This window comes from Amia ocellicauda, chromosome 10 (genome assembly GCF_036373705.1).
Source record: "Amia ocellicauda isolate fAmiCal2 chromosome 10, fAmiCal2.hap1, whole genome shotgun sequence".
In the NCBI taxonomy this organism is placed as follows: domain Eukaryota; kingdom Metazoa; phylum Chordata; class Actinopteri; order Amiiformes; family Amiidae; genus Amia; species Amia ocellicauda.
The window spans coordinates 862,650-932,051 of NC_089859.1; the positions used below are offsets into that span (position 1 = coordinate 862,650).

At 42.0% G+C, this 69,402-nt stretch overlaps 2 protein-coding genes across 3 annotated transcripts; both read left to right on the plus strand.

The window, feature by feature from the left end:
- Positions 1–3,985: 3,985 nt before the first annotated feature.
- Positions 3,986–13,805, plus strand: xiap (X-linked inhibitor of apoptosis). 2 transcript variants are annotated; one of them, XM_066714677.1, is made up of 7 exons: positions 3,986–4,090; positions 7,861–8,708; positions 9,182–9,281; positions 9,391–9,469; positions 10,099–10,138; positions 10,375–10,563; positions 11,331–13,805. In XM_066714677.1, the coding sequence occupies exons 2-7, from the start codon at positions 7,886–7,888 to the stop codon at positions 11,522–11,524; spliced, it is 1,425 nt and encodes a 474-aa protein (XP_066570774.1). In that variant the 5' UTR covers positions 3,986–4,090; positions 7,861–7,885; the 3' UTR covers positions 11,525–13,805. The 2 variants fall into 2 exon arrangements, with proteins under 2 accessions (XP_066570774.1, XP_066570775.1); XM_066714678.1 differs by lacking the exon at positions 10,375–10,563.
- Positions 13,806–21,346: 7,541 nt separating this feature from the next.
- Positions 21,347–60,621, plus strand: stag2b (STAG2 cohesin complex component b). Its single transcript, XM_066714679.1, has 34 exons — positions 21,347–21,557; positions 40,789–40,933; positions 41,158–41,236; positions 42,148–42,309; positions 42,654–42,750; positions 43,053–43,129; positions 43,822–44,026; positions 44,246–44,397; positions 45,325–45,398; positions 45,676–45,799; positions 45,972–46,070; positions 46,393–46,472; positions 46,637–46,744; positions 47,192–47,303; positions 48,018–48,135; positions 48,499–48,602; positions 48,944–49,036; positions 49,682–49,771; positions 50,057–50,260; positions 50,351–50,421; positions 50,587–50,674; positions 50,782–50,862; positions 51,261–51,353; positions 51,503–51,677; positions 52,991–53,130; positions 53,218–53,319; positions 53,446–53,594; positions 53,870–53,998; positions 54,121–54,326; positions 54,446–54,695; positions 55,279–55,389; positions 55,609–55,735; positions 57,312–57,389; positions 57,909–60,621. The coding sequence occupies exons 2-34, from the start codon at positions 40,890–40,892 to the stop codon at positions 57,930–57,932; spliced, it is 3,846 nt and encodes a 1,281-aa protein (XP_066570776.1). The 5' UTR covers positions 21,347–21,557; positions 40,789–40,889; the 3' UTR covers positions 57,933–60,621.
- The last annotated feature ends 8,781 nt before the right edge of the window (positions 60,622–69,402 follow it).

The window sequence follows — 69,402 nt, forward strand, 5'->3', positions numbered from 1 at the left end:
TGAATTTGACAAGATGGCAAATTGAACTGAAAGTTTAACTTTAGGTAGAGTTTTGTTTGGAAAAATGGTATGTGCATTTTTATAATTTATGTGAAAACAAGCAAAAAGCTACTGTTAGTTTTGCTTACTATGGGTTTAGGTGGCTGTGTTAACTGTTTTGAAAACATGGACTTTGGTTTGGAGAGTTTTGTGTGAAATCAATGAAAATGTACAATGAGTTTTGCAAAATTATCAAAGGTTCAGTTGGCTGGGTTAATTGTTTTGAGAGCATGGACCTTAGTTTGTAGAAAATAGTTTGTGGTTTTTGTTTGGAGTTTCATTCATTCGTTTGTTTTGGTTATGTAAACTTGTTTTCTTTCTTTTCTTCCACTTACAATTGTCTTTTCTTTTTGGCTTCCTATGGCAAGGCTGTGAGTATCATATCCTCTCCATATGTTTTGGTTAGTCAGGTTTAGAACTAATTAATTATAAATGTAGACGTTATGTTGGTTTTGCTTCTTTTCTCCCCTTCCACCCTGCAGAATAATAGATACCATCTTTAGCTGGATGGGAATGCCTTCTCTGTACTTTAGAAGACTTTGTAACGGTTCCACATCACAAAACGCAAAAAGTCAACTGCCTTAAAGTGACAGGGGCGAATGCAGATTGTCACAACTTAGTTTAACTTTGTATAACTGTGGTGTGTTAATAAACTTGTAGTACTTTTCATTTTTGGACCAAAACAAGCAACTCTGACTTCTTATTCTGTATTGAAGCTTTGCTTATGTTTATTACTTTGTTGTACTGTGTTCGTAACAGTTTCATACAATTCAGTATGTTTGAGGGAGACCCAGACTACAAATATACATGAACATCAAATATTTAGGAATGCACAAAATGTCAGTCTGGCAACTACTGACCAGGTCTTGAATCCACACCAACTAAGAATGAAACAGCTGTACAGGGAACCCTTTGACAGGAACAGTGATAGAGAGAAGAGATTAGGTCCCAGACTGTACAGGTCAGGGCTCATCACAGTGATGCATTTCTTTACAAATATTTAGTTGCAGACACTTACAATGGCTACCCATGTTCATGTTGTGTTGCTCTTGAGGCAAATGTGTCACCAGATGTATTCATATATGTGGATGAAGTGCAATTCAATTTGCCCAGAGTGAGCAGACGTGGGAGGAGCTCATTGGTCACAGAGCCACAGTGATTGTTCTTTACTGTTGGCCCATTCAATACAGCACACCTAACTTCATTGCATTGCACGACCTCTTGTACACCCTGAAGAGAGAGAGCTGGTGAGGCCTGATATGCCAACCTTTGTAACAATTTTTTTTGCCTTTTTTATAATATATATATATATATATATATATATATATATATATATATATATATATATATATGTTGTTTTAACTACCATCTTGGTCCTGAGTATCTTCAGAGGACTTGATTTATGTTTACTGTAAAGTATTTCCAGCTTCATTCGATGTATCAGGAACTCTACTGTAACTGAATATAGTAAAATGTTTTGACAGCGTATTTTGTGCGGTTGAGTGAATTTGTTTCTACTTTTTTATATGATTCACTCACAACATGAGTACAGCTCATGCTGGGCTGAAGTGTTTACTGACCATTTATGCTAATTTTCCCAACATGCAGACCATAGATGTAGAGAGCGTGAACTCAGGGCTGACCATGTCATAGTGATACTCAAAATTAGTGTTTGTTGTGTCATTGTGAAATAGCTGATGGAAAGAACTTTTCATTAGATGACAATTGATATTGTTTTGATGGACTTATTTGATTTGTTTCCTATACTTAATGTTTTGAGAGTCTGAATGCATTTTACAAATGAAATGTGTCATTTTGGCCAATGTGTTTCAGTTTGGGGCTGCATTAACTGTTTTGAAAAAGTGAATTCTGTTTGGACAAATGTGCTCAAACAAACCCCAGAAAACTGTAATAAGTAATAAATACTTTCACAAGAGAAAGCGTGCCATATTAAGTGGTAGTATATGAAATCAACGAAAGTCAGAATAAATCAGATTATGATCTATAAACTTCACTGGAGCATTGAGTTTGACTGGAATAAAACACAAGCTGCACTATGAGGAGAATAGTTTATTTGCTTATTTATTTACTTAATTTAGTTTTAGACTTTCTCAAGGGTGTTGTTTAGAAGGTATTAGTTCATACAACTGCATGTGTTTAATAAAGTAGGGTTGTTTTGCTTACTTCCACATTCAGCTCATTCATATACTGCACAGATATACACAGCCCATTCAGCAAGGGCGAAATACTGAGTCACACATTGGGGGGGACCAATCTGGTTGGGTAAAAATAAACAATTTCTGGCTGCAAAATACAATAGATTACGAAAATTGTTTTAGGCTACACCAGTAAAATAAATAAATAAATAGATGTCAGTTCACTGCCACCCCCTGTAAGACTCTAGGGAAGATGAATGCAAACTACAGGCCACTGCTTTTACAGACTGTGCTTGTCTGTAAAAGCTGGAATTTCATCTACCTGGCAGATGAAATCCAATGTGGACAAGTGCAAGGTAATACATGCAGGTAACAAAAATGTCCACTATAATTACACTATGGGAGGAATAGAATTAGATGAAGTAACGCATGAGAAAGACCTAGGAGTCTATGTGGACTCCTCACTTTCTCCATCCAAGCAATGTGGGGAAGCAATAAAAAAGGCAAACACAATGCTAGGGTATATTGTCAAAAGTGTAGAATTGAGAACAAGGGCAGTGATGTTCAGACTGTACAATGCACTAGTTAGAGCTCATCTGGATACTGTGGACAGTTCTGGGCTCCACACTTCAAGAAAGATATCGCTGCTCTAGAGGCAGTTCAGAGGAGAGCAACCAGACTTATTCCAGGTCTGAAGGGAATGTCCTACTGAGAGACTGAGGACCTGAACCTTTTCACCCTGGAACAGAGGAGACTACGTGGGGACTTGATCCAAGTCTTCAAAATCATGAAAGACATCGACCACATCAAACCAGAGGAGCTTTTCCAGATCAGCAGGGATACACGCACCCGGGGACACAAATGGAAATTGGGCTTCAAGACATTCAAGACAGAAAACAGGAGACACTTCTTCACACAGAGAGGCGTCACAATCTGACTCCCCAGCGATGTGGCTGAAGCTGAAAGTTTGGGAACATTCAAAAACAGACTGGATAGGATCCTTGATCACTTAGTTATTAATGGACACCAAATGAGCACGATGGGGCGAATGGCCTCCTCTCGACTGGACACTTTCTTATGTTCTTATGTTCTTTGAAAAAAAATCAAAGGGCCTGAGTTGGAAATCCCCTCTTTCTTTCATACAAAGCTTTTGGTTCAATAATTAGGTTGTTCAATTTTAAAAAAGAGGAACAGTTGCTTCTCATTGTACACCACATTGATACAAAAGAAACAGTAATACCATATATGGTGTTCCATGGAAACTACTATAGTAGGTTATACTATACCCACATGAGTGATTTTATTAAACCACAATGGCAATCTGTGAGGGCTTTTTAATCCAGTCATTACATAATGAGATTTGAAAGCAGATTGTGGCCCAGGACAGGAGGAAACTGAACATTGCTATTCAACAAGATTCAATGAGCTGTTTTTGCAGAAGCAATAATGAAAAAAAAAAACTGGACGTTTACAGCTGGGAAGCCCCTCACACTTCCCCTGGACCCCCTCTGCACCCCACAGGTGAAGACCCCCTGCTTTAGGGTGTATCTAAATAAGTACTTTGGAATAAAAACTGCTCTCAATGAAGGAGATTACAATTACAAGAAAGATTGTATAATATTAACAATTACTATGTGTTTATAATAATATACATATTATATAAACTTGAATATTACAAAAAAGCTCAAAACATGTCATGTAAAAACAAATCCTCAGTCCTCAGTGCCAAAACCCCCCAAAAGCATCAAATCCGCAGCGCAGCGGGTGCAGAGCAGTCATGCGCACAGACGCGTCACGGGAGCGACGTCACGTCCGCCTCTTTACTGAAGACGCAGGCCGGCCGCGAGCAGCGCAGCGCGGAGGGCGAGGAAGACGAGGAGGCGAGGAAGGCGCAGGTCGGTACATCACTTCTTCAGTAGCAACACGTCCATTAGAAATCGTGTGGTAAAAGCTCAGATCCACATGCTGACTGGCATTCACAGGCGCCGGGGATCAGCCTGCTGTCAGAGGGGAGCTGCTCGTCTCGGGGCTGCTTTAAATCCGCAGCAGCCGGTACTTACTCCGCGCTTACTCCGCGCTTACTCCGCGCTTACTCCGCCGCTGTTCTGGTCCGGCTCCCTCTGCAGAGCCAGGCGCAGCCTCGCAGCTTGAACGCAGGTCACAGTGTCTGCGCCGCGGGGTGGCGTGAGCAGCGCGTTGTGTGTGGAGAGCTGGTCCGCTGACAGACCGGCGTGAGAGGCGCTCGTTGCGGGGAGAGCTGCTCCGGCGCGGACAGTGATGCGGACAATGAGCGCAGTAACGTGTTTTACTGAGGGCCGCACTGGTGTCAACAGATCCTGTCCAGTTACTTTTGCTTTCTGTTCTCCCTGCATTCCTGACGGGTTGCTGTCCATATGTTTATATGTGGTGCTCATTTCCAGATGCACTTTGGCATTGTTGTGGCTGTGTTTAATTACAGTACAGGTTGCATTATTTCACTGAGGTTTATATGCGAAGTGGTTAAGGAGGTTATGCATTTTAAGGAAATCTAAAACATGAACTGTATTTTTCAACCTAGTCTTTATGCAGAGGATTGCTGTGTATAGTGCTATATATGAAGTTTCTAAAGATTAAACTTGCCAACTGCATTGTGGGTGGATCCACATTTTTGCTAACGCTCAGTCATCTTCAGTTATGTTACATAATGAACTTGTCTCATGACTCACTTTGCCTGGTTGCAATACAGGTTCATTAAGATTGTGGTCTCTCCAGCTGTACAGAACAGTATGTACAGGTACAGTGGAGGGATTAGTCATTGCAATTGAGTCAACCTTATCCAGCGAATCTGTACATAAATATTTCACAAGATGTTCATATTGATAAAAGTTATTTGCTATTTGTTCATCTTTAACATAAGAGTGCTTTTATTTTTAATGATATAGTTCTTGTATAAATGTAATTCATGAGGGATTCTTCAACATTGTAATTCAATGAGTCCCCGAATAAGTGAAATGAAACCCCACCTTAATAGATAGACAAGAATACCTGCTTATGGTACAAAGTTTGGCAGCAACAATTTAGGAATTTGAGTTTGCCCAATTTAACAGGTAAAGCTAGTGCACATATGCCCATTCTATCTGCCAGTTGGTTTGTTTGTTAAAAATCTAGTCTTTAGAGTTTCTGTGCTGTTACATCCTATACAGTGCAGTTTACTATGCCACACGTCCAGGGAATTGGTTGGATACTGAAGGGGAGTGAAACATTGTCATTTGTTTTTTGTTCAGCTGACCTATGACTCAGTCGCTTTATTGATCTGGTTAGAAGTTAACTTAAATCTTGCAAAATCCAGCATCAGTCTGGAAAAGGAAAAAACTCACTCAGACACCAGACTGGAAAAGATCCATAATTCCCATAAAAGCAATTGCAACCAATGGATACATAACTTGAGAGGTGGCTGAAGCTGATCTGTTGAAAACTGTAGTCTGGGTAAATGCGATAACATTTTGTGCTTGTATACCAACATATAAATCCTTTGGAGACCAACTGCTTTTTCATTATGTCTGAGGTGTTAATTTTTAGGTTCCTCTTTCAACACAAGGGTGTTAAATAGCAGAGCTTACCCAGAGAAACAGGTTTCACAGTACGTGATAGAGCCTGGAAATGAAGAAAGACGAGGTCTACTTGGCATATTTTTACACGACAGAGTATGTTTTTAAATGTTAAACAACAAGGTTTTAACTTACTTTTAGAAATCCCAAAGTATATGATAATTTAAGATGATGAAGAAGAAAAATGATTAGATTTAGCTGAATAGAGATCAGAGGATAAGGTGGAGGTACTTTCTGAAGGGAAACCCTGCGCAGGTGGAGTCCCCAGAGATTCATGACCTGGTTGCCTCAAGTATCAGTTTTGTTTTTACCATCAATGTCAATGATTTAATAGTAAATAAATGGGGATTTTTTTGTGTTTTTTTCCTTTTCTTTTCTAGGGCACGATCATTTTACACAAAACCATAACCTAGATCTGAAAGCATGACCATGGTTTCAGTGTTCGTAGGGTAAATGTCAGCGTGTGTGTGTGTGTGGGAGGTTATAGGCCTTTATTGCAGCTGACTAAGATGCCAAACTACTACCGTAGTGGTGACAATTTTCTGTTAACACGCTTTGGACAGTTTCTACCAGATTGCTAGCAGTTGTTGCGAGAAGGTTATAAAATTAAAATAAAAGAGATTCCCACATGATGGCCAGCTCGATATATGGTAAAGAATCAAAACGACAGAATCCGAACACAAAACTGGCTTATTCTGAGAGCACATCAAACACTGAATTAATACAGTCTCTCAAAGATGGGAAAGCAATCCCTTTGTATACCTTTAAAGATGTTGGCTTAAACAGTAGGAATATTATCTTTGAAGAGAGCAGTGTTTGTCTGGGAAATTAGTAGCTTAACACTCCCAACAAATTAGTTATCTTCCCATCACTGAGCTATTGCAAACCTCGATACATGTGACATTGTGAGCGTTTTGAGAGACAGAATAGCTACTTTCCTTCACTGTGAAATAGGCATTGTCTCCATAGCAATCCACCAAAATAATTTTTAAAGAACTGTTCAACTGTTTTAAACACTTTTTCTTTTTGAAGGGCATTAATAGATCTAGGAGGGGAGCCATTTTGGTTTCTCAGGTGTTTTCCCTTCATATCATGTACATTACGTGGTGGGAAGGCCTGAGGTTAGTGGGGATTTTAATGAGCAGGGAGTGGGATGGGAAATAATGGTGGTATTATGAAACAGCCTGGAAGAATGTGCACATGCTCAGCACCACGGCCCGCCCCCTCCCTCCACCCAGGGAGTTCAAGTCTGGCTGCATCTGGAACAAGAATTATGCAATGTACCGTTTCCACATTCGTCCTGTTAAAGAATCCCTATATATATATATATATATATATATATATATAAAAACAGATCGACGGGGTGACACAATGATTGTCATAGGCTGTTGTGGTTTTGAAATGCCATCGATTAACCATTTGGAGTTTGTTTGGTGGAGAGATACAAATCCTTAGTGCTCCCACATGGTGACAGATTAGCAGAGATGGGCTGCATTGTCTGCCGTGCTGAGCTGAGCACTTCTCGCTGGGCATTGGCTGGCAGAGAACAGGACGTTCCCCCGCCTCTCACATGGCAGCGGCTGGGCCTGCATGTGACTCCCGTCTTAAAGCCACAGCGCTCTCTGTCAACTCCTGTTGCCAAGGTTTAGGCTATACTTGTGTAGCAGCAACTCTTATTGTGTGGCAGAGGGAGTGCCAAGGCAAAAGCAGTCTCTCATTTAAAGGGTTAGGGTTAATTTCCTTTCCATATTTAGTTTTTACCGAGTTGCACCCTGCCAGAGATCTTAAATGTAATGCAGTTGTCTTCAGCCCAGGACCACGAGATCCTCAAGACAACTAGTTTGCTTTTGAGTCACCCTAAATCACAGATATAACTATTGATCGTTTGACGAATGCTGGAGTTTGTTCCACATCATGCATCGATTAGTATATTTGTCAAGGATATCTGCCTTTATTGAACACTGTTAAATGTTTTAAGTTAAATTTCTCCTAAACTGAATATCTAAAAATGACCTACTGGCCTGTGGGGCTTCCCTGCTGCTTGTTTGCTCATTCCTCCTCTTTTTTTTTTTTTAAAGCTCTTCAGATCTTCTCCGAGACAACATGGCCAGCTCTCAGCAGGAGACGGATATCGAAGCCGACCACAGCATGGACATGTCAGGGCTGGTCACACGGATAGAGTCCTTCCAGAACTTCCCACGCTCGGATCTGGTGTCCCCTCAGAGATTGGCCCGGGCCGGGTTCTATTACACCGGCGAGGCAGACCGGGTCCAGTGCTTCAGCTGCCGGCAGACGGTGGACAACTGGCGCAACGGGGACGCCCCCGCAGAGAGACACCAGCAGGTCTCCCCTCAGTGCACCTATCTGAGCTGCACCCACCGACTCCCTGTGCAGCCACCCCTCCTCAACGGCAGCCTCAGCACGCGGTACGGAGATGTGGCCCGGCCCCTGCCCAACGGATCGGCGTACGACGAGGAGGCCGAGGACCTTGAGTACCGGCTGCGGACGGGGGAGGTGGTGGACAACACGGCCTATCCCAGGCACCCCCGGATGTGCCGCGAGGACGAGCGCCTGAAGACCTTCGCCACGTGGCCCTCGGGCATCAGAATCCGGCCGCGGGACTTGGCCCAGGCGGGGCTGTTTTACCTTGGGACGGGGGACCGCGTGCAGTGCTTCTGCTGCGGGGGGGTGCTGGGCGGCTGGGACCCCGAGGACGAGGCCTGGAAGGAGCACGAGAGGCACTTCCCCAACTGCTTCTTCATCCTGGGCCACGAAGTCAACAACGTCCCCTCGGAGCCAGCACCGGAGAACCCGAGGAGCCCGGCTGCGGCCATGGAGTTGTATGAGGAGCGCCTGAGGAGCTACCAGGGCCTGAAGCATCCCATCGCCCCTGAGAGGCTGGCCCAGGCCGGCTTCTACTACAGAGGTACAGGAGGGGGAAAGCATGAAGTTTGTGCTTCTCTGTATTCACATATTCAGACATGGAGTTCATGCCAAAATAAATCTATTTTCAAACACACAAAGCGGTGGCTGCTGTAATGCAATAAACACATCGATCGTGACAGGATAGAAGACATAGTGCAGTTGCAGCGAAGTGACACCTGCCAATGGAAGGCACGTTTTTAAAAAGTGCCAAACGTTTCCCATATCTAATTGCTGTAAATCCACTAAATCTGAGGTATGAAGTCCTCTGCTGTAATCAACATTTCCATTCCATTTAAAGTCTCATGTTCCTTCTTTCACTTCTCAGAAAAGTATTTGGGTATTGGGAGCCATCAGAAGCAAGCGGATAGTTTAGATATGGACATGTACTTTGAGTTAAATCCTGTAAAAAAGGGGGAGATGTCTACGCGTCCCCTGCAGGTGCTGTTGCTCATGTGTGGCACTGACCCGTTACAGGTGTCGAGGACCGTGTGACGTGTTTCAACTGCAACGGGGGCCTGAAGGACTGGCAGCCAGACGAGGACCCCTGGGAAGAACATGCCAAGTACTATCCAGGGTACAAACTGCTTCTTGCACTTTCATTACTTGTACTTTTCATGTTCACAGTTAAACTAAGAACATGATTTCCTCTGGGTTCACTTGTCTTTCCCCCCCACCCCCAACAGGTGCAGTTTTCTTCTGTCGGAGAAAGGTCAAGAGTTTGTGAACAGTGTGCAGTTACGAGACGCCAGAGGACAGTTGGCTGTAAGTAAAGACGGCTCTTTATACATACTTTTAAATGTCAAATTGTACATTTGAATGAACATTTATTTGGCTTTTGATGTCAATAATCCTCATGACACACAGCTGTTGAACTGTAATACAAGGTTTCCTTCCCAGAAGTCCAGCAATAAACCATCGTGACATCACAGTGAGAGAACATAATTGATTATGTATAGACATTTCCAGAGCTCTTTCACCGACTGACACCGAACAGAAAGGGTCCCTTGCTCTGTTGTGAAATTCTAGCATTCTTGTATATATGGTAGATAAGAAATCTTGTCAGGACGTCCCTGCAGAAAAAAAATATTCTTGGTTGGCTCAGCTTGAGTAAATGTATTTCACGCACCCATGTATATGGTCATTTTAGAAACAACCACTTGCTCGACCTTACAAGGGTGACTTTTAAGAGTTTCACAATCTTGTTTGTGGTCATTTCCTATCATATGGGGATTTGCAATCGAATGAAATGAAATCAATGACTACAATAAAATTATATTCATTAATCTGTTTATTTGACCATTTAGGACTATGGCTGTTTCAAGAGAATGTGGTTGTTTCACGGATTGTTACTGTCATTTACTGTGTGTAAAATGGCCACTTTTATTTTATAGGCAGACAGCTTTGAAAATGGACCATCAAGACAAGAAAGAGGTAAGTGCCTTTATTGATATTTTTCTATTCAACTATATACCGGAGCCTAAATCTAGGTGTGTGTATAATATACACACACACACACTGCAGTTTTTTTAGAGTAAAATTCCAAATTCAAAATTCACTGAAGTCTTTCAGACATATTGAATTTTTTTTTTTTTTTAATTCAGTCATTTTGTGTTTTCTGAGGACATTGGGAACATTTTGAGCTTAAGAAACCTTCCGCTCTTCCTCAGGGAACAGTGTAATGCAGTCTGAGATCGCGAGGAAGGCGCTGGAAATGGGCCTGGATGCATCCAAAGTAGAGAGGCAAATCTTAGAGAGAATCCGCAGTACGGGCCAAGGGTACCAGACTGTGGAGCCTCTGGTGGAAGACCTGTTCAATGCTGACCTAGAAAATGATGTGGAGGAGTCGCAGAACGATGGTAAAATACAGCTGCTGAGAGCCTTTTAAAAGAGTGTCGCAGAATATTGACCGGCACTACGAGGATCAGGCTATAAGAGCAGAAAGTATAAAGGAGGAGAGTTTGTTTGACACACTGGTTGCGACCTGTTCTGTGTGTAGTTGAAAAGCATTTAATTTATTTTAGGGCTGGATAAAAGCTTTCAGTTACAAAGTGGCGTACTAGGTACAGGAGATATCTTCAGCCCACACCCAGTGATGTTATCAGTCTGCTGTGGCTGTGTACTTGGCATGGCAGGGTCAACTTTCTCATTTACCGTGGTCTTCCACACACCAGCACAGCACTGCACAGGTACCTGCAGGATGCTGTTCTACACCTCCATTTAAAGACAGAGGCCACAAATGTAGACATCTTTTTTTCATCCCCGTCTTGTCATCTCCCCCTTGTGGAGAATGCCAGCTGTTTGTTAGCCGAGGCAAATTTACTTGTATTGATTATTTGCCAGTGAAGTTTTCCACTTGGATAATTTCAAGGATTTCTAATGAGTATCAGACCGCTCTCAGTTACCATTCATGATTTACAACACTTTGTTTTTCTATGTACATTTTTTCTTCTGCGTAAACGCATTCATTTAGTGTGTGCGTGTGCGTGCGCATTTGATTATTTTGAATTTCAGTGAATGACTAAATGCACGGAAATGCATCATGTTTTTTATAATCTTGTTGGTAACGTTCCTCAAAATGTCCCCCCCCATGCTCACGTGCCCCGTCTCTTTGTCTGTGTGGCAGACGAGGACCCCCTGGAGAAGCTGCGAAAGCTGCAGCGAGAGAAACAGTGCAAGATCTGTATGGACAGAGACATTGCCGTTGTCTTCATCCCCTGCGGACACCTGGTGACCTGCAAGCGCTGCTCCGAGTCCGTCTCCAAGTGCCCCATCTGCTGCGCACAGATCCTGCAGAAAGTCAAAACCTACATCTCCTAATCTCCTTTTCAACAGCTGTACCAAAAACTCTTAATACAATTTTTTTTGTTTGTTTTATAGATTTGACCCAATAGTAGTAAACCTTTTCCTAGACTACATTATTTTGTTGAAGTGAATTTACATAAATCATTTATTTATTTTTCTGTGTGAATTAATCGACAGACTGCAACTGAGATTTCACAACGGTGGGCTTTCTAAACCCGACGGACCGCTTTCTCTCGCCTTCTACCACTTTTGAAATTCTTGTTGCCGATATTTTTACTGCTATTCTGTAAAAAAAATATTTAAATGAAACCAATAGGGAGTCAGGGAACACAGGGGATGGTAAAGGAATCCTTACGCCAAATCATTGACTAGCATGATGCTGTTATTGCTACTAATTATTAATACTACTGTTTGTATATAATGCTACTATTCTTGAGTCAGCCCTGTTATCTGACCACAAGTGCATTATTTAATCCGCCAGCTACGCGTGGTATTTGATAGCGTATCTCTTCCATGAAGCCAGATCACCATAACATTTTTAATGAACTACTTATTGCCATGAATCAATTGCTTTGCTTAACAGGACAACATGTTTTCCTAGAAAGTAGGACTTAACAGTTAACTCCATGCTGTTTGAAAGTGCTCTTTTTGTCAGGATTTTTTTTAAGAGACTTGCAGAATATTTCAGCAGCGCTTTTCTTTGAAGAGTGTTGGATTTAGAATTTTCAAAACTAAATTGTAACAATTACATCTACTGGCTTTGAATGTATCTTTCCAAGTATAGAATTTACTTGTGAAAAAAGCTAACATTTTGTGAGAGAAACATTGTGCCATTATCTCATTCTCTATCTCTATCTCTGAACTGAAGCAGAGTTGCCGAAAAGCTTGTCACCAACCACAGCGATCACTGGGCGATCATTCTTTACTTGCATGGACAAAACATGCACTTGGGTTTCGGAGTATGTTCTCCGCACAAAGCCAAGTTGTAATCTTAATAATGTGCTTTAGGTCAGTGTTTTTCGTGTCATCACTCACATCCTGATCAGATTTTAAACTTCAGAGCTCGATACAGTAGCTGGAAAGGTGTGCTGCATGCATGTCCTCTGGGCAGCAACGTGTGCACAGGTGTTTCTCTTTAAACCCAGGCTGTGAACAGGTCTGTGCTTCAGTGCCTTTCACCTTCCTAAACATTTTGAAACGACGCTGCTATTAAAAGAGACCAGTTTAATTTAAACCAGGAATAATTATTACTTTCCAGACATTTTGTTCAATTAAAAAAGGGGTAAATATACAAGAAAAGGGTCAATTTTATTGAAAAATGTAATCTGTGTATATATATATATATATATATATATGATTTTGCATATGTTTTATGTAATATAGTTTTTCTGTAATTTTAAATGCTTTGTCATGTAATTAATTGAAACTAAATGCACTGTTAATGTTAATCAGTGCAGTCTTGTGATATTTTATTCTTGTCCTGTTCATTTTATTTCCCCCCCCCCCCCCCCATGTTAGGGAACTGTATAGCACCTTACTATTGTGTTGTTTTTTCTTTTGTATACACTAGAGCTGATTTCACAGATTTGATAACCGACATTCCAATCTAGATCAGCAATTGTAATCAGATATATGCAAGTACATCTTCATGAATACTTGAGCATTTGTGAAAAGGCAACAGATAAACAAATGTAATAAATCTTGGAAATGTATGGATGCTCTTTCAATACAACCCCATGTATTTATTTTTGTGAATTCGCTTCCTTGGGGTGGAATTGTGCAGGACTATGTTAGTGTAGTGCATTGCTATGGCGAATGCTTTATGATCTTTAGTGTAAACCATAGAAGCACGTATGGAAATGCAAGAAAAACAAAGTTGCTTTTTTTGCTGAACTGCTGCTGCGCTAACCAATGGCATTGAGAGGGAATATTATAACTTCTGTGCTATGAAACCCTACAGTCCACTGTCCCGTCAGAAGAATGCAATCCTGACCCGCTACACACTTTAGATCACATTTGAACTGAAGCAAACCTGTCCAGTACGAGAAGGGAATTTGGAAAACTGTGCAATGACCACATTATCTTGCCATTGAAAACTTTAGCTGACAGGCTTTTGTAAAATAATCAGATGCAGTCATCTAGCCTGCAGAGCTGTACACACATTGTATTTTTTTACACACATATATAACTTTCTATTTAGGTATTTTTTTATTTTTAAATGATCCTTACTCTGGAATCAAGCTGGGGGGGGGCTGTCTTTATAAGTGGTATCTAAAATAAATAATTCTGAAAAATGTGTGGCAGTATTGCTTTTGTCTTCCACTGAGTGTGTTCATGGTATTCGAGATGTGCTCTTCTGTTTGGATCAGTCCTGATAAGCAGGCCCAGGAAATCCACAAGCCTTATCTATGGCACACAAATGGTGCCTGGTCCCTAACCCCGTGTCCATGTTTCCTGCTGCACAAACCACAGCCCACACCCCCCTGGGCCGACTTCACCTTCCTTTCAGATTCTAATGAAATGATGACACAAAACCAGTTTAACAAAAAAAAGATTTCACATTCAGTTCAGAGACCATAAGATTGTTTGCTAACGCAATTGTTTATATTGTCCTTATTGTGGTATTTGTATACATTTTGCCAAACTTTGTAATGAGAGACTACATTACACTAGATTTGTATCTCATGTTTTCGTAATTTTTGCCTGGTTTACCTTACAAAGACCCCATATAACCGATCTGAAAAACAATTTACATATAGCAACTGGGGGTCAGAGTGTCTTTGTACTGTCTCATTCTCTTAAATATGACTGTAAAGACTATTTAATAAGACAGAAATGATTAAACAGAAAAAGGTATGTCTTAGGCATCATCAAAGCTTTCTTCCTCAAGCTTTCGAATCAGGTGGATTTGAGAGATTGCCCGCTCTACACTACAAGGTGAAGTATGTGTGCCATTCGTCGACAGGTCCCACAAACAGGATCTCTTGTGTCCTGAACACAGGAGATTAAGAGGAAATTTGATCTGAGGAATCAAACCCCCTCCAGGGCATCGACACAGCAGAGCTCGAGGACTTCTTCAGCTCAGCAATGAAACAAGGACCAGAGAGGATTGAGAATGAGAGCCCCATCTTTACATGAAATGTGTGCAGGATCTGAAACAAACCACCCTGACGGAGCTGAAGTTGATTCTGAGTTCCTTCCCAAAGAATATGGATGACAAGCCTGATGGACCAAATAGCCCGCTCTTGTTTTTACCTTCATTCTGTTCTTATTTTCTAATGAAAGTGGCAAGAAAGGCCAGTCAGAAGACTAGATTGCTCTGTGGATCTGTGACCACTGTGGACTTTGGCTCTAGTGCCATGTCACTACGTTCAAATAGATATTTTTTTGGTACCATAGGATAATTAGCATGTCAAATAAGAGATCAAAAAAAAAAAACCCAGTAAGAACATTCTTAGATTAGATATGCAGCAACAGAAAACTCAAAATCACTAGAAAAAAGTGAACGTGATTGATACTATTTGCGTAATATATTACATTTTCTGGCATCAACTAATTATTTAAACTAATATTTAAAAAGTTTTACTTGACATTCTAACATTAAAATGTCCTTATACTATTATTTCAGTTTAATGAATAATATCCACATTCATTATGCCCAAGGAAACATGTTTGAACATTTGTGTCTTGTCAAGTCAATTATTGCTTTTTTCTGGACATCGTGGAGTCAAGTATCCATCAGATATTATTGCTCAAGACCAATGATAAACAGCAGGAGGACAAACAAACTAAAAAACAAACTAAATCAGATACAGAAGACAGTGTTGAAAGGTGTCCATTTATTTGACGTGCCTGCTAGAGGTCTGGCTTGTCTTTAAAACTGCACATCTTTTTTAAAAATCATGAGAACTGTACCAAACTAGTATTAATACATCAGATGCACTATAGTCATGTAGTGAACTGATGGCTGAACACACAACCAATGAACAAGTCAAACAGCACAACTAGGCCAGCGGCTGCATATTTTGTGCTCCCAGTTACTGCACACATTTGCACTTTCCATCAGTCCATCTGCTTCTGAAAGCTTCAATGGGCTTCTGAATGGCCTGCAGCTGTTTACATGATAGTTTAGTGTATTGAAATAGCCGGATCAGTCTCTACACTTAACAACAAGCATACTATGTTCTCAGGAGAACAGCATAGGAGGCTGCAACTCAGATAGGCCGACCCCCCGGAATATGGGCACAAATAATCTACTCCTGAGCCCACAGCTCCATTTATCTGAACTAGTTTGAGTTATATTTATGATTCACACATTTTCTTGTCTGTTAATTATTTCTCCCGTGACAGGACAATGTTAAAATAGGATGATCTGAAGACGTTTGGCGCTGTGCATGGAGCTTTACAGCCGAGAAGAGGGGAGTGAAATACACAAACACACACGATAATGAGGCGTGATGCATTTAAAATTGTATATTTATAGATTTATTTAATGGCCACCTTCACTACTGCTATGTGTGTTTCTGCAATGGGTTTATATGTAGTTGCACAATGGGGGAACTGTCCCTCTCCGCTGTGTTGCCGTTTCACACTGAAACCCCATTTGTGTCTCTCTGCAGTGTTGCGGGTTCAGGCTGTAGTCCTGTGGGTCTCTGTGCTGTTTCAGGCTGTAGTCCTGTGGGTCTCTGTGCAGTGTTGCGGGTTCAGGCTGTAGCCCTGTGGGTCTCTGTGCTGTTTCAGGCTGTAGCCCTGTGGGTCTCTGTGCAGTGTTGCGGGTTCAGGCTGTAGCCCTGTGTGTCTCTGTGCAGTGTCGCGGGTTCAGGCTGTAGCCCTGTGGGTCTCTGTGCAGTGTTGTGGGTTCAGGCTGTAGTCCTGTGGGTCTCTGTGCAGTGTTGTGGGTTCAGGCTGTAGTCCTGTGCGTCTCTGTGCTGTTTCAGGCTGTAGCCCTGTGGGTCTCTGTGCAGTGTTGCGGGTTCAGGCTGTAGCCCTGTGGGTCTCTATACAGTGTTGCGGGTTCAGGCTGTAGCCCTGTGGGTCTCTATACAGTGTTGCGGGTTCAGGCTGTAGCCCTGTGGGTCTCTGTGCTGTTTCAGGCTGTAGTCCTGTGGGTCTCTGTGCAGTGTTGCGGGTTCAGGCTGTAGCCCTGTGGGTCTCTGTGCTGTTTCAGGCTGTAGTCCTGTGGGTCTCTGTGCAGTGTTGCGGGTTCAGGCTGTAGTCCTGTGGGTCTCTGTGCAGTGTTGCGGGTTCAGGCTGTAGTCCTGTGGGTCTCTGTGCAGTGTTGCGGGTTCAGGCTGTAGTCCTGTGGGTCTCTGTGCAGTGTTGCGGGTTCAGGCTGTAGCCCTGTGGGTCTCTGTGCAGTGTTGCGGGTTCAGGCTGTAGTCCTGTGGGTCTCTGTGCAGTGTTGCGGGTTCAGGCTGTAGCCCTGTGGGTCTCTGTGCAGTGTTGCGGGTTCAGGCTGTATCCCTGTGGGTCTCTGTGCAGTGTTGCGGGTTCAGGCTGTAGCCCTGTGGGTCTCTGTGCAGTGTTGCGGGTTCAGGCTGTAGCCCTGTGGGTCTCTGTGCAGTGTTGCGGGTTCAGGCTGTAGCCCTGTGGGTCTCTGTGCTGTTTCAGGCTGTAGTCCTGTGGGTCTCTGTGCAGTGTTGCGGGTTCAGGCTGTAGTCCTGTGGGTCTCTGTGCAGTGTTGCGGGTTCAGGCTGTAGTCCTGTGGGTCTCTATACAGTGTTGCGGGTTCAGGCTGTAGCCCTGTGGGACTCTGTGCAGTGTCGCGGGTTCAGGCTGTAGCCCTGTGGGTCTCTGTGCAGTGTTGCGGGTTCAGGCTGTAGCCCTGTGGGTCTCTGTGCTGTTTCAGGCTGTAGTCCTGTGGGTCTCTGTGCAGTGTTGCGGGTTCAGGCTGTAGCCCTGTGGGTCTCTGTGCAGTGTTGTGGGTTCAGGCTGTAGCCCTGTGGGTCTCTGTGCTGTTTCAGGCTGTAGTCCTGTGGGTCTCTGTGCAGTGTTGCGGGTTCAGGCTATAGCCCTGTGGGTCTCTGTGCTGTTTCAGGCTGTAGTCCTGTGGGTCTCTGTACAGTGTTGCGGGTTCAGGCTGTAGCCCTGTGGGTCTCTGTGCTGTTTCAGGCTGTAGTCCTGTGGGTCTCTGTGCAGTGTTGCGGGTTCAGGCTGTAGTCCTGTGGGTCTCTGTGCAGTGTTGCGGGTTCAGGCTGTAGTCCTGTGGGTCTCTGTGCAGTGTTGCGGGTTCAGGCTGTAGCCCTGTGGGTCGCTGTGCAGTGTTGCGGGTTCAGGCTGTAGTCCTGTGGGTCTCTGTGCAGTGTTGCGGGTTCAGGCTGTAGCCCTGTGGGTCTCTGTGCAGTGTTGCGGGTTCAGGCTGTAGCCCTGTGTGTCTCTGTGCTGTTTCAGGCTGTAGCCCTGTGGGTCTCTGTGCAGTGTTGCGGGTTCAGGCTGTAGCCCTGTGGGTCTCTATACAGTGTTGCGGGTTCAGGCTGTAGTCCTGTGGGTCTCTGTGCAGTGTTGCGGGTTCAGGCTGTAGCCCTGTGGGTCTCTGTGCTGTTTCAGGCTGTAGTCCTGTGGGTCTCTGTGCAGTGTTGCGGGTTCAGGCTGTAGCCCTGTGGGTCTCTGTACAGTGTTGCGTGTTCAGGCTGTAGCCCTGTGGGTCTCTGTGCAGTGTTGCGGGTTCAGGCTGTAGTCCTGTGGGTCTCTATACAGTGTTGCGGGTTCAGGCTGTAGCCCTGTGGGTCTCTGTGCTGTTTCAGGCTGTAGTCCTGTGGGTCTCTGTGCAGTGTTGCGGGTTCAGGCTGTAGCCCTGTGGGTCTCTGTGCTGTTTCAGGCTGTAGTCCTGTGGGTCTCTGTGCAGTGTTGCGGGTTCAGGCTATAGCCCTGTGGGTCTCTGTGCTGTTTCAGGCTGTAGTCCTGTGGGTCTCTGTACAGTGTTGCGGGTTCAGGCTGTAGCCCTGTGGGTCTCTGTGCTGTTTCAGGCTGTAGTCCTGTGGGTCTCTGTGCAGTGTTGCGGGTTCAGGCTGTAGTCCTGTGGGTCTCTGTGCAGTGTTGCGGGTTCAGGCTGTAGTCCTGTGGGTCTCTGTGCAGTGTTGCGGGTTCAGGCTGTAGTCCTGTGGGTCTCTGTGCAGTGTTGCGGGTTCAGGCTGTAGCCCTGTGGGTCGCTGTGCAGTGTTGCGGGTTCAGGCTGTAGTCCTGTGGGTCGCTGTGCAGTGTTGCGGGTTCAGGCTGTAGCCCTGTGGGTCTCTGTGCAGTGTTGCGAGTTCAGGCTGTAGCCCTGTGGGTCTCTGTGCAGTGTTGCGGGTTCAGGCTGTAGCCCTGTGGGTCTCTGTGCAGTGTTGCGGGTTCAGGCTGTAGCCCTGTGGGTCTCTGTGCAGTGTTGCGGGTTCAGGCTGTAGTCCTGTGGGTCTCTGTACAGTGTCGCGGGTTCAGGCTGTAGCCCTGTGGGTCTCTGTGCAGTGTTGCGGGTTCAGGCTGTAGCCCTGTGGGTCTCTGTGCAGTGTTGCGGGTTCAGGCTGTAGCCCTGTGGGTCTCTATACAGTGTTGCGGGTTCAGGCTGTAGCCCTGTGGGACTCTGTGCAGTGTCGCGGGTTCAGGCTGTAGCCCTGTGGGTCTCTGTGCAGTGTTGCGGGTTCAGGCTGTAGCCCTGTGGGTCTCTGTGCTGTTTCAGGCTGTAGTCCTGTGGGTCTCTGTGCAGTGTTGCGGGTTCAGGCTGTAGCCCTGTGTGTCTCTGTGCAGTGTCGCGGGTTCAGGCTGTAGCCCTGTGGGTCTCTGTGCAGTGTTGCGGGTTCAGGCTGTAGCCCTGTGGGTCTCTGTGCAGTGTTGCGGGTTCAGGCTGTAGCCCTGTGGGTCTCTGTGCTGTGTTGCGGGTTCAGGCTGTAGCCCTGTGGGTCTCTGTGCAGTGTTGCGGGTTCAGGCTGTAGCCCTGTGGGTCTCTGTGCAGTGTTGCGGGTTCAGGCTGTAGTCCTGTGGGTCTCTGTGCTGTGTTGCGGGTTCAGGCTGTAGCCCTGTGGGTCTCTATACAGTGTTGCGGGTTCAGGCTGTAGCCCTGTGGGTCTCTGTGCTGTTTCAGGCTGTAGCCCTGTGGGTCTCTGTGCAGTGTTGCGGGTTCAGGCTGTAGCCCTGTGGGTCTCTGTGCTGTTTCAGGCTGTAGTCCTGTGGGTCTCTGTGCAGTGTTGCGGGTTCAGGCTGTAGCCCTGTGGGTCTGTGTGCTGTTTCAGGCTGTAGTCCTGTGGGTCTCTGTGCAGTGTTGCGGGTTCAGGCTGTAGTCCTGTGGGTCTCTGTGCAGTGTTGCGGGTTCAGGCTGTAGTCCTGTGGGTCTCTGTGCAGTGTTGCGGGTTCAGGCTGTAGCCCTGTGGGTCGCTGTGCAGTGTTGCGGGTTCAGGCTGTAGTCCTGTGGGTCGCTGTGCAGTGTTGCGGGTTCAGGCTGTAGCCCTGTGGGTCTCTGTGCAGTGTTGCGAGTTCAGGCTGTAGCTCTGTGGGTCTCTGTGCAGTGTTGCGGGTTCAGGCTGTAGCCCTGTGGGTCTCTGTGCTGTTTCAGGCTGTAGTCCTGTGGGTCTCTGTGCAGTGTTGCGGGTTCAGGCTGTAGCCCTGTGTGTCTCTGTGCAGTGTCGCGGGTTCAGGCTGTAGCCCTGTGGGTCTCTGTGCAGTGTTGTGGGTTCAGGCTGTAGTCCTGTGGGTCTCTGTGCAGTGTTGCGGGTTCAGGCTGTAGCCCTGTGGGTCTCTGTGCAGTGTTGCGGGTTCAGGCTGTAGCCCTGTGGGTCTCTGTGCTGTGTTGCGGGTTCAGGCTGTAGCCCTGTGGGTCTCTGTGCAGTGTTGCGGGTTCAGGCTGTAGCCCTGTGGGTCTCTGTGCAGTGTTGCGGGTTCAGGCTGTAGTCCTGTGGGTCTCTGTGCTGTGTTGCGGGTTCAGGCTGTAGCCCTGTGGGTCTCTGTGCTGTTTCAGGCTGTAGCCCTGTGGGTCTCTATACAGTGTTGCGGGTTCAGGCTGTAGCCCTGTGGGTCTCTGTGCTGTTTCAGGCTGTAGCCCTGTGGGTCTCTATACAGTGTTGCGGGTTCAGGCTGTAGCCCTGTGGGTCTCTATACAGTGTTGCGGGTTCAGGCTGTAGCCCTGTGGGTCTCTGTGCTGTTTCAGGCTGTAGTCCTGTGGGTCTCTGTGCAGTGTTGCGGGTTCAGGCTGTAGCCCTGTGGGTCTCTGTGCTGTTTCAGGCTGTAGCCCTGTGGGTCTCTGTGCTGTTTCAGGCTGTAGCCCTGTGGGTCTCTATACAGTGTTGCGGGTTCAGGCTGTAGCCCTGTGGGTCTCTATACAGTGTTGCGGGTTCAGGCTGTAGCCCTGTGGGTCTCTGTGCTGTTTCAGGCTGTAGTCCTGTGGGTCTCTGTGCAGTGTTGCGGGTTCAGGCTGTAGCCCTGTGGGTCTCTGTGCTGTTTCAGGCTGTAGCCCTGTGGGTCTCTGTGCTGTTTCAGGCTGTAGTCCTGTGGGTCTCTATACAGTGTTGCGGGTTCAGGCTGTAGCCCTGTGGGTCTCTGTGCAGTGTTGCGGGTTCAGGCTGTAGTCCTGTGGGTCTCTGTGCAGTGTTGCGGGTTCAGGCTGTAGCCCTGTGGGTCTCTGTGCAGTGTTGCGGGTTCAGGCTGTAGCCCTGTGGGTCTCTGTGCAGTGTTGCGGGTTCAGGCTGTAGTCCTGTGGGTCTCTGTGCAGTGTTGCGGGTTCAGGCTGTAGTCCTGTGGGTCTCTGTGCAGTGTTGCGGGTTCAGGCTGTAGTCCTGCTCGTCTCTCCGGCTCCACTAGATGTCAGTCGGTGTCCAGAGACCGGGCGCCGCTCCCTCTGGCCGCCAGGTGGCGCCTCCGCAGCGCCCGTCTCTCTCCTCCTCAATCAGCGAAACAACAACCCGAACAGAGCAAGCGGGGTAGAGAGAGAGAGTCCAAACCGCCTCTGACCGCCACTTTCAAACTCGGCAGCAAAACATCCGACAAATAAAAATACGCGATTAAAGCCGGCGAGGCGCCTCCGGGTGGGATTACGGCGGCAGCAGGGTCACGGGAGTCGGTCGGTGCGGCGATCGGCGGCGAGGTAAGTTGTAAAATGGCGGAGAAGCTTCTGGAAGTTTGTTTGGTGTTTGTGTTGGTTTGTGTCGGAGGTTCGCGTTTCGGTGTCAGGGAGAGAGGGGGGACCAGAGAGGCGGGCCGGGGGCTCGATTTAAACCCGAGGCCCGGCCGGGGGAGCCCGAGCGCCGCGTCCCTGTCCCGCCGGATTCGGGCGACGAGTCCCCTGCGCGGCTCTGGGCTCATTTGTTATCGCGCTGATGTCGGGACTGTTTGAAACATGACAGCGGAGTTACTGCGACTCCGGCGCCGAGCAAGATGGAGGGCGAGACGCGCTCCGGAGCCGGGGGGAGCGGGTGGCCGTCCGGGCCGCCGGAGCTGAGGCCATTATGGGATGGAAAAGTACCTTTAGACCGCCGTGAGGGCGAATCGGCCCCCGTTACGGCGCGGGTTAGGCCAGAGAAGACTGCGCTCAACACCGAGCCAAGATGGAGAACCCCGGACAGCTGCTTCAAGATGGAGGAGGGTCCCCGCTCGCCTGCTCGCATGTGTCTGTGTTTATCCGTCTCCCAGCGCGGTGCGGTCGGGCCGGACGGGGTGAAGTGCGCTTCTGCTTCGGACGACACGAAACAAGCGGGCGCCGGAGAAGGGCACCAATGGCTGCCGGGGAGATGCCCTTTTGAAGGGGCAACATGGAGGCTTGTTTTGCTGACTTTGTGGAGCGCAGAGCCGCTCAGAGCCGCGCAGTCGTGCCGGCACTGCCTTCACTCCAGCTCGGCTCAGCTGTGTGTTTGGCCGGCGCTGCGGTTCAGGCCCGGGATTATTAAGATGTCTGGTGTTTTGCGCTCAATTTAATTTGCTGCCCGGCGCCAGTGGGGACTGGAGGGGTGCTGTTCAGTGGGGCGATTCTGGGGGATCATGGTGGTGCTTCTGCGCACGGGGTTTTGGCGCCAGTTTGCCGCTGCGGGCTGTTACTCGTGGGCAGGAGGGACGGGTCTCACGGGAGAATGGCCAGGCGTGCGGCTCGTAATCTAAACCGCTCCGTCTCCCCCGTTGGTTCACTGCGGCCCGCACTGTGCCGAAGCCCCGCGCTGCGTTTATTCTCTACGTCAGCGAAACATGTCAGCCGGGCTCCCGCACTCCCTCGGACCCGGACAAGCGGGCCTCTCTGCGGGAAGACGCTGCGTACAAGTGCACTTTAAGCTCTTTCGTCGCCGTACAGAACCCATATTCAGCCTAAATTTAAGCCACACCCTGCGTGCGCTTGGACGCGGGCCGACCGGGGGGTTGGGTGGCGCTAGAATCACTTCCTTAACCAGGATGGAGGAGGAGAAGCGCGGATGGTGTTTATGGATACGTGCATCCTCGCAGTGCGAGCGGTGTAGCGGCGGAAAACATCCTGCCGCCTCGCTGCAGCTCTATTGTCATGCTAAACGGTGACCCTGTTATTGTGTGCGGTCCGCCCGCCTTTTCTGTGCGCTGCGCCGGCCCGCTTCTCGGCAAAATGCGTCATTTCGGCGGCGCTGGCCGAGGCTGCCGCCGCTGCTGCTGCTTCGGCTTGTTTACGTCTGCAGAAGTAAATGCTTCCTGCTGATTGGACAACAGGGCAGCAGCGAGGGGACGGATTGTTGATTGGACAAGAGGGCACGGCGGGGGCGGGGCATATCCTTGTATGGAGCTGGGAGGCGGGGCTCGGTCTGTGTTGGGCAGTGTTGTGAAGACTGCGCGGCTGAGTGACCCCAATATCGCATCTAGAAAGCTTTTCAAACTTTGTGATCAACACAATAAGACACCTTTTGTAGCTCAGTTCTCATCCTTAAGTTAATTTGATATTAACACCATTAATTACACATCTGATGTATTTTGAAATTTTATTTTTGCATGCATATCATTTAAATGTTTCTACATCTAACGGTAATTTATCAATTTGTTGAATGTACACAAATAACTGTCGATATAGTCTAATGCAATGTAACTGTTACTATGTTATTAAATAACAAAAACAAGTACAATGTAATTTGTACAATAATGTAATGTTTTTTCAAAATATACACCAAATAGAAACATTGTATGGTATGTTTTATAGGACACTCCCCAACCTTTTGCCAATTTGAGTACATACATTGGGGCAGGTTTTCAAAGTAGTTTATTTTAAAATAATCTGAGTTCAGAGGACGTGCAAAGTTCATATACAAATCATCTTGTTGCATTGTTGGGATAATGCATTTTTCATGGCTGTCTAACCAGGGATCTCGTTAGTGAAATTGAGATCAATCCGTACATTTTCCGATGATATGTCCCATGGCTGACAATTAAAATGCATTCAGTATTGTCACTGTCAACATAGATTCTGTAGTTAAGTAATACGATTAAATTCAAACAATGCTGTACATACAACTGGCTAAACAGACCTGTACATTATCTAAGATAACTGCAATTCATTGTTTGTGTGCTAAGACAGTCAACTTAATACATCTTAGATAACTTTTTCTGGATAAATGGGAAATCCTACTCTGTGAGTAACTTCCCAGTTTATTTATTGGGATTTAAAGTGTTTATATCATGAGCCCAACATTTTTTCTAAGATCTAAACAAAGAATGGAAAAGCAACCCGTTGTTGATGTTTTTGTTAAAAGCAACATTTAGTTGTAATCCTGTTAATCTTGCTTTAATACGTCAGCAGGATGACTTGGAGTTAGTTTGCAAGTCTTTGTGGTTTAGGGTCTTCTGCACATAAAATCGTCCTGTTCTAGTTTTAATGGCAGCTTTTTACAGCTTTAAAGGCAGGGAGGGACAACATAAGTAAATCAAAATTATGCAGCCCTCATTATGATGTTAATATTTACCCAAGAATGGTCCTCTGCAAGCTTTCTCTTTTTATTTATTTAACATTGGATTAATTGGTTACGCTGCAGATAAATCCAATGTACAAACAAAATAAAAGTATGAATTAAAGTCCAGTTTATTCGATCATATTCCTCCAAGCACTAATTAATATTGATTATTTAAAATCATTAGCACTATACCCCTGATTGCATGATAGAGAGGTTATGGACATTTCATGCTAAACTGGATCATAAATACATTGAATTAGTGAGGTTTGATGAACGCAGTATCGAGTTGGAAAAGATCTTCATCAGGCATTGTGCCGAGACTTGACTCATCATTGCTTCGTTTGGAAGCAGACACTGCGAATGACCAACTGTGTAGCTCTCTTCCAACACAGAAGTTCAGTCATGACAATTAACAGGACGGTACAGAAAGCAATGGAGTTGGTTTAAGAAGTGAGAGTTGAGCACAACGATACATGTCAGTAGTGAGCTTCCACAATAAGGGAGACGGCTCGGCGAGTATTATATTATATAGGATCCTACAAAAGTATCAGTCCAGCAATGCAGGACCAGTAGTGCTGAGGGTTTCCCCCAGAAATGAGCATAGGCATGGAGGTCTGTTACCAAATTGTTGATGGGGGGGGGGAGGGGCAGTGGTTCTAGCTGATTGTCCACCAGGTGGTGGGCGGAGTCGAGCTAGCGGGGGGCGGAGCATGTGCTTTCAACGTTTTGTTTAGATTTTTTTTCGCCGTTCTCTCATTGTCACTGTTTTTTGGCCAGCGCAACAAGAACGGTATCTGTACTGTATTTAAACCACAGTAAACCATAAAATCAGTATTCCTCCCATCGGTAATCAGCAGTGCCTTGTCTGCGTGTTTTCATTTTGTTGATTGTTTCTTCCAAAGGGAATGGTGCATTTTCCCGTACTGGTGATTGGTATCATTGAGGTCAGTCTTTTTCCTTCTATGAAACCTGATCTGAACTAGCCCAGATCTCACTATGAGATCAGTTTACTATGAGTCTTTTTACCCTGTATAACATTTATGAATTAACACGTTCTGCACATTTCACACTTTTTAATAGTTTGAAGCATACAAAAATATTAATTGAATTCATCATGTTTTTCAAAATAAACACCAAATAGATTTAATGTAAAAGCATACATTACGGTCCGTTTCATCAAAGAAAATGCAAGGGCAAATGGAATGCATTGGATAAAAGCATTTTTTTTGTAACAGTGTGATTATTTTCTGCTATACATATAAATAAATCTGATTTTAAATTACTCTTGCTTGTTAATTAGATCTTCCATACAACAAGATAGGCAGCATTAAGACTATAATGTTTATAATAGTTCTGTAAATAATATTACAGCAGTTTTCAGATGGCATTGCTGTTAGAGTATTGAATTTTCTGTAGCACTGCATAGTCCATAGTCGATTGCCATTCATTTTGCTTTTATACTTGACCATATCAAATCATATGCAAATTAATTAAATAATAATAACAATTACACATTTTCTCTATTGTCGGCTTTTTGGTTGCAGCATATTTTCTCTGGGGTTATAGTGTGTTTGTTGCTGTTCGGACACCATTTTCCATTATTATTTAATGGTTCACTAATTATACAAACTACCAGCCATTGCGTTGAATAAATAAACCCATTTATTCTCAGCTAGATCTTGGTAATCTTGGTCTTGACATTTTGTAGGTGTAATAATTAGTGGACAATCACATTTGTAGTGGGATGTGTGAATCTGAAATTAACATGAATGTTCCAGTAGATTGCTTGGTTGTCTATCCAAGCCAAACCAGTATCAGCCAAGAGGATTGCAGTGAGAGAGTCGTGACTTTTGGATGGTGATGTTTTTTTATTGGCTGGGGGGGCAGGGCAGTCCCATCAATTTTAATATTACCTTTCACTCTGCCAGTAAAATACCTGCTGACAAGAGGAACAGGTTTTTGAGTGAGAGATGTGGATCCCACAGTCACTGCTCTGATCTTGGATTATATATTGACTGAGCAGTAGCTGCTTTGTGCTTATTTCTTATATTATTAAGATGGATGTTCTGGACATGTTTAATTCAATATTTTCATGGTTACTTATGTAAATTAAACAGATATATCTAATAATGCACATTTGGGCTCCTAAGTCAGGCAGCTTTCTGTTGGTCATGTGAGTAGTTAATTCTAGTATGCAACCCTTGATTGGAAAGGGAAAGCTATCATAAGGAAACCTATTTTATTTAAAACATTTATTCACATGAGATACATAATACGCACGCTTGTTTGCTTGGAATATCGTTTCTCATTTACACAAATTATATGTAGCAGCAAAATATATATATATTCTCACTGAATGTATGAGTTAATGATAATTTCGGAAATATCATCATTTGTCGTTTTGTTTTCCTCCGCTTGGAGGAATTGCCTGACGAGCCGGTGATGCTGTGCATGAATCGCCCTGCGGCCGGCTGCCTGGGCAAGGTCACCTCTTCAGCAGGTCATTTTTAGGTCGGCTTTATTCTCCGACTAGTGTTTACTCTGACCTAGGTCAGCACAGAGCCGTCCCAACAGCGGCCAGTGTAAACACTTTATCATTTTGAGGTTAACTTGATGCCTGCTGTTCTTATATAATATTACTTCAATTAAAGTTTCAATGATATATCTAATATGTATAGTTGCTTATAGAGCTCAGTTGGAAGGAAAAATCTCAATGGGTGGAAAATCACCTGCTCTTTCTGTTACTGTTCATACAGATTGTCTGCTTTGCATTGCTGTGTGGCAGTTATTTTTTGTAAGACCAAAACTAACATTTTTGTAAAAATAATATTCCCACACAGCACAAAATAAACAGGCCAGGTTTTGTACACTGAAAATGTTCAATTGTTTATTCAAATCTGAAAACGGTTGTCTAGAATCTTCAGTGTGTTTCAGTATGTTACACATTTTCCCTCGATTATAAAGGATTTTCAGAATCCAATTTTGATCTTCCAGATGAATGAGATAAAAATAAAAATAAACCTTTGGCACTTTCCTAAGGGGTCTAGAATGGGTTGTGTGGTGGTCAGGATGGGCAAATATATTATTGCATTCCTGTTTCTGCTAAGTAAAATTATAAAGAGTTTTAAGATGAAAATATAATTTAATCCAAACTGCCATACCTATATTGTGTGTTTGTGTGACATCAGGTAGGCTTAATCCTACCAGAAACAGAAAAGGTAAGAACTTTAAAAAATAACAAAATATACAGATTTGTGTGATTTACTCGAAGAAAAATCTAAAACGAAAAATCAGATGTGTTAATTATAGTAAGCGCTCCTGAAATGCGTCCTTTGCAGGATATCTAATGAGCAAGAGGTTTATCAAGAGGGGCGAAAAGCAAGGGGCACAGAAAAAGTTGGACAGATAGCATTGATACAAGATTATGTAAAGGCACGGTACTATGCGGTCTAATTTAATATCTAAATGTAAATAACAAGTATTAATAACAAATACAGCAATATTTTAATCGCATTTCTGAGTAGTATAATTAGTTTTGAAACCGTTATAATTATAAGGAGAACTACCCAATTACACTGAAACCGTATTTTTACTTTACATAAGGCTTTGCCTGACATCAGGACTGTCCTTTGGGTTGTGGTAGTCAGGGATATTCCATTTTCATAGTTGAGGGATTCCCACAACCATGCATAAACAACATTTGAAAGAATCTATGAAAATATGTTCTTATTTTAAAAGTGTTTTAACAACATCAATACTCGTCTAACTTTTGAAGGATCAGTTATTTAAATCCGAAGAATTCAATTACCACATTTTGTGTGGGGAAAAAACACCAACAGTGTAGTTAATTAAGGAAAATACTCTTGTGATTTACACTGGTTACTTGATTTTTTCCTTTTGAAACGGTTTGGATGTGAATCTGAAAATTGAAAAATTAAGTCTTATGTATAACATGCTGGAATGGAAATAGCCCATTGTAATTCACCTTTGCAGAATTAAGAGTTGTTCTGTTTGTGTTGTAAACAGCTTGTGTATGTTGACAAGTTTATCGACCACAAACGTGCTGTGACACTAAAATTGATGGTAAACATCTGCTGAGAACTTCCAGATTCCAAATTAAGCTTATTTTGCCAGGTGTCGTTAATGGATGCAGTGCTAAACATTCCCTAATAAATCATTTTACTTGCCTACCAACTTTGCTGGGTGCTAAAAGTTAGTGTTTAAATGCAGCTCATTGGCTAGCGCTATGTGCACCGCAAGTCTGAGAATGTTCCCTGGCACTAGAATAAACATCAAGGTTGATTCACATTGATTAAAATTGGTTGATTCACAATCTCCCGCCTCCCGCACAAGACAAACATGCCCTGGGGCAACAGTGTGGAGAAGTGCTTAGGACTTTGGACTTAACCAGAGGGATCCAAAGACAGACAATTCTGTTGTACTTTATATGTATTCTTCCAGTAAAAAAAAACCCAATGTGCTCCTATGTAAGAGGGATTAAATAATATTTTAATGTATCACTATCAGAAAAAGATGTACAGTACACCTTCCAAGATATAACTAACTTCTATATTATATATATATATATATATATATATATATATATATATATATATATATATAACTAATATAAGTTAGGGAGGTATTCAACAAAGACAAAACTCAGTTGTGTTTAAATGTCCATGGTAATGATTCTCCACTGTCATTTTCTGGATCAAATGCTTAGATATCACCATATGATGTGTGATGCTGTGTTTTGTTATCTGTAGTTCATATTATCATTAGTTGATGTTAAATGGGGGTAGGCAAGCTCAGTGTTATTTCTTAAAACATGTTAAGTAATTCGATGTTTAATCAATATCTGGTAAATTAAGAAAATGTAATCTAAATCTGTCTTTCAGGCATATTTTGCATATATTATTAGTTGTTTTACATTGCTCCAATTTAAAAACTGTTCTTCATTGATACAATTGAATGTTTATACCAGAAAGAATGTGTAATTTCAATGTATTGACGATACTATTTTTGCGTTCCACATATATGACTTAAAAACGCATATGGATGTTTTATCCCAGTGCTGTACAATGGTAGGATTTTCAATACCACTCAAAAGATGGTTTATAGATTACAGTTGAACCTTTTCTAAAATGCACTCCAAGCCATTGAAGATTTAATGTATTATATTACTCTGCATATTTGTGGTCTTTTTCTGTTCTTTAAAACGTAGCAATTTAGCTTTTGCTGATGGAAAAACCCAAACAATGAAGCCTACTGACCTAAAGTGTGAATAAAAAACTATAAACCTTTTCAAGTTAGAGGTAGAATGGAAGCAGGGCATCCTCCGAGTGATTTGTCACTCTGCAATTGCATTACTGTGGCTGATTTTTATGAGGGGACTTCAGGCAATCACCTGGAATCTCCTTTTGTCTGAGCATCGTAAAATCTCCTTTCTTCATCAGAAAATTTTAGAAGATTTTAAAAATTGTAGGTGATTTTAAGAATTGACTTTTAAAATTTTAATCATAAGTATTAAAATTTGTATTGATTGTTTTTATTTTGAAATGTAAAATACTTACATCAATAAAACAGTATTTCTTCAACAGAAAGGCCGCGCCATTAGCCTGAATCTATATTTGTGCAACAGTATTTAGAGTAGGTCAGCGGTAGATTGATTCATCCTGTTAGCTGGCATTGTTCTTCATATGTGATTAAAACCGTTGTAACAAAGCCTTGTCTTAATAACCTACTTCTGGCATCTTCATTTATCACAGAGCACAATGTGTGTTGTTGTGCCCCCTCTAAACTGATATGGCAACATTGTTTCATCAAAAACAAAATAACAAGACATGTTTTAACCGGTAAACACTGTACACTTACACTGGGATAAAAGAAAGAAGTAGAAACCTACAGTGTGATTTCCCTATGAGTTGACCATCATATTAGCTGTATTTGCTTTGGATTGAGCCTGTCTATATGTAAATGAGGGGGAACATTTTCACCAAAATAAAGAGCTTTGGAGTCATTTGAATACTGTCCACCTAAACACTGCAATCCAGGGATAAGGGAGGTGACTTAAAGGAGTAGAAAAAACAATCATACATTTTTCACAATTTTAAGAAATGAATAGGCTTACATGTGAAAATCCATACTTAATTACAGAAGGTAATGTGAGTTTTTATCAGAATTACACTAGTAAATCACCCAAAGATTAATTTCAACAACATTGTCATTACCAGGCACAATGGCTCCCGATCACTTCTAAGCAGGTGCGGCTCTGGTGTTTTTAATTATTGCAGGATGTACTAAAGCAAATCGAATGTGCTGTGAAGAAAAGTGACTGAGCAGACCACGGGTCACTTCAAATGAAAACTACAATTACAGCAGCTGTGTTAGTAAGTCACCCTGGATAAGGGTGTCTGTCAATAAATAAATAATAGAACGTCCCAATATAATTATTAACTTTTTGTCCAGTTACCTTTACAGTTGTACAAGTATGTGCAGTTATGTTAATGATATCAAAACACAACAACTATAAAATGTGTACTTTGTATTTAAACACACGACAATTTCTAAATCGGGAAACTTAAACCATTATTTTCATTGTTCAAATCCTGGCACCTTCCCAGCAATTTGATACCTTTTCAGCAAACAGGTGGTGAAAGTCACAGCTTGTGTTGCTAGTTAGTAGATGGTTATATAGGCAGGCAGATAGAGGGGCAATTATTTCTGCCCCCTGAAGGGCAGATAGTGTACATGCACTTGGACCCTGGGCTGACTGCAATAACTTCACACTAACTACAGACATGGTAGTTGAAAATATGATGTCAGTATTTGCTCTGTGTATACCAGGATACAACTGTGAATAATTCGTTTTTTCTGTTCATTTTAATTAGTGCTAAATAGTTTAAATAGTTAAATAGAGACATTTTCAAGTTAGAATACAAGTTTGTTCAATAACGCTCAGTCCTGACAAATTGCTTTTATAGCACACTGCTTTAGTCATTCATTTACACTGTCTTGAATGCTGCAAAATAATAAAAATCATTTTAGGCTACTGTAAACCCAGACATATTTGCAAAACATAAATTACACTAATTAATTCTGTAGTCTATAATAATCTTTCTTGCACTACAGTATACTTTAATTGATAAGACAGGTTTAGTCAAGTGTTCTTGGGTTCTATTCTAATTGCTTTGGGTTGTTTCTGATGTTAGCACAATGTTAGCTTGATATAAATGTGAATTCCGTTTGAATGCAAAGCACAATGATTTAAGACCCACACAGTAATGGTAACTGCCATCAGATCTTTGTGCTGTATGCGACCGGCCTGGTGAAACAGGTTGTATAGGTGTGATTGACCAGATTTCTTTAGTTTTTATTTCTCTACTGGTTGTTGCATGATTATATATTACACATTACATATTAAACCTGACCATATATTACACATTTTAAAGACATATGTTCTTTTTGTTGTTGGAGGTTTTTTACCTTAAAATTGGTTTGTTAGATTCCTTTGCACCAACTGTTTGGTGCTGGATTGATGGTTTCTAAGTTGCCTGGGTTCTGACCTGAACAATAGCATCTTATTATGCTAATCGATTCTGTCCTGCCTGTCCTGTCATCACTTGGCAGCCGAGAACCTTTCGTTTTCTCCAACATAGTCACACAAGGATTACCTTAATTAACGGCTATCCTTTTCTCTGGCTTGCTGGACGAGGGAAGGAATCACAACCCAATTACAAACTAAGTAGCTGTCAGACTTCATTTATTGATGCGTTTATTTTTTATGAAGTGCATCTCCTCTGTGCTTTCTGTTGCTAAGGGGAATGTGTGTACAAGTGCTGCCCGACATTATTATTCAATTACACGGCTGGTTTTCTGGGAGGGATTACGAGTGATAGTGACTAGTGTGATTCACCCTTAAAATAGAGGAACAGCTGCAAGAAATTGCATTGATTAAGGAGCACTTTGTGGGAAGAAATGAAAGCAGCTTATTCACCTAGTGAGAGAAGCCCGACAATCTGGTCTCACATCCATGTTTTAACATTCAGTGCGTTAGCCCTGATCAGAAATCTCAGAAACGTGTGTAATAATAAAATGGTAGTTGCACGGATGGAATAACATGTCGGCACAGTACAAGAGAATTGATCTTTCGTGATTCATCTCAATTTGTGCGGCTATTATGTATGCCTCTGCCTGCTGCTATGACTGGCAAATAACAAGGTTGCAATACTTTGTAGTTTATTAGTGTAACAGATGTTTACATTTGTACAGCAATCATAGCTTGTGTTGGTACTGGACTTGTATTGTACTAACAGTTTTCTACAGGTGCTAAAATAGCTTTTCTGTCCTACCTGACCTCAATAGGTTGTTCATATAGATCTAAGCATTGTATAACTACATTAATGCCTGTTTCAAATTTGACATATGCTACTTTATGATGTTACAAAACGTTTTAGTCTAAAGGTTAAAGTATTTGTAGCTTGATACTCAATTGCTGGATACTTGAATGTTTTATTGTATGTTTTAACTGCTTAGCCTTTAATTTTTTGTTAATTGTTATTTTTTTAATTTTGCCATCCAAAATTGTGTGTGTATGACTACGGTATAGTACAGTCAATTCTTTACTTGAAAGATATTACTATTGTTGCCAGATTGGGAAATGTTACTATTCTCCTTATTTTACAAAGAAAGGACCTTAATCTGTGCCCCTAAAATATTGAAAGTAATTTTACCTTTAAGGTTAATTGTTTTGTCAATGCCAATTATATTAAGTGTTTTTTTAAGTCTTGCTCAGACGATGAGTTTATCTGTTAAATATGAACAGGTATAATTTTTTTTTTCTTATGAATTAAATTGTCCTTAATCCATATTTCATCATGTTTTGCAGTGTAATCAGCCTATCCCCCCAGTCTTATGATTACAGTATAAGGAGAGGAATCAACAGCTACTAATGAGTGCCTTTCAATTATTTAAAAAACCCAAAACACGTATGGTTAGAAGTAAATATCTTGCCAGAAGTTAAGATTCTGTTTAAGCTGCTCAAAGGTGGGTGATTGTTAGTAAATATATGACAATATAAAGGTGTTTAGTTTGAATATTTCAATGTAATACAATAACCTGTGGGAGCAAACTGTCCTTGTATGCTGCTTATCAGTTTATAGTAATATTATCATCAACCCGTCTCTAAGACAAACTGTCAGCAGAGCATTTTTTTAGGTAAAGAAATTATACGAAATCACAGTATTATCCAAATGGCAAATAAAGAGGATATATATCTGCTGTCCAAAGTCTTCTCTCCAATACAAAACCAGGAAAGAAACGTCTTCTTTCCCCCCATAATGAATACAGCTACCACTACTATTTTCAGCTGAGCATAAACCCAGAGTGTGTACACTTCCAGCCCGCTCTGCGCCTCGTAACGCCACAGACACTCGAGGGGAAACCCTACTGATCTAAACAGAAATAACACTAATGAAGGAACATTTCATTGGCAAGAAGAAATTATCATTGTCATGCAGACCCATTTCTACCTGCCGTTCTCCCAGGGCACGTTTCCAAACAATCCAAATAAACAAACGCTAACACATGGCCAAGGTTTCAAACGAAACAAACAAACAAAGCAGTGTGCTTCCCTATAGATTTGAAGTGTCTTTTTCCACCGAATACTGACGATTTGAACTCCGACTGTAAAATGTTGTGGCACATCAATTCACAGTGGGGCACAGAAATCCATTACCATCCTTTTAGACTTGTGTACAAATGGTTTGCAGTAGATTGTGTATGTTTTTGTGCAGGAGCATAGCGTTGCCCTCCACAATTCAGTCTTTCACATCGTCCAAGAGGTCCCTGGAGCCTTAGCTTTTTGTCTTGCTCAAAGTTGTTGCTTAGTTTCTAATGTAGTTTCTTAGAAATCAGGAAACTAGATATCAGGAAAATATAATTACTTAACCAGTTGAATCTTACATGTTGAGCGTGGTTTATAAATATTGAGTTATCATACTGTCTCCTCAAATCCCATGATCTTTGTTTGAAATCAGGTGTTGGTGGGACCCTTCTCACAACTAAGGACTAAGGAGTCCAAGGTTTTGCCTTATTTGACACAGCAGCCCCCCCCTAGGTGTACTGAGATAATGCGATTGAGTGAATCATCCTCCAACGCTTTCTTCACCATTAATCATGAAAGTGAACGCAGGGAGTTCAAAGGAGGCCATATCGGCTGTGGTTTTTCATAGCCCTTGAGTCATGTTAAGTGTCACTTGTTTCTTTCTCGTCTCTGTGATGTCTTCATGTGTATACCTACTAATGCTCTACTTTTCTCCCACCCCTCCCCCATTGACATAGTGAACTAAACCAAACTTAAAATGTGTCATGTATGGACTCTACAAGCTTATTATGACTCACAGGTACACCCATAAGCATGTCATAATGATCTCTATAGTTCATTCATCAGATCTGAGGAATTTACCCAGTGTGTTTAACTTTGGTATGCATTGACTACACTGAACGATATCCACTTTAAAAACCAAGACCTTTGAATGACCTTGTCTGAGAAGCTCAACTGATCACTAGATGTTTGTAGTGTAATTATTTTGTTTGTAGCTCTACCGTTAGCAATTAATTGTCATAGATCGAACAACAACAATATATTTATTTCTTCTGATTCTGAAAATGATCTTTTCCCTTGCTTGTATCTATGTATATGTAAAACCAAATGTCTGTTTGATCTGATCTCCAAACGTGGATAATACCAGAAATGTTTTTACAGATTTCTTACGAATGCAAACACTGTTAATAATATGCAAAAATAAAACAAACATATCAAATGTAACATCTAAGCTTTGCTTTCCATGGTGTAACCCAGTCACCATAGTTCTACTTTTTACACTTTCAGTAAGTTTAAAGTCCTTCAGATTTGATATCAAGCTACTCAGGTCAGCCAGTATCTGTGCTGCTATGTATATGCTTTGTATAGGTTCTGTGGTTTTTATCCTGTAAAGAAAGGGGTGCAGATTGCAGTCCAAAATATTAATCGTCCTATCTAGAAGATTAAGGAGAGCCACAGCGTCTTCTGTTAACTTGATTTATTGGGCTCCAGGATTATTGTGTGTTTATTGTGTCTGTCCAGGATTAGGGTTGGCCACTAGAACATAGTCCCTGAGTGATGGCAATATCAGAAACCATACATGTTGGAAATGAATGTGTATGTGTGTATGACTATGCCAGTCCCCTTCTTAACATGAACATATAACAGCATGACAATGTGCAAAGGCCCCAGTGCTCTATTATTATTATTGGTCGTGGAAGCAGGAGTTGTGGTCTATTCTTTTATCTCCTTGTATTTTACACATACCTTTCGATGTGACAGATGGCAGCACAGGGATTGAATATGAAATGTGCAAAATAGTCACGACCTTCATGGCAATAGTGAAGACTACCAAGGTGCAAGTATCAAATCATTCTACATAAGAACTTTTAAACAGTTGTAAAATGATATGTCTAAAACAGTGAATACATCTAGATTTTGAAATGCTATATGTTAAAAATAAGAAAAAAGCTATTAAGGCTGTTGTGACCTCTGAGTGCTGTAACCTTCTCAGCAGTTGGTTAACAAGAAGACAGCCAGTGATGGGTTTTATCTGAAAACAAGATGAGGGAAATGGAGGAGTGATCTTGAGTGCGGCAGATCATTTCTCCTCTCCGAATCCCCCAAGGTCTTAAAGCCTAAAAAGCCTCCATGATTTATACACAGTTTAGAGAAATACAGTATACATGTGTTCTCAGTAGCAGCATGATTGGCACAGATGGCTCTTGTGAGGTTCTCTGTAGTGTGGGTTGCCATTTAAACTGTTGCAGATTTATAACGACGGCAACGTAATTGATCGTAATGCAAGACGACAGACAGCCGACTTCAACACTCAAATCTGCCTAGCACTGTATTGAATGGATGAGGGGGGGAGTAGTTTGTGTGTATTTATGTTTACTATGCAAGCTGTGTGCATTCACTGAATGTATTTTACTAGGTCACAGGTGTACCATTTGTGGTAATCCTGTTTGTGAGAAGCGAATTCAAACTGTCTTGGGGTTTTGACACAAAGGGATCTGCATTATGGTTTTACTGCTCTATTGAGAAGTGCTAATAAAAGCAATTTGCAGGTATGTTGAAAGAAAAAAAAAAAAAAGCATTATCTTTACTGGTTCTAATCTGTAACTGTGATTTTGTACTTAGCGTTGAAAGCAATAAAGTGCTGAGTTGAAGGGAGATGTTAAGCATGCATTTTACGTTAAGTAAACACTGCAGATCTTAAATTCTATTGACTTCTACAGAATAGACCCGCTGTGCAGTTTATGTCTTTAGTATGATTCTGCTGATACATGAAAATAAACAGTCTTGTTTACAGTGTGACTCAAAAACTTATAATTTAGTTTGGTTTTATTTAGATATATATAAGTATATGTATATATATATGTCTGTGTGTGTGTGTGTGTGTGTGTGTGTATATATATATATATATATATATATATATATATATATATATATATATATATACATATACAGTCTGCTTTTGAAGAAAACAGCCCTTAATCTAAGTGCCTGTAGCTAACACCCAAAGAAGGTACTTTGGTATTTAGTGGTTGATTTTTAAATGTAAACAGCCAGAGAATCAAGGAAGTGAAAAGCCTGTATTTTGGGTGTTTTTGTTCTTTTCAGCTTCAAGCGCGTCCGGGTTGCTTTTATTTGAAACCCTTTCAAGTGAATAAAATGCTGTGCTCTTAAAAATAAAATAAAAACTCTGGCTGCCTCCCATAAAATCTTTGTAGGTGTTAAAGACAAGCTGTCTTGAATAAGGCTGTTAAATACTTGTGGTTAAACATTACATATCCACTTAACCAATGTGGTTTACCAAATAAATGTTTTCACTGTACAGCTAAAAGCCAGCCTGTGTCTCTAAAGCAGATTGACATTTTGGTTGCTAACAATAACATTTCGTCTTCTAACAATAAGCTTGTGGGTCTGCGAACAGTGTTTATGCGTCAGATTGAGTGTTAATCTGATTGTCATTATTTTCTCATATTAAGTAAAAATGTTTTCAATATCTGTGCAGCATTACATGCATTTTATGGAAGGAGTTTGCAGATGTGCGCTTCCTTTAACTTTCCCAGCTTCCTCTCAGACGCGGTTAGAGCCCGTAGTACAATAACAGACATCAGATGTGCTCTATAGATTAAACATGGAGACGTCTGACTGTGTGCCCATTTTAGTATTGCACATATTTAATGTGTGTGTTCATATAATGCATATTTTTTGGATAATTTCAGATTGTGCAACTATTTGAATTTGTGCATTCAATACTCTTTAATGCACTGTACTGAGAGAACAATTAATCTATAAACAACAGTTTTGCTATGCTGCTTCTTGTACGGACTGTGTACTCTCTAAACGCTTATGAAATGTGATAATTGTGAGATTGCCCGTATTTTCTTTCATTGTCAACCTCTCTCTATTGCGGTCTTTCTCATTCCAGCCACTAATAAAAAGAAAGCATCACTTAATTAACTTCCCAGTGTTTTCGATAAGCTAATGCATTTGCTGAATGTTTCATGTGTGATAGCCTATCCAGCATTTCGCAAGCATTGGACTAAAACATGTGTTTGTTACATAGTGAAGGAGATTCACACTGCAGCCCTGTAAGTAAATATTTGATTAGGAAATTAATATCTAATATCTCCCTTATTATCGCTTGATGCATATCAAACTAGACAAAATATACCTCCAGCTCTGACCAGCAGTTAGCCTACATAAAATGCACAGATTTATTGTATATGTTGTTTGCAAAAACAGGGAATAATCAACCGGTATCAACCAGTACCTAACATGTTCCCGTTTGCTTTAAATGATACGTGACAATTTAAAGCATGTCTAGAGGGGGAATGTTGAAAAAGCCCTGTAAAGATACCTTGTCCTCCCTTGTCAGAAGATTGCAGACACCATATTCTGAACAGTGGGATTGACATTGTAATGCGTAGGTTAAGCCACGTCCCCCCCTATCTATTAAAAGGGGATTGACGGTGACGAATTGACTGATTGTAGCTGTCTCTCCAGCAGCTGGTGGCAGTAAGGATGTGGAACAGGTTACAAACTTGGTCTAATGACATTGTTTGACATGTACGCTAATGGATGACATCCAGAAGACTGAACAGAGAAAAAAAAAAAAAACTTTGAACATGGTCGGGTGGAGGATAAAAGCCTCCAAACTCTTGCCCACACTTTAAAAACTGAACTTGAATGGCGGTAGCACATGTTTATATAGCATGATCTACATATTTCTCCTATTAAGGGATTTTCCCCCAGTCAGAATATGAGATTAAACATGAATGGTAGAGTTGTGTGCGCCCCCCTTCCCCAATGCCTACCAGTTGCACTGACCCACAGGAATTGTTTCCCCTTGAAGAGGAACGCTTCGCTAGCGAGAGCATTTGTTCACAAATCTTGAAAACTGCCTTGTTTTCGTGTAGTAAGAGGGATCATTCCCACATCCCCGAGGAAATCCTTGGATTGAGACTGTGCTTAAGAGCTCCACTTGTAAGCAAATGCCATTCATTCATAGTGAAATGCATTCAGTAGAATTGCTTGAGCTCAAAAGCTCAAAAGGAGTGCAATATTGCTCCCCTAGTGGTTACAACCTGTCTTACACTTTTCTGTGAGGTTATAAAAAGCTTAAAATCATTTTCTTTTACAAAAAATAATAATTTACATATAATCATTGCCTTGTGTCATGCTTTTTTTAAACATTATAGATTTGCCCTGAAAATTCATTACATGTGTTCACTGAGCTGTATTTCCTAATTCTGAAGAATCATAATTTGTACTGCTTTTGAAAACAAGTTATGTGCAATTTTCTTTATTTAGATATATAATTTGTGTCCTAAATGAATGTGAAACTCATTAAAGCTCCTTTTTGGATACCAATTGCCTTGGATAAAGTTTTTTTCCCCCAAATATACATACAAATATACAAATATAAGTACCATGTTTGATAACCTTGATATTAGGGCTGGGTGATATGACTTAATATCTAGATTTTTTAGACGATTTATATCTCTTTCTTGTTTTTCTCCAATCAAGCTATAAAATAAGACGAAAGACATTCAAACAGCAAGTCTTTCTTTAATCATTAAATATGCAAAACTAACAAATACCACATGCAGGCTATTATGGTAAATATGTTTTTTGTTTTACTTGACTTACATTAAATACCTGAGTAGGTCTATATTAAATACAAAAAAAGAACAATACAAAAATGCCTATTATGCCTGTAAAATCAGTGCACAAAATAACAAATACTGGCTGTCTGCATTTTGACGAAAAAGCACTGAATACACTCAAGCCTGCAGAACAGACTTCATGAACCGCAGAATGCAGCGCATTACAGCGCATGCGTGATTACTATTACTCGTGTTGTTCTTGTTATGGGATATATATACACACATATACACAGTATGATTTACTGTCACATAACAGCAGTAACACAAGTAATAGTAATCACGCAACACATGTGCTGTAAAATGGTACAGATTCAGATTTCCCACAGCCGTTTATAGTGGCGCATTAACATTTAGACGGACATTTCTGTATAATGTGCCAATACAAAATAGTTATTATAATAAAAACAGCTGTGTACCACTTCACCATCTTAATCAAAAGAACATGAAACATTCTGCATTTGTTTACATTGCTTTCCAATTTATTAAAATGCAAATCAGCTTTATAATTCTTTAATTTTATACACATGATATCAGTGTAAATTAGCGGGGTGGGGGGGGGATCATGTGCGCTTGCGCTTTAGTTTCTTCAGGTTATTATTTTTTTCGCTTATGTTCTTAGTGTGTAATTCAATCATTTAATAACTATTATTTTATTCATTCACTTCCATTGCTTTTAACAAATCTTAATACAGCGAGTGTAACATTCAAGGTCATAATTCCACGCACCCGTCCGTTTGTAAAATAAGCATCTCCTGATTAAGGACCTCAACACTACTCATTCACTAACATCAACACAGATTACTCGACAGTAACACACCACCGACACACATTGGCTTCCTCCTCTTCATTCCTCCTCACGCCTTCCTTGATATATGAGGAAGGCGCTTGGCCGAATAAAGAATGACTTTATCAGTCTTCTGCAAGTGATTTTTGCTTAGCTTGTGCATGTGAAGACAGTCAATTTCTTATGAAATCTGTATTCAAGGAGATTCTGCAGTTTTCTCTAGTTTATTTTTGTACATGCACAGTATATTCTAACATGATCAGCTACACTGACATAGTATTTTGAAAACAAAAGAAAATATGCACTTTGTGTATATGTGGTTTCTACAGAAAGACCTCATTGACCTCTCCCTGGTTATTTGTTGTGGTTTCCAGGTTTTCCAGCGAACAGGAGGATATCTCAGGATTGGACTGGTGTGGTTAATGAAGAGTGGACGTCCTTACTAAGTTGAGGTGGTACAGAAGATGTTAAAGAAATGATAGCAGCACCAGAAATACAAACAGAGTTTCATTTTCCTCAGTAAGTCACTGAATGTCTGTCTGTCTTACTGTGACGAACCTACCAACCCGCAACAGCTCTTAAAACGTCTATTTTCAGCATGTTCAATTGTATAAGACTGCAATCCAAAAGTTCAAAAGTGAGTCTCAGTAGTGAAACCATTGGCTTCGTTCAATCATCTCATAGCTTTAATATTTCCCAATAAATGTGATCCTGTGGAATTTATGTCCGTCTTCTTTCCATAGGGAAAGTGATACACATTTCTCTTCTGATACTGACTTTGAGGATCCCGATGGAAGGAATCCAAAGCCAGCGAAAGGAAAAGTAAGACATTTTAAGAAACCATTTCGAATTACCTGTGCTGACAGGGATTGGTACCAAAGTCCTATTTTCTAAGGTCGACGCATTTCACATTTTGTAAACTTGCCATGATCCCAGGCATGTCTGAATTGATGAACACAACAGCGCCCACGCACTTACCCGTTCAACTCTCCCTGGTGTGCGTCTCTGTGTGTGTGCATCTCTGTGTATGTGTGTGTGTAATCAGTGATGTATCCAAGGGAGTTGCTTTTTTATTTTTTTCTTCATAATAATGATAATGATTTAAGTGTATATTAAAGTTTTTAAATCATTGCAATGTGAAATTGTGCCTGGAGTGTTGTCAGTTTTGGGAAGAAGTTCTTTCCAAAGTTCTTTCTTTATTATTGTGAGGTGTTCTGGATTGAAAATAAGGTGTCTTCTCTCACCAATTAAGCATAGCTATTATATATTCGTCTTTTAGTTCTCTTGTTGCCTTGGTGGTTTAACTGATTAAACAAATGTCATATCCCCCCGAAACAAAATCCTGTGTACGCCACTGATACATTTAAGCACTTGAAACATAATTGTACTGTTTTAAATGGTTATAGAGATGTATAGTTGTATCTTGTTGACATATTGTCGGTCACAGCTATGATTTATTTGATGCAGAGTCCTTGTCCAAGAACACAACCCTCAATAATATAATTATTCCTACTGGAAAATATGATCTGCTTTACCACCTGTATATGTGTGCATGTGTATATTTAATATACATGTATCCATGTTTGTATGTATGATACCGGAGATGGCTCAAACTGCTGTGTAAAGAGAGGCCACGATCACTGTGATATTGTTTTGTCAATTCCACTGTTTACTCCAGGTTTTTGCTGCTGGTGTTTGCTTGTTTTTGATTGCTTTGTCCATCTGTATCGCAGACCGTCAAGAAGGGTAAGAAGCTTGCGGGGGAGAAGGGCAAGGGCGGAAATGGAGGAAAGGGGGGGGGCGGTCTCAGCCGGATGAATGGACACCACCAGGAAAATGGGATGGAAAACATGATGCTGTTTGAGGTGGTGAAGATGGGAAAGAGTGCCATGCAGGTGAGTTATTCAGAGCAGAGGTGCTGCACCACTGGATTCCACATCTGTCTGTTGTGTGCCTTTGTACCTGGAGAGCCTGTCATCATAAAACATCATGTTGACAGGTTGTGTTAGAAGAGAGGTTTGTTTCCCGCCAGAAAACAGTTGTGCTTTTCATCGTGTCCCTAAAGAGAACTGTTATTTTTATGAAGAGCAGAAACCCCCCCCAATGTAAACACATTTTTCACTCTGTTTTCCCCAGTAATGCAATTCAAATCTTAAATCATGTCATTGTTAATGCCTGTTTCAGGTTTGCATGAAAGCAACCACCTGTCTCTGAGTGTTGATTACTTTTGTGTTTGCAGTCTGTTGTCGATGACTGGATTGAATCCTACAAGCATGACAAAGACACTGCGCTCCTGGACTTAATCAACTTCTTCATCCAGTGTTCGGGCTGCAAAGGTAGCTGTCGCTGTCTTTGAATTGAGCGCATGTTATTGTTAAGATACTAATGCAGTACATTGTCCTTTCCTGCTGTAAAGTACATTCTAGTCAGTCTGTTCTCAGTTCACTGCCTAGTTGCTATTTGCTGTGTAAATACAGCAGGCTCCATGTTTTTGTTCCTGAGCTGCATTTGTTATTCAGGTAGAGTTGATGCTGTAGCCCCTAGTACCATTTTTTGTGTGATTTTGAAGTGTAGGATCAAAAAACCACAGCAGCCGTTACATGACTAAAATGTTGCTTTCATCTCGTTTGTGTCACAGGTGTTGTAACGGCAGAAATGTTCAGACACATGCAGAATTCAGAAATCATCAGGAAGATGACAGAGGAGTTCGATGAGGTACGATTTGAATCTTTGTCAGGTGTTACAATATCAGTCCTCAACATCTGAAGACCAACAGCTGTTAATTGTAGTAACGATCTGCCATTTTGTGGGATTGAAGTATAGAAATACATTTCCTCGTTCCCCCTTTTATGTTCATCTCTGCTGCCGGCAAGAGATTGTGACTAATTTAATTTTGCTTTAGAATACTTTTATGCACTTGCAAAGATTTAGTTTATAGTTCTCTTGTAACAGCTATCAAAATCCAAGATATTCCATCTGGTTATCCAGTGATTGACAAATAAGAAATGTATAACCGAGAATGCTGTAGGTTTGAAACCTTTAGTGCTTTAATATTTTATTACCAGTAATTTGTTTGTTTTACCTCCTTGAACATCTAACATCTGCACTTGACTCATTCAATGATCCTATTATTGTCATCCAAAAAAACTTTCTTGGTTTATTGATCTTTAAGCTCTTTGTCCTTCATTTTATTGATTGCCCCCCAACCCTGTATATTTTATGTTTAAGCTTATTTAAAAACAATTATTGTAAATGCATTTTCTGTGAGTTTATAAATATGTGCATATTAAAAATAGTAATTTAACCTGCTTTTAGACAGGTTGAGCTTGAAACTTTGCCAAAAAGTAAAAAAAAACAAAAAAAAAAAACGGCAAAAGCAAAATTAACTTTATTTTTTACCATTTCAGGACAGTGGGGACTATCCGCTTACGATCGCTGGCCCTCAGTGGAAGAAGTTCAAGTCGAGTTTCTGCGAGTTCATCGGCGTCCTCGTGCGACAGTGTCAGTACAGCATCATCTACGACGAGTACATGATGGACACAGTCATCTCTCTACTCACCGGGCTCTCGGACTCGCAGGTCCGGGCCTTCAGACATACCAGCACATTAGCAGGTAAAAAAAAAAGATTTGTAACTTTCCAGAAGTCCTAGTCTTCCTGCTTATGTGGGTGCAATCAGGCGTGTTTTAGAAATTCCTGTGCACAGGGTATCGTTGACCCCATTAATCATGTTCTTAATGACAGTGAACATGAGAGATGTTTTTTCTGACTCTCAATGGGTGGCACCACAGAATAGTCGCCCTTGTTTGATGTCGTTTGTTTTGGTTCCCCAGCCATGAAGCTGATGACCGCCTTGGTCAACGTGGCCCTGAACCTCAGCATCAATATGGACAACACTCAGCGGCAGTACGAGACCGAGAGGAACAAGATGATCGGCAAGCGAGCCAACGACCGGCTGGAGCTACTGCTGCAGAAACGCAAAGAGGTAGAAACACACGAGGCCGTTGGTGCCCTGGCGTGGGGGCAGGAAATTAATATCTTCCAATGGTTGCATCACCTTGTCAAGATCGGTTACCGTCCTCGGCCTGCAGTAAAGGAAAAGCCTTTCTTTCCAAGAGCGCGCTCATTAGTCTGGTGACTGCTGCTTAACGAGCTGAAAAGTAGCCGATAATTGGCATGTTTGAGAAATGAAAAACTTTTTTAAATTTAATTTTCAGTTTCATTAAAATGTGTTTTTTATATCTCACGAATACACTCTGACAGAATAGCACCGTTATGTCGGTACGCAACTGGAATCTGCCGTTGGTGTTTAATGGGGACAGTTTCTCTGAAATGAATTTGATGGCAAGAAGGCAGCGTTAGACCCGAGAGCCCTCACTGAAGTGTGGCCTTCAAGCGAGTATGTTAACAGGCTGATACAAAGGCCAGAGACTGAAATATACCGTTGTATTGATTGTGCATCAGTCGTAGAGCAATTTGAGTTTCCTTACCTGTTAGCAGCTGCTGCGACTCCATAATCTGGTCTTGTGCGTCTGATCGCTGGGCAGAAAGACTTCTCACTGCGATGGAGTTATGTTTAGCTGGCAGTGTTAATTAACATTGAGTTACATAACTTTGGCGCCTGCTGGGTCACCATCTGGCTATTTGCATTGAATTCAGGAAGCCTGGTTTCAAGCAGGAAAAGGGCTTTTTGTTTTTTACAGCCTCAACTGCCATTAAGATGATCATTGTTATTAATATTGATGCTAGAGTGGGGAGCCCGTAGACTGTTTTAAATCCCCCTCCACTCTTTTTGGGGAGTGTGTTGTGGCTGATCTGAATCTCAGGGGTGTATGATGCTTGTTTAAAAAAAAGAAGGCTGATCAGCTTGTCAATGTCTTCATGTCTCAAAATTGTGTATTTTTCCACACAGCTTCAAGAAAATCAGGATGAAATTGAAAACATGATGAACGCAATATTCAAGGGTGTTTTTGTTCACCGATATCGGTACGTCTGGTTTTGCATTTAGATTTAGTTTGTGTGCTTGGCTAAGATTTGTGTTTCCAGTTTTTCATTGTGTCACATTGAAAGTAAAAAGCATATCCAAACAAAAGTGATTATTGTTATAGTCTTTATGTGGAAGACAACGATACAGAAAATGGCCCACCACGCTTATCTGTCAGGTTCAAGTTGCAAATGTAAGAGCAAGTCCTTCCTGTGGTGTGTGGCCTTTGAGTAAAGTGTTGCTTTAGTTAATACACTCTCTCTGATCACCGTCGGACAGGGACTCGATAGCGGAGATCCGTGCCATCTGCATCGAGGAGATCGGGGTGTGGATGAAGATGTACAGTGATGCGTTTCTGAACGACAGTTACTTGAAGTATGTGGGATGGACCATGCATGACAAGGTAACTTTGTTATTACTGTCACTGAAACTGTGTGCTTTAACGTATGGCCTTTAAATGGGATATTTGCAGTTTCAGATTTGAAACAGGCAATATAATAACCTGTACAATTATATCCTTTATGTATTTGGCTACATGTAACCACTCTGATGTGAATGATCGCTTCTTGTTCCAGCAAGGGGAGGTCAGGCTCAAGTGTCTCACAGCTCTGCAGGGTCTGTATTACAACCGAGAGCTGAATGCCAAGTTGGAGCTTTTCACGAGCCGCTTCAAGGTCAGCACTTGTTTTCCTGATGCGCTGCATTCTGCACAACCTGTAGCTCTTATTTAACTCGCCTTGTTGATGACATGTTGTAGTTTGGCTGCTGTAAGCTTCAGTCCACAGCCCATTGTGTATATTGCCATTACCTGTACAGACCACAAGTTATATATAGTATGAATGAGCTGATGATTAGCTACATTTGATTGGATCTAAATTCTGCCTAAAATTAAATCCTATTTGTGTATATAGTGCATCTGTAACTAAGCAGTTAATTGTGATCTATTTACTTTGTGTTAATTAACACAATCCTTTCGCTTGATGTGTTCCCTGACAGGATCGAATCGTGTCAATGACACTGGACAAGGAGTACGATGTTGCAGTGCAAGCAATAAAGCTTTTGACCCTCGTATTACAGTAGGTATATTCAATGCAGACTTCAGTTTTAAAGTGAAATGTCATTAGTTGCAGTAATACGTATGTTTTTTTTAATGGTGTTACTTTTGACCGTCCTGCCCTCTTTGTACAAAAGGAATAGGTTCAATAAAATGTCTGAATGCCTGTTATTTTGTGTATTGCAGTAGTAGCGATGAAGTGCTAACGGCGGAAGACTGTGAAAGTGTTTATCACTTAGTGTACTCGGCCCATCGGCCCGTGGCTGTGGCTGCAGGAGAGTTCCTTTACAAAAAGTAAGTCTGTCTTGGAGGTTTTCATTAAGAAATAGCTGGCATTTTAATTAGGTTCTGTCGTGTATATGTGTGCGTGTGTGTATATGTCATAGAACTTAATGATACAGAACTTATTTTCAGGAATCTGATCATTGAAGAAAATGCAAACAGAATTGTGATGCCAAAAATGTGGTCAAAGAATTGGGTTTAAAATGGTATAAATGCAAATGATCAGAATTAAGTTCTACTTCAACTTATTTGAAAGATTTTCAAACTTATTTTCAAATAATGCAAGATGATCGCTAACACTTTTCCCAACGCAGGAGTTTGTTCAGAGTAGTTTGAACTCCCAGGCCAGGTGTCTTCATGTGGAGGCATCAGACATCCTGAGATGTTAGGATTCGAAACCAAATGCATTTGTGTGATAAATAAACGAATTCAATTCTGTCCATTCCTGTTGTACCAAAGACTCTTCAGCCACCGGGACCCTGAAGAAGACTCGATGCCGAAGAGGAGGGGACGGCAAAGTGCAAACGCCAATCTTGTGAAGACAATTGTGTTTTTCTTTTTGGAAAGCGAGGTAAGATGGGGCATTCCTGTGCACTGCCACGTGTGCTCAATGTGACTATTACACGCTTACAAATGCTTTGCAGAAAATGTTTCCAAAAAATAATTATAGCTTAATATCACCTTGTTTCATTAGCATTTAAAATGAATAAAAATCTGTTTGTGAAAGTCATCACAGATGGATCATTGTTGATGTGCAGGAATGCTTTTTGAATGCCAGGGCACTGGAGACTCAACACTTCTCTAGAGTAAATCGACAAAACGAAACCAAAAACAATGTGTTGGCAGCAGATCCGTCTCTGTGAAGGGACACGGGGAAGCTCTCCAACACAGAGAAACTGGAGCACAGTGTGGGGAGAGTTCAGCCAGCTCTGAACACGGCCATCCCAGTGCCAAGAGGAAGTGTAAACACAGAGCTGTGATCCCAGCGAATGCCCGGGGGGTGTTATTCATAAGGTGCAAGTGTGAGAGCGCCGTGGGGAAATGTGACAGATTGTCAATAGGGATTACTGTGAAAAGGGTCTGTTGGTAAATAAGTATTAAACGGCATGCTGGAGGCGGACGGTTTTGTTTAAGGATAGGGACTAATCAGCCCTGGCATCTCCTAATCGCACCCATTAAAGCGGCACATAGTGAACCGATGACAAAACGCATCGACGTCGTTAGTCGCTCGTGACTGGACAGCCGAACCTCATGCTGAATCGTGAATGTTGTGTGATCTGCTCAGCTGCACGAGCACGCCGCCTACCTCGTGGACAGCATGTGGGACTGCGCCAGCGAGCTGCTGAAGGACTGGGAGTGTATGATCAGCCTCCTGCTGGAAGAGCCGCTGCCAGGAGAGGAAGGTGAGGGGTTACTGTGATGGGCAGGACTGGGGGATCATGGGAGTTTTACTCTTGTTTTCTTTTCTGACACACTGCACCATGTTTTGCATTCACCAACGTCACAAAGTCTCCACGCATCACTTTCTCAAAACTCAAACCCCTTTAACAGTTACGTGTATTTCAGTGTGTGAACCTTTCTTCTCCCGGTTTCTATTCCTATTAAGACATCTATAGAGACATCACATCATTTTTTGTGTTGTTTTCTTTTATGTGGGATCCTAATTGCCAGTTGAGTGTCTTCAGTGGCAGTAGCTCTTCACAGGGCCCAGAGGACTGAATCCCTCGATGCTCACAGTGGACTATAACCATTTCATTTTTGTTCAGCCTTGACAGATCGCCAGGAGACGGCGCTGATTGAAATCATGCTCTGCACTATCCGCCAGGCCGCCGAGTGCCACCCTCCTGTGGGCAGAGGGACGGGCAAAAGGGTAGGCCACGCACAGCCAAGCTTACGAGTGCTCATTGCCAGCTTTACATGAATGTCACCGAATGATCTTTGGAACGTTAGACTATGTGCTTGACGTGCCTCCAGCTTTTTTTTTTATTAAATCCTCCACTGGCATCAATAAGAGCCTGTTTGACTGTGAAGCCTAAAACAGTCATGTGATTGAGAGATGTTGGGACCTCTTCCAGGAGTCGGCAGCTGGGCTGGGATTGTTGTTTTTCCAGCGCACATGCGAGTGTGTCATTGCACTGACAGGAACTGTACAGCGGCACGTTCCCACATCACTCAAGTCTGATTTGTTTGTTCTTCCCCCTCTTCTTCAAGGTACTTACAGCAAAGGAAAAAAAAACCCAGTTGGATGACCGGACAAGAATAACCGAGCTTTACGCCGTGTCACTGCCTCAATTACTAGCAAAGGTAATTTGAGTGGTCTTTTTGTTCTTTTAGTACATATGCAAATGTGTAAGTTAAAGCTTAGAAAGGGACTAAAACAAACGTGGTTTGTCTTCTCTGTAAGATTTATTTTAAATACACAAATAAGACACAAATAAGAGCAGATATTTATGGAACAGAAATTAGTATTGATATTATTTGGTCTCTTCAAAAGACATAATTGGCCTTCAGGAATACTTTTCATCGAAGTAAACTGACTGACCCTGAACAGCTAGAAATAATAAAAATTGTTTGCTTATTTTAAGTCATGCTTTCACTCTAATAGAGTGATTGCTTCAGGGGAACATGCGATTTAATTAAGTTGGTTTCTGGTGAATACACAGCTGACTTCTTCACCATGGCATGGCAATAGATGTATTTATTTATTTAAGAAGTGTCTACTGGTGGGATAAATAAACGCCCATTGGTGCAAGTACCTAGACACCAGAATAACTCGCAGATCCTCACGATACCAATGCGTAATTAGAGACGGTGTGAGTGCCAAACCAGAGCACTGCTCTCCACTCGTCACACACGCCACTTCGGTGAGTCCAAGGCTGTGGCTTATTTCTTGCAGACTGGTACCCAAGCTAACCCTGTGTTCCCGGTCCGTTTCTCTACCTCTCTCAGTATTCTGTAGATGCTGAGAAGGTAACCAATTTGTTGCACCTACCCCAGTTCTTCGATCTTGAGATCTACACCACGGGCCGGTTAGAAAAGGTAAGTGTGTTCTGTTAATTAAAAATGTTCAGTTCTAAGCTATTCTCGCTTATTCACATACAATATTGACATTAATTAGGCTGCCTGTACAGGAGAGCGGCGCTGAATGTTAATTCTGTATTAGATTGGGTTCAAATGCATTAATACTCTTCCTGTTTTAAAGATCTCAATCCTTGATGGAGGTGTTGGGGGAGGGAAGTTCCTTGGTAATTCATTTGCGAAGGTTAACATATTTAATACTGGCTACTTGATATTAAAATATTCCAAACGTTTCTCTCTTCCCAGCACTTGGATTCCTTGTTACGGCAAATCAGGGAGATCGTGGAGAAGCACACGGACACGGATGTCCTGGAGGCCTGCTCGAAGACCTACCACGCCCTCTGCAACGAGGAGTTCACCATCTTCAACCGGGTGGACATCGCCCGGAGCCAGCTGCTGGACGAGCTGGTGGACAAGTTCAACCGGCTGCTGGAGGACTTCCTGCAGGAGGTGTGTGTGGTGCGAAATGTAGGGTTACACATCTGAGCGGGTCTTGACGCTGCGTTCGGGCTGAGGTTTTGACATTATCGCATTTGACAGGGGGAAGAACCGGATGAGGACGATGCCTATCAGGTCTTATCCACCCTGAAGAGGATCACAGCTTTCCACAAGTAAGCACAAACCACAGATCTATTTAGAAAAAATACTGTTCTCGCCCTGTGAATGTGTGTTTTGGTGTTTATTTGTTTCTCTACAAATTCTGATTAAAAATGAAATGTAAAGTGTGTAATCAAACTAAAGATACGTATAAATATACGTTTCCCCCTCTCTCCCAGTGCACATGACCTCTCGCGGTGGGACTTATTCAGCAGCACCTACAAGTTGCTCAACACGGGCATTGAGAACGGGGACATGCCCGAGCAGGTGTGTACAGCGCTGCATCGCTTGGTCGCTCTGTCTGGTCCCTCCTGCCTCTTCCTTCCTCTTCGGCTCTCCCGATTTGTGAGACTCTCGCGCTTGTGTCATTTCAGATTGTCATCCACGCTCTGCAGTGCACACACTACGTGATCCTGTGGCATCTTGCCAAGGTGTCGGAGGGAAGCTCGACCAAGGTACGTTCACATGGAATGAGCCACCAGGCGCTGGTGTAGAAACTGCCATCCTGGGGTCACGAGTGTCTGAGGCCACGTTTGCCTTCGTAGTTTTTGTTTTATTGATGGGTCACACTGCAGATTAAATGCCTTATGTCGTATATAAAACCAGCAGTTATTTGGGGATTCTCTTAGAAGATGCCAAGTCTTATGGTGGCACGTGCAGAGACCCTCTCATCCGAGGCCTTTCCTATGAGGTGTTTGATGAAGATGTCCTCTTATGAGCAGTGAGCTCCGTTAACTCGTCCACATTTAATAGGTCTCTGGGAAGACGAATAAGTATTCAGCCCCGTACGCGCGAGTCCTCTTCAACTCCAGTAAATGGCGCTTAATCGGAGTGCTTTGCTGTCTTCCTGTAGGAGGATATGGTGAATCTGAGGAAACAGATGAGGGCTTTCTGCCTGATGTGCCAGCGCTATCTGACAAATGTAAATACAACTGTTAAAGAGCAGGTAAGGACTGGCAATGAGAGTTCTGTAATGTCATTTTTTGTGTGCATGTAATACTTACCTAAAATATTGTGTTCAATATCTTATATAGTATCTCAAAACTCTGGTCGCATTGATGGTCCTCTTCTCACGCCGTCTCCTCTGCTCTCCAGGCCTTCACCATCCTCTGCGACGTCCTGATGATCTTCAGTCACCAGATCGTGGCGGGGGGGCGCGACATGCTCGAGCCGCTGGTTTACAACCCCGACTCCTCCCTGCAGTCGGAGCTGCTAAACTTCATCCTGGACCATGTGTTCATCGACCAGGACGACGACAGCAACAGCGCAGGTGAGGCGTCTCTCTCGGGGGTCCGCAGACCGGGAATCCTGGGTCTCCTGGGTCATGGTGAACTCAGTGTGCCTTAGTGGGTCGGCGATCGTAAGACAGCGCTGTGTGTCACGCAATCAGAATCCATATACTTAACCATTTCAAGGCTGGTAGTTACTGTACTCTCGACTTTCAAGTATAGTGTAGTCAGTGCAGTGTGTTTATTCTATATTGTGAAATACAGGCTTCAAATAGAGCAGCTGAGGTAAAAATAATTCGTTATTTTCCACGGAAACAGTTGAAGGGTTAACAGACAGGTTAACAGAAGGGTTAACAGGCCTACTCACCTGCGGCTAGTGCTGGCAAATGCTTTAAGACTTACTCATGCTTTCCCAAAAGTAACATTACACACAGTAGCATCATCAGATTACACAGCAAGTAGCGCAAGCCTTTTTTTAATGGCCGTAAAATTTTATCTGATGACAGTAACATTGTGCGGAACCAGGATCAAACGGTGTTAACATCTCAAGGACTAAAGGAAAACCCAGCACTTCCTAAGCACGTTTAAAACGTACAAAAGCAACGTCAATCCAATATTTTCCAAATACAAATTTTCTTTAATGAAGAAACATCTATGGCATGTAGAGTTGATAACTCAAGCTGCTTCAGTATGCAGGTGATTATAAAGGTCAGTTTATATGGTGATGTTCAGTTGATTGTATTTCCCATAATCAATCAATCCATTTTTATTTGTATAGTGCACTTGCAGGGTAGCCACAGAGCGCTTTACAGACTGGTAAACATACAGCAAACATACAGCAAAATAAAATGCATAAATACAATAAAGTAAAATAAAAATACACCAAGCTGTAATGCAAACTGTGGTTTATTTAATCTCATATGAATTCTGAGTCCAGCAGCAGCAAATGTTTAATTGCATGTGTAGGGCTTCCATTTAAATGGCAAATATAAAGTAATTGCAGTACCGTCTTCTGTAATTGCACCTAATTAACTGCAATTACTGCGGTTAAAATGTTTTTATTGCAGCATTACATTGTTGTAGAAGGAGGGACTTTAAGATGATGTTTTACCAGTAGGTGGATTTTTAAAAGGTAGCTGCTGCCTGGGCAAAGAAAGTGATGAACTTGAAAACCTCTTCATGCTGTAATTATCACAGGTCACTAGGGGGAGATAAACATCCTTTATTAACATTTTAATTAAACATTATAATACTGGTGTAATCCTTTACTGTGGTGATTTAAACAAACAGAAACGTGCGTATTAGTGTGTTTATAAGTGAAAATTGATATCTTTTTCTTACCCCTCCCAACCAGATGGACAGCAGGATGACGAAGCGGGTAAAATCGAAGCTCTGCACAAGAGGCGAAACCTGCTGGCCGCGTACTGCAAACTCATCATCTACAACGTGGTGGAAATCAACACAGGGGCCGACATATTCAAGCAGTATATGAGGGTATGTGTGGGATCTGCTCGACTGGACTGGATCAGTTAATCCCTGTGTACCTGCGTCCCATTAACACCGTTCCTCCTCCCCCTGCAGTATTACAACGACTATGGAGACATCATCAAAGAGACTATGAGCAAAACCAGACAGATCGACAAGATCCAGTGCGCCAAGACACTCATCCTGAGTTTACAGCAGGTCAGAGGCCTCTTCACATCGTGTTCATCTGCTCATACTGGATACATTTGGCTGGGTGGGGGGCAAACTCGATTTTTTGTTGCGTCTCTAGTTCATAGCATAACATCCGTCTCTTCACTCTCCTAGCTCTTCAACGAGATGTTGTCCGATCTGGGGTATAACTTTGACCGGTCGTCTTCGTCCTTCTGTGGGATCAAGGAACTGGCGAGACGCTTCTCCCTGACGTTCGGCCTCGACCAGCTGAAGACCCGGGAGGCCATCGCCATGCTGCACAAGTAGGACACCAACAGAGCCCATACAGTCCCCATTTCACGGCTGTTTTCTGTAGTGGATTGTCTGTTAAAGACCAGTAAATAATGGAATTGGAAGAACTTTTAGTTTATTAAGAGGAAAGGGATATTTGTAGTCAAACTTGTCTCATATCCGAAGCTGGACTCTTAGGGTGCACTTAAAAGGTTTTAACACTCAACATCTCGCTCATGTGCGCAGCTTTTCTTCAGACCCTCATGTTTCAGCCTAAAAACCCTATTATGATGATGATTGTTTTCAGAGACGGCATCGAGTTTGCCTTCAAAGAGCCCAGTCCTCACGGAGAAGGCAATCCGCCGGTGAATCTCGCTTTCCTGGACATCTTGAGTGAGTTCTCCTCCAAACTGCTGCGCCAGGACAAGAGGACAGTGTAAGTCCATTTTGGGTACCATGGGAACATTAATCCAGGGTCTTGGTCAAGGGTCTTCCTCAGCGCACCGGGGTAAGTAGTTGCTTTCTTGTGCCCTGACCGTGCCCCTGTCCTCCCCTCAGACACGTGTACCTGGAGAAGTTCATGACCTTCCAGATGGCCCTGCGGAGGGAGGACTGCTGGCTCCCGCTCATCTCCTACAGGAACTCTCTGCTGGCGGGCGGCGATGACGACACCATGTCTGTCATCAGTGGCATCAGCAGCCGCGGCTCCACTGTGCGGAGTAAAAAGGCCAAGCCGGCGACCGGGAAGCGGAAAATCATCGAAGGTCAGGATCCCGTCTGATTAGTCATCCCGCTAAGTAATCCCCAGCCTGCGGTGGCCGTATATGTCCCCAGAGCCGCCCGGCCGAGCATTGATGTCCCGCTTACTGCGTTTGCTTTGCAGCCGAGGAGAGCAGCGGCAGCGAGGGGATGTGGCTGAACCGGGAGCAGGCGATGCAGACGCCGGTCATGATGCCTTCACCGCACCTCACCTCCACCGTCATGAGGGACCCCAAGAGGTTGCGACCTGAGGACAGCTACATGGGCGTCTACCCCATGCAGGCCGAGCAGCAGCAGCAGCAGCAGCAGCAACAGCAACAGCAACAGCAACAACAGACGCCTCAGCACCACCATCAAACGCCGATGGACTACAAGTACGTGCCCCAGCGAGAGAGCGCCCTGCTGCCTCGTGTGGTCTCACCTATAGGTCACTGAAAGGTGAAGCACGAGGCCAGGGTGCTGTGGTTTAACACGCTCAGTATCAGCAGTAGTTTAGAAATTAAATGGCAGAACAGTCGACCACAAAGCGCAGATGGTGTGGACAGCTCTGACGTAGCAGATACAGCTCTCGGCAAGTAAATCAGCCGGTCGTGTGACAGGCAGAAGGTGCCGTGAAGGTCTGATCCCTGCAGTCAGATCCCTACGTTTTCAAGCCCCAGTTCTGACCACACGGGCGCATCGAGAAGCTCACTGAGCAAGAAGTCGTAGGGCTGGCGACAGACTAGTCTCCATCTATACAGCGTCTGTCTAGACAGGATAGTGAGAGGCTAGTGCTGATTGCGAGCTGTGAGAGTTGTTTTTAATTAGTACGAGTGGCAGGTTTTCAAGTTCTACTGAAATACTTCTGGAGACAATTGATCACACACGACTTCAAGATGTACACAGACCCTCCCGAAATGCGAGGCTGAACCCCAGGAGTGCTGTAGGTGTGTAATGTTTCTCTCCTGCTCTCCACAGCACCCAGGTAACTTGGATGCTCGCTCAGAGACAACAGGAGGAGGTCCGGCAGCAGCAGGAGCGAGCTGCCATGAACTACGCCAAACTGAGAACCAACCTGCAGCACGCCATGTGAGTCACGCACCGCGAGAGCGACACAGACACGCTCTGATAAACCACTGCCTGTTTTAGACAGCGAACAGATTCACGTTCAATCTGATGTGCTAATACGGTCAGTTTCAATATGCAAATATATTGATCTAGCACATTGAAACGTGGAACATCTGTCGAAGGTGCCAACTCTTATTATTATTATTATTATTTTAATGTCTATCTTTCTCTTGGCTCCAGCCGGCGCGGCACCGGTCTGATGGAAGATGACGAGGAGCCGATCGTAGAAGATGTCATGATGTCGTCTGAAGGGCGCATCGAGGATCTCAACGAAGGCATGGACTTTGACACCATGGATATCGATCTGGTGAGAATTTAGACTTTTCATTGAACTGAAGTGAAGTGAAGTGAGCACACGGATGCAGGTGTAAACTGTGTGTGAGGGGTTAAATGTTACTCTCAGCTCTCAAATGCATTTTTTTCCATTTGCTTTAATAAGTTCACCAGTTCAAGTGAATTCCAATTAGCAGACCTGCCAACATGTACGCATTTTGCATAGCGTGTAGGCACTGTAACACCAAAATACGAAGAAATAGGGCTGAAGTTTTGCACAATTGCTGTTATGAACTTTATGATTGGCTCTGCTCATTGTCTTAATCAATCTCAATGTTTATGCATTATGAAACATTTAATCACGTGCACGTGGCAGCTGATTAAAAATATAGCAAGGAGGAGTTGATGAGGGGCGAGAATATCTCGTGTGCGAGTGTGTGAGGAGCGCCATAGGGTCAGTCACAGCAATGCAGAGTGAAGTTCAGGCACGGTCCGAGACCGAAGACATGCGTCAACACCACGTAAGTCGAGAGACGTGTTGAAGCAACAGCGTCTACTGGAAAGCATCGCGACAATTCGAGTCAAGCGCAAACACTTATATTAACTAAACAAGGTATCAGAGAGCTGAGAGATTGAATTACAAGCACCCGTTAGATCGACAAGAGTTGACTGTAGTTTAATTATTGTCTCCACATATTACTCGTTCTCAGCACAGTGACTGCTTCGGCTCCCTCAAAACACCACCACCTGGGAAACCGAATATACCGTAATTACACGCATACACGGAGCATTAGAATACTGAACATAGAACATACCGTAATTACTCGTGTGATGGACATAAAATCAGCAAACGCACAATGAAGCTCTGGCCTGAGTGTTGATGAGGTTCACTGATTATTTTATGTAATTCCAGTGCCAGATACACTCCTGAAATAGCCAGAAATGCCGGCAAAGCCCCCTTGGAACCCCCAGGAGGGGGCAGCCCCCATACCCCAGGCCTAGGTTCTCTTCAGACCTGCTGACTTTCCACTCTCGTGTCTGAGTGTTGGAAACAAAAGCTATCGTGTGTGATGCCGTCTTGCAGATGTGCACAGGGTAGCAAGGTTAGCTAGAACAGAAAGTGCACTGTTATTTTAGGTAATATTCATTGACTGCTGCTGTTCACTTCATTTATTCATTAAATCCTGTCTTTTTGTATTGAGCACTAAAGTAAACAGCAATGAGCTACATATACATGTTTTCGGGTAGCTACAGAGGCTCTGTTTTTATTTATTAATAATATTCTTGCACTTTATATTGATCAGGGATCAGGGAGCACCAGGACTCCAGGACAGACTGAGCAATATTGCGCAGATGCACGCCACAGGTTTAAGTGTCTTTAGCTGACGCTGCTGGTGTGATACTCAGACAAATTCCAGGGTTGGCAGGTCTGGATTAGACTCGACTGCACTTGTATTTGGCTCTGACACCACAAGGTGGCAGCATTTCCCTTGTTTTGTGAAAGTCCTCAATGGGACACACAGGAGTTCGGAAGTCTTGGACAGGGCAGGGCGTGGCGTGGCATGTCTGAGAGGTGGAGTTATTGTACTTTGTTTCTCCGTGAATTACAGCCGCCATCGAAGAACCGACGAGAACGATCCGAACTCAAACCGGACTTTTTTGATCCTGCTTCGATCATGGATGATTCTGTGAGTATTTTTTCCTCTTGATGTCTAACTTGGCCGCCCAGACTCCAGGATTGCTGCAGTTGATAACGTAACTAACACAACCTACCCAGCAGTGAAGTCAGAAATCAGCTCCTGCACGATAGAACAGCCCCAGGAGCCTTCAGTTTAGATACTGAGAGAACGTTCAATGCCTTTTCTCCTGGCCTGCTGAAAGTCTGCCTGTCTAGCATCTGATTAGGAAACAATGAGAGACTGAAGCTCAGTCGATCATTTACAACACAGAAATGCACAGCTTTATTTTATTTCTTCCCACTAGGTGGCAACAAATAATCATTTGATCATTTGAAGGACATGTTCTAATGGGGCTTCTGAAAAATGAAATCTGTGTTCGGAGGAATGGAGTTAAGAGTTGGCGTCTAAATCAGAACCTACAGTACATAACGACCCGGTCGATTAGTCTTGACACGTTAGCAGCTCCACACTGAATAAGGCGAGTTTGTTGCCCGCACATCTGTGTAACTCGTGTTTTTCTGGTTGCAGGTCCTCGGGGTTTCGATGTTCTGAGCAGACTGTCGTGGAAGATTTGCTGAGAGGAAAGAGACAGTTTCTTGTGTTCTGACATTGAACCTCCTGATGCTGTACAGATGTTTTTCTCCTCTGTGAAGGACCCTTATTGGACTCGCTCATTGGACTAAATGCATTGAGGGGCAACACGGTTTGCCTGTTGAGGTGACTTTGTTAAAACTACTAAAAAGTTTGCAATCATTGGGTAAGCTTTCCCTGTTTAGTTACGCAGTGGCCGAGATAATTAAGGAATCTTTTAAAATCACGTTAGCCATATGTTGTGTGTCGATTGAAATCTATTTAATGCGGGAGCCAGGCGTCTGCATTGCAGGCAGGACGGCATCTCGAGCACGAGACCCTGTCCAGGGATTGATCTGAATTCTGAATCGAGGTGATATTTTTTAAACATGGGGATGAACTGTTTTTTATAACATATATAAGATTTTGTCTAATTTATATCCCTTTTTGTAATAGAAAGTAATCAGGTGTACAGTAGTAATTTATAAGCAAGTTATTGAGTACAGTATGTATTCAGGTTTATTTTTTTTTGGCTGCTTCTTTGACCGATGGTGTTTAATGTTGGAATGTGACTCTGATTGCTCGTCGTTTTGTTTCCTTTTTTGTCGCGTCACGAAAGGAAATGAGAAGTTTCCAATGCCTCGTAATGTCTGGGCATGAATTGTGAGACTGAAACACGACTCCCCGTTCGCTGCGTCTTCTGAGGTGTCGCCACCGTGCTGGAAACTAATGAGGATGCGACTATGTATTCAAGTAGTCCTTAAGCTTACCCAAAGATTTAAACTGTTTGCCTGTCCTTTTGAGAGACTAATTTTAAGGAAGTAAGTGCAAATCTTTCCAGTAGTGCCACTGTATTGTGTCTCTAATAAAAAAAAAAAAAAAAAAAAAAAAAGAAATTAAAAAAAAAAAAAGAAAAAAAAAAAGCTTGGTATAGTATGTTTGCTGAAAATAATTTTCTCAAAACACAATTATACAGCTTATTAGAGTGTGGGAATAGGTATCTAAATTTTAAATAAAGTTATATATATAAATTGGTGCTGATTTTATAATCGCGCAGTTTGTTTAGTTTTTCTTACTTTTAAATTCCAACCTAAAATTATAAGGTTTCAGAAATATATATATAAAAAAAAACAATGTTTAAAAATGAGCGCATGGGTATTCATGCATAAAAAAAAGAAAAAAAAAAGATTTTTAAATTTGTATTTTATATTGTTTTTTTCTTTGTCTTTGCAAAACAGTCTTCAGGTTTCAAGACCTTTTTTTGTTTTCCTGTATATGTAAATTAGTTTGGATAACAGATTCATGAGAAACTATCCATCATGGTATTCTGTAAAGTTCAGCTTTAAGTTTTTAAATTTTAAATGTCCTTTCACAAATCCTTAAATAAAGTCTGTAACATAAAAATCTTTAAAACCCTATTTGGACATGAACATTATTCTGCGATGCTTGGGCAGCTAGATGTGGGCTTAAGTATAACATTAACTTATAGTACAAAATGTACTTCTTATTTGTTTTTCTCCTCTCCTTTTGTTACATGTCTTGTTTATTGGGAATATTCTTTATAATCATTCCATGCCTTAATATGCTTGCAATACAAACCTCCGTGGATCTCTCGTACAGATCTCTTCCATGTAAGTAAGTCAAACCGGTTCTGTTTAAGTCTCAGTTCTGGGGCTGTGGGAGCCAAAAACCATCGAGTTGGACTAGTGTTATACTGAGAAGAAGAGAGTAGAAATGCTATTGATAAGGCATTTTTTGGTTTACGTAATTATTGTTACGTAAGTAAATACTTATGCTTTGAAGAATACTGCCGAGTGTGTTTATTTTTTTCCTTTCACCACTTCATTAACAGAAGTACTGTCTGTAATGTGTGTGTGTGTGTGTATGTGTGTGTCTGTATATGTATATATATATATATAGTTAAACTTTTCTTTCTATTTTTAAAGGTGTTTCTTTGTGTGAGCAGTCCTTTAAAGCTGTGTTTTCAGCTATATATATATATATATATATGTATATATATATATATATATATATATATATGTATATATATATATATATATATATATATATGTATATATATGTATATATATGTGTATGTGTGTGTGTGTGTGTGTGTGTGTGTGTATAGATATATATAGAGATATATGTATAGATACACACACCTCACTCTGTTGTCCCCCCCAGCCCTGCTCCCTTTCCCCCACCCTCTGTCCTCCACTGTACTGTTTCTGATTTGTATTTGTCTGGAGACGGTAACATTTTTGAATAAAAGTAAACCTTCTGCAGTCGTGTGATAATCTTACATATCCTAAATTACCAGCAAATATTTATTCACTCAGACCCTCCTGTTTTAACCCCCCAGTCCGTCACGTTTCAGTTGTATGAGTTATTAAAAGTGTTCCAGTTTTCAATATTAAAACTAGCGAAGAGAAAAGTATATGACACTTTATATTTTTGTCTTAAGATGCATCTTCAATATGTAAAGGTCTTATTATTGGAGTATGGGAAAGTATAAATAAAGAAGTGGTCATACGTATTCCAAGTTGTATGGAAAACATTAATTTATACATCACAAAGTCTTCACAAAATGATGTAAGTAACATTTCAGGAACTGTACATTTTGTTTACTTTATTTTCAACCACATGCCTACAATAAATCATTTCAAAGGTTGCATCAAGGTAAAATTGTGCTACTTTGTATTTGAACACAACAACAAGTGTCTTTACTAAAGGACCAAAACAAACCTTCCTGTCACCTGGTGAATCTGAAATCACAATATCGGCCAGAGTTCGCAATGTTTCAGACTTCAGGTTTGTAAACTTTTTTTAAGTAGCCCCCAAAATCAAGTCTTTATTGTGTCCGTTTACAGTGCATACTTCATATTGATATGGTCTTCCCCCTCTGATGCATCATTAATATTTCGGTATGTCGGTATTGTCTGAATGTTTGACTGACATTAATACACAGAAGAGTCACAAAGTTTGGTGAAAAAATTCCATATGAGGAACATGCAGGCAAAGAAGATTTTGACAGAAAATATGACACTTCTGTTTTTGAGGTTGACATTGGTTTACAGTTTACTAGACATAGCAAGCGATCTTCTCGGAGATAATGAGTCATGTGTTCGGCTTGTATTTTGGGAGTGCTGGTAAATTCATGCCTTAATATGATGATCTTTTGCAAAGGGGTTCGCCACAATTCCACTGAAGACACTCTTTAATGCGGACAGGGTGAAATGATAAATTACAATTAACTGTTCCTGACAGCTGTTTTGTGAAAGAAATGAATGGACTAAAGTGTGTGTGTGGTTGGGGGTGGGGGGAGAATTGCTCTAGCTAAAATGGCATACATGCAAGGAACGCTGTAGTGTTCTAAGAAATTCTCTCCTGCCTCCTGGAATGAAATGCATTACAAGACGATGATGTGCTTACAGTGTAATAGTCACATCCCAGTTCCCCGGCCAAAACACTTGATGTATGTAGGTTAAGCTGTACGCGAGTAGTTAGAAATATATTTCAACCAAGACATTCTCTAGGAAATGATTGGGCCACAGTAGACCATGATGGGCCCCCGTGGGTTTGCGGCGATGCTTTTAGAGTGTGTCGCTGTGATTGCTAACCAGTTTTGCGCGGTTTGCTAAACAATGACTACAAAATGTGTAGGTTGAGTACAGTCACTTGCTTCCCTGGGTTTGCATTGTGGAAAGATTGTCTGTGTCACCTGTGTCTTGATGTCTGCCTGCATGTGTAGCAGTCTGTCCACCCACCCACCCCCCGGTGGTTTATGGCAGGTTGGGTTCACTGAAATGGAAGGATACAACAGTTGTGCTGCAGCCTAATTCCTGCAAGCTGTTTTCATTATTGCTCAGCTACAGCTTCAAGTAACACCTTTGAAAGTTCATTTACTAGAGAAGGGAAGCGAAATATGTGCGATGTGGTGACCTCATGCTAGACAATACTTATTGTTTTATATGGAGGCATGAAACGGCACAATAGAGATAATATCAGCTCACTGGTTTCATAACAAAGCTTACAAGAAAGCCCTGTGCGAGAATTTGCATTAGGGGTTTATTTCAATATGTCAGGAAGTCAAATTGCACTAATTAGATAGCATTTGTGGTAACTGACAAGGATTTACGTGAATCGGTCCGGGTGAAGGATCTTGCTCTATAGGAAGATATCATGCAGAACTGGTGCAAAGTACAGTAGGACAATTGTCACTGCCTTCCGTTAATTGTTTTTCAGGCATTAGTGGGTTAATTCATGGTTCTTCAGTGAAACAATGTGCTACAGGTTTAATTAATTGACACTTAAGTAACTGAAAACCTATTTTGTCCTCCCCCCCACCCCCGTACCTCTTGTACATCTGAGATGCAGCACTTTTGAGCCGTTTCTACATCAAAAAAATGATAACCGAATTGAAATAAAGAAATGAAGATGTTCTGGCATTGCATGTCTGTCTGCAGAAGAAATTAGCAAAGGAGGGGCTTTCATCTGTTAAGACCGTTTATCACTTAACCCGCAAGCAGGAGCGCAGAGCTGTAAAAGAGCAGCTTTGAAGAAGAGGAACAGGTGTGAAATGTCTTCTGTTATGATGAAGGCATTGCTGGTGTCTGGAATCCCTGACAGACGTTTGCATAACCTGCCATCTCTAATGCAAAAGGTGTTCATTTCACTGGTATTACTGCTACTAAAGCAACCTGGGTGTCTGTTGTGCACTTCTTAGCCCCCGTACTCACATGAAATAAATACAAATAAAATGTCAGAAGTTATAAAGAGCAAAAGTTCACTTATCGGCTATATTTCATGTTCCTTGCACTTGATTTTTACTATTTTGTTTGAAAACCTCAAACAAAGCATGAAATGAAATCAAGTGCTGTACTTTTTGAGGGGACATTGCTTTTAGCATCAGGTTTCATTTCAATTTTTCCAATTCCAGTATTTTACATGTTAAATCTTGGTGTACTAGAAAAGTAAAGTAATTCCCTACAAAGTGTAACATTAAGCACTTTCTTTTGAAAATGGAAAGGCTATCAAATACTGGGCATTTGTTTATCTGCAGTGTATTTTAGTCAGTTGAATGTCATGAAAAAACTTAAGCAAAATCTGTAAGATTGAGCAACAGCATAAAATATTGATTGTCAACAACAATAAAAGGTCTGCCTCCTGAAATACTCTTCACTGAATTTATTATTGTCAAATATCTCGAGCTGTTATGCAAGACATTTATCTGGTTTGTGTGTCATGAAATACCACACCATTTCTGTCTTATGTATCCATGAAGCAATTGATACACAATTCCAAGTTAAGTAGTCTATGATGTCATTCATTTGTGACAGTAACTCCTAAATATGATATATGGTGAGTAAGTTGTAAATAAGAGAATCAACATAATGATGAAATAAATTGTAGTTATGAGACAGAAAGTCGAATTATAATATACTAAGCATTCATTAATTACATCATTGATGTGCAATTATGTAATTCATAATTTTGAGACATTAAGTCCTAATTCAGAGGCATAAAACTTAATTTTGATTTAGTACGTACGAGTAATGAAGTCATAATTATGAGAGAGCAAAACATAATTATGAACTGTGAATGAGATACTTACACCTTATGTCTTTTAAACGTGGTTATATATTGTAATTGTTGCAGTGAAAATGGGCTTCCACATTTAAATTATATTCCCGGTTTAATATAGTGACATTCTGAGAGTTGGATCCCAGTTAGATTTTAAGGACCCAGGTTTAGGTTTTATGAAAAACATTACTTTAAAAATGGGAAGTGCTAAAATTAGAGACTTTTTAAACATCTTTCATAAAAATCTAAAATGAAATGACACTTGTTTTAATGAAAGGGGATAAATCATTGGGACAGATTGTCATGAGACAATATTAGTAAAGATAATATCAGCACTCATCAAAACTGGATAGTCATGTTTTTTAATTTCTTTTACTTTATTTAGAAGCACAAGTCCAGTACAGTGGAAGTCCATTAGTTCCATTCTATTCTGTGACACTTCAGTTTTTTTCAGCTAAGTATACTGTCATAACACTAGGCTTGAGTTATGTCCTGAGGACTACATTCTTGTCAAAACAGGAGTAGTCTACTTTTGTGAGATAATTCTCAGTGAAATGGAAGTGTCTATATATCCAAGGTCATGCTTTGAACGTTTAGGGCTTTTGCGAAGAATTGTGCACCTTTTTTTTTTTTTAATCACAGAAATGTTACTTTGATTTACAATGCGATGCTATGATGACGTTCACACCGGCACTATGATTTAAAAAAACTAAACCCATATGTTGAGTGCAGAGCTATACCTGAGCCATAACCCATGCTTTTGGTAGTGTAAAACATAATAAATAGGGGGCACTGTCTCCTCCTTGCAGTGATGCAATGCTATATCACTTGTGTGACTGCCTATTGCCTACTCAGTCTTTTTGTAAATAGGTTAAACATTTTTTGTTTAAGAACCTTTAAGCTTAACGGTTATCCACAGATCATTGCATGGGTGTCTTTACATTGTTTTTTTGAGAAAAAAAATAAAACAAGTCTTGAAATATTTGCTTTCTATCATATCTGTATTTATTCAGGAAGTGTTCCAGCTCTTTATACTGAGCATACAAACGTGTTTATTTCTGTTGATTAGTCAGATAGGGTTAAGGATTGTTCCCTGGCACATTCATTACAATTTGTAGGTCTTAAAAATGTTCTTATCTTATCTTATGTTGACATTGAGGTGAATCTATAATTAGCCTATATTATCTATATATTCTCTATAAATTAAGACTGATATAACCACCCTGAGCTGTTCTGAAAGACAAAAACATTTATGAGTATCAACACAGGAGTGAATCTGAATTCCAGATTTGAGTCCGCAATATAAATATTAAAAAGGGTCCCATGGACAGAACCCTGAAATTATTACCTGATGCAGGAAAGTGCCCTGTGAAGTAGTCAAATATATGCTCTTGTAGCTCAATGTAGTAATAATAATAATAATCCTTACACTTATATAGGTCTCAAACCGCTTTACATGTTGGGGGTCCCACCTCCACCACCATCAATGTATAGCACCCACCTGGATGATGCGACGGCAGCCATAGTGTGCCAGAACGCTCACCAAACATCAGCTACTCAGTGGGGAGGAGGGCAGAGGGATTAATGACAATTATATCAGGCAATTGATTAGGGCTTTAGTTGGAAATTTGGCCAGGATGTCGGGATAATACCCCTACTCTTTACGAGAAGTGCCCGAGGGATTTGTTCTGACCACAGAGAGTCATTGTTGCAATGTGCAGCTCTGTGTGTTGCTTCGCATAGGCCAGGTTCAGTACAGTTTCTGTGAGGCTGATTTGTAGAAAAACATTTGAATCCAAGGTCATATAGAGAACAGAAGACAGAGCAGGAGTCTGTGATAAAGTTTGGGGTCCCTCATTGACATCTTGTAGTAACTAAAGGAGTAATCTTTTATGAGTATGTTCTTCAGGAAAACTTTAGATGAGTCAAGTCTTCCAGACTGGCCGGCTCCAGAGTGCTTCATTCTTGTCGAGTAAACTAAGAGTGCTTCGTTCTTGTCGAGTAAACTACTTTGGTATTATTCTAATTAAATCCGGCCCTGAGTGTTTCTTGTCTGCCTATCTATTGAGGAAGTACATTTCTCCCCAATACAGGACTTGTAGTGATAATCTGATTAGGAACTGAACCATCGAGAGCAGTTCCCCTGACAGTCACTACATTTTCTAGATGCTTTAGCAGAATCTCGTGGTTACCCGTGTCCAAGATTGAAAAGAAGCAATACTGAAAGCATCGAAATCCACTTATTATCCACCATCACTGCTTATTTTAAACATGACTTACTCACTTCTGTGTAATAGCAAGACCATTTAAAAAGAGATGATTTTCTATCCTAACCAATTCAGTGTCAGTACTGCATTTAATTTTGAAATCAGAATAGGTCTTTATTATATTCTTTTGTATAAAATGTGCAAGAAGCTGATCGGCAACAGTTTAAAGTAGTTTGGTGGCAAAAGGAAGACGGTTGAAAGTTTTCCATTGAAACTAGCTTTTTCTTGTTTGTTTTAATGGCCTTAACAGCCTGCTATAATGGGGACTTTACCCCTAGGAAGTGACAAGTTAGTTATATTAGACAGTGGTGGAGTTTATTGATACGAGTTGGTCCTACAACAAGACTTTCTAGCCTTATAAATCTTTCTGCATCTAAAAGGTATAAACCAGGGAAAGCCAGATGTGATTTTGTGAACAGTTATGACTCGAGGGGTTCCCTCTTGCTTGTAGGTGTTGTGGGAGTAATGGGTGCCAGAGTTGCTTATGCGTGCCATCCGGTCTTTTTATTCTCAGAGCGAGAGCTGTGTCCGTATTCTCGGAAAATGTTCAAAGTGGGTGTTGGACTCCGCCATGGGTGCATCTTGTCCCCACTCCTCTTTGTGATTTTCATGTGTGTGAAGAGGTTGGGATGAGAATCAGCACCTCCAAAGTCTGAGGCCATGGTTAGGGGGGAGTGGCTGCCCTTAGTGGAGGAGTTTAAGTACCTCTGGGTTTTGTTCACGAGTGATGGAAAGGGGGAGCATGAGATTGGCAGGCAGATTGCTGCAGCGTCTGCATTATTGTGGGCGCTGTATCGGTCCATGGTGGTGAAACGGGAGCTGAGTCCTTGGACGAAGCTTGCAGTTTACACGTCAATCTACATCCCCATCCTCACCTATGGTCATGAACGTTGGGAAATGACCGAATGGACAAGATTGCGGGTACGAACAGCGGAAATTAGGTTTCTCCGCAGGGTTGCTGGACTAACCCTTCAGGATAGGGTGAGGAGCTCAGTAATCCGGGAGAGCATCAGAGTAGAGTCACTACTTCTCCAGATCGAGAGCAGCCAGTTGAAGTGGTTCGGGCATCTGGTAAGGATGCCCCCCCGGAGGCTGCCTGTGCAGCTTTACTGGGCACACCCCACTGGGCAGAGACCCCAAGGCTGATCCAGGGCAAGCTGGAGGGATTATATCTCCCAGGTGGCCTGGGAACACCTGGGAATCCCCCAGGAAGAGCTGGAATCTGTCACTGGGGAAAGGGAGGTCTGGTCTGCCCTGCTTAGTATGCTGCCACTGCGACCCTCACAGGACAAGCAGTGTAGAAAATGGATGGATGGATGGATGGATGGTTCGTTCCATCTTGCCACTTTCATTTGTGAGCTATACATCTTGTATAAAGCTATAAAAAACACTCATCTGGACACAACCAAATACAGTGCCATGAGATGTAGAGTTTACCAAGTGGTAGGGCAGTTTTACCTACAGCATCAGGTTAAAATAGTGGGTGTAAACTGGCCAAAGTGTGCATTGAGAGAGATGGATCATGCATTTTCTTGAGCTGATAAGATAGATTTTAACCTCAGGGAGGGGTAAGAGTCAGATATGCCACCATTTGAGTAGTTCATGCCCATACTTCATGCATCAACCAATTTTGACAGATGCCCCCCTTTTGATGTTTGAACCAGAAGTCCCACCTTCCCCCAATTGCCCTTTGACCCTCACCATCCACCATGTTTGTTGTAGTTTTGTTTTACTTGTTGAGATGTTCCACCATAGATATATCGATATGTTAAATTTTATGAATAGATACTAAAGACAATTATACAATTACTTTTCTTAGAGATAGACAGTTAAATGTATAGAATAATATATATATGTGTGTGTGTATATATATATATATATATATATATATATATATATATATTTTTTTTTACCTGTGCTTAGCATTTTTGATAAATTTGTAAATGCTCAGATGTACACTTAAAATAGATCATAATTAAGAATATATTTCATTACATAAATATGTATATACACCGATCAGCCATAACATTATGACCACTGACAGGTGAAGTGAATAACACTGATAATCTCGTTATCATGGCACCTGTCAGTGGGTGGGATATATTAGGCAGCAAGTGAACATTTTGTCCTCAAAGTTGATGTGTTAGAAGCAGGAAAAATGGACAAGCGTAAGGATCTGAGAGACTTTGACAAGGGCCAGATTGTGATGGCTAGACGACTGGGTCAGAGCATCTCCAAAATTGCAGCTCTTGTGGGGTGTTCCCGGTCTGCAGTGGTCAGTACCTATCAAAAGTGGTCCAAGGTCCAAGCTGGCCCGATCCAACAGACGAGGTCCTGTATCTCAAATTACATTATATTACATTATTTGTCATTTAGCAGACGCTCTTATTCAGAGTGACTTAAATTTGCACCCATTTATACAGCTGGGTATTTTACTGGACCAATCTAAGTGAAGTATCTTGCTCAAGGGTATCTTGCACAACCTTCCAGTTATGAGTCCAGAGCCCTAACCACTGCTTCACAGTGCTGCCATGCTGAAAAAGTGAATGCTGGTTCTGATAGAAAGGTGTCAGAACACACAGTGCGTCGCAGTTTGCTGCGTATGGGGCTGCGTAGCCGCAGACCAGTCAGGGTGCCCATGCTGACCCCTGTCCACTGCCGAAAGCGCCTACAATGGGCACGTGAGCATCAGAACTGGACCATGGAGCAATGGAAGAAGGTGGCCTGGTCTGATGAATCACGAGTTCAAGGTATTGACTTGGCCTCCAAATTCCCCAGATCTCAATCCAATCGAGCATCTGTGGGATGTGCTGGACAAAAAAGTCCAATCCATGGAGGCCCCACCTTGCAACTTACAGGACTGAAAGGATCTGCTAATGTCTTGGTGCCAGATACCACAGCACACCTTCAGAGGTCTAGTGGAGTCCATGCCTCGACGGCTCAGGGCTGTTTTGGCGGCAAAAAGGGGACCTACACAATATTAGGCAGGTGGTCATAATGTTATGGCTGATCGGTGTATATATAAGTACACTGCTGGATAATATATATATATATATAATGTATTCATTTGTTCATGCTCAAATGTATAGAATTAATAAATACACACACAAGTTAAATGTATCACTAGACACTAACAGCAAGGCTACCACTTTTCATAGAAAGACACTGTGAGGCACCAGTGCCAAATACTTAAGAAAAATAAGTATAAGTAATATGTGAAAATAAGCAGGGGATTAGAGAAGCCCCCCGCTGTAACTTTTCCCTGTCATGTGAAGCCCAGTGAAATAGTGACACTGAGGAGAAAGTCTAGCCCTGAAATATTCACAGAGACAGAATTAAATTCCTTCAAAGTTTCAGTTTCTATACTTCAACTATCACACAAAGGCAGCACCTCCTATTTCAAAAGCCTTCGGTGCTAACATTTCCATTCATTGCTTTTACACAAAACAAGTGTAATATTGCTTAACGTTCTGTGCACCTTGTTTTAACTGCATGTGGTTTAGTGTTTCTTTGTAAGGTTTATATTTCCTAGAAGAATACATGTGCCAAACATCTCTCTCTGTGGTTACATCAGTATAAACATGTTCAACTTAACATGTGCT

What these genes read in the sequence shown, in the direction of transcription:
- xiap (XM_066714677.1), top strand. Translation starts at nt 7,886, where the DNA reads ATGGCCAGCTCTCAGCAGGAGACGGATATCGAAGCCGACCACAGCATG. An exon ending in CATGCCAAGTACTATCCAGG is followed by an intron (nt 9,282 to 9,390) that starts GTACAAACTGCT and finishes CACCCCCAACAG; the next exon opens with GTGCAGTTTTCTTCTGTCGG. An exon ending in ACCATCAAGACAAGAAAGAG is followed by an intron (nt 10,139 to 10,374) that starts GTAAGTGCCTTT and finishes GCTCTTCCTCAG; the next exon opens with GGAACAGTGTAATGCAGTCT.
- stag2b (XM_066714679.1), top strand. Translation starts at nt 40,890, where the DNA reads ATGATAGCAGCACCAGAAATACAAACAGAGTTTCATTTTCCTCA. An exon ending in TGCTGCAGAAACGCAAAGAG is followed by an intron (nt 44,398 to 45,324) that starts GTAGAAACACAC and finishes TTTTCCACACAG; the next exon opens with CTTCAAGAAAATCAGGATGA. An exon ending in TTTTCTTTTTGGAAAGCGAG is followed by an intron (nt 47,304 to 48,017) that starts GTAAGATGGGGC and finishes TGATCTGCTCAG; the next exon opens with CTGCACGAGCACGCCGCCTA.